This window comes from Zingiber officinale, chromosome 9B (assembly GCF_018446385.1).
Source record: "Zingiber officinale cultivar Zhangliang chromosome 9B, Zo_v1.1, whole genome shotgun sequence".
NCBI lineage: Eukaryota > Viridiplantae > Streptophyta > Magnoliopsida > Zingiberales > Zingiberaceae > Zingiber > Zingiber officinale.
Genome location: NC_056003.1, coordinates 93,121,941 through 93,194,029, shown reverse-complemented (window position 1 = coordinate 93,194,029; position 72,089 = coordinate 93,121,941). Strand labels below are relative to the sequence as shown.

Here is a 72,089-nt window from a genome sequence, read left to right as displayed (position 1 = left end):
TCGTCCGCCGAACAAAGGCAGTGCCTTGACACTTCGGCGATCAAATAAAGGAAACAAGATGTTCACAGCTACGACACATATATAAAGGCTAGTCCGACCGGACCGCTAATCTGGTCGAACGGAGGGCGATCTACTGAACCAGGCGACGATAAAGGCTAGTTCAATCGGATTGCTTGTTCGGTCGGACGGTGATGATCTACTAAGTCATACTCCCAAGAGAACTACTCCGGACGAGAGAGCGAGGAGTCCCCACCGAGCATCTCCCGCTCGGCCAATAATAGGGCCACCTGTACAGCTCATCGCATCTTTTTGGGAGTTTGTACCGCTAACAACAGAGCATGTGTTGGACCGGATAGGCCGGCCGGAGAGGGTTGAGTTGCCTAAAATAGAAAAACTAAACACCTTTTCGATCTTTCAACTTAGGTTAGCAGCAATAGCAAATAAAATTAAATAATAAGAAACTAAAGAAAGAGGCACCAGAGTTTACTTGGTTACAACCTAGATAGTTGTTAATTCAAGTCAAATGAAAGCTCTTAAAAAGTCTCCTTCGGTGAAGGCGGAGAAGCCTCTTACACTCGTTAATAGCTCAGACTATTGCTAGAAAATGAATACACAAGTTGTTGCTTCTTTCCAGGTTCAGGGGTCTTTTTATAGCCCTTGGAAAATCTTATCCGCAGGCTGAAGGCGCCTCCAGCGAGGCGCTTGTGGATAAAACCTTATCCACGACCAACGGCTCATTTCAGCCTGGTCGAAGGCGCCTTCCATAACCTTGAAAGGTGCCTTCACACTGTTCACAGAAGGCGAATAGGCGCCTTCAATAGTCTTTGAAGGCGAATAGGCGCCTTCAATAGTCTTTGAAGGCGCCTCCAGTACCACTTGCAGCTCCATTTCACTCCTTTGTTGTTGCGATCTTCTAGGTGATTTCGACCACCGGAATAGGGATCACTCGAACCCAATTTTCGGCCTTCTTCTCGATCAGGCTTCCGCTCCGACTTCTCGTCCCTTGAACGTCATGCACGTACTTCTCGTCCACCGGTGTACTCTTCCGCAGCATCTCGTCCCTCGGACGCACCAAGCCCGTTAGCTCTATCTTGTGACGTCCTTTTCGTTAGTCGCGTTTTTCGCTCGACTTCCTGCGTTCCTAAGCTCCTGCACACTTAGACACAGGGATCAGAACATAACAGGACCTAACCTAACTTAGTTGATCACACCAAAAATAACCTTGGGGTTCCAAGAATCTCCTCCTTTTTTGATGTGAGCAACTCAAGTTAAGTTAGAGTAAACCAATCATCAAGTAGAGATAATAAAATTGCAATACCAAGTAAAGATAATAAAATTGTAAATATGCAATAAAGTGCAAAAAGATTTTTAAATTTAAATTGAACTACTATCTCCCCTTAGACTTAATCTTCCCTTCTCCCCCTTTGATTACATAAAAAAATTAGAATAAAAAAAAAATCTAAGGGTAAAGAAAAAAATTTAGGAAAAGCTTAATTTTGAAGTAACTTATAAGTAAAAAAGAAATTTCTAAGTAAAATTTGCAAATCAAGAAGTGAAAATATTAAACTATTGACAACTATTGAAAGTATTAATTTAATTAACTATTTCATGCTTATCAGTTTGTCAATTAAATATTCAATTCAGTAATTGACTTCCAGGCTATGGCGAGCCACTAGACTTTCTTGGTTATTAGATCATCAACCACTTCTAGACAAAGCCTCTTAAAGAATTCAAATATTTATTCTTCTATCTGAAAGCCTTAAGTCCAATTTTACTTTTAATTTATATAAGTTTTTGGAACCCAATATATGTTCATTCCTACATGATTAATCAAGAATTTTGGGGGTACATAACTTTGAATACTTCTTTGAATGAATACTTCTTCCTCTCTATATAATGAATACTTCTTTGAATGAATTAAATGTTATGTTCAGTACCCAATAGAAGAATGAGATAAGCATGAAATAAGCATGATAGTAATATCAAACCAAAGCATTTGTACGGAGCATAAGAATACCAAAAACTAAATCTGAAGTTTGATAGTACTAACCGAGAATAATAAGAATCCCAAGAACAACATAAATCCAATCCAGGATAATAAGAAGAATACCATAAAAAATTGGTAGACCAATCCAGCCCAGGGATAATAACGAGAATAACATGAAGACCGGAAGGCTAATGTCTGGATTAGGGAGAGGAGTTTTATCCCTTGGTCGTGAGGGTAAGTAGCATACTGAAAAGGCCAAAAAAAATATAATCTTGCCAGGGGATAATAATAATATTAAGGATACAAGAAGTCCAATAATATTTCAATCAGATTGGTAAAAATACCGAAAAATATTAAATGGTCAGAAGTTCAATTGATCCAAAGATAATCATAAGAATACTAAAGAGACTAGAAACCCTATCCCACATGGAAATATTACTCAACTGAATAATGAAAAAGAAAACCTTTTCCTCCAAGGGATATTGTTGAGCTAAATAATGAGATGATTATATAGTAATATAGCCATGAAGTTGCTATAAAATACTATAGCTTAGAGGTTGTGAGAAAGACTGAGCCCAAAGGCTGTGAGAGAAGATTGTAGCCTAGAAGTTGTCATAGAAAATCGTATCCTAAAAATTGTCATAAGATACTGAAGCCCCAAGGTTGTGAGAGAATAATATAATTCAGAAGCTATCATGATATAGCGGTTGTTATAGTTTGTCCAGAGGAGAAAAGTCCTATACTTAGCACATTGGTTATTATAAGTTAGCCCATAGGCAACAATAGCTTATCTAGCTCATAGGTTGTTATAGTTTCTTGAAGGCAGTGTGAATATATCTAGCTCTCAAATTGTTATAGTTTGTCCGGAGGTTGAGAAGCCAAAGGCCATGAGATAATATAGCTATAGGCTGTTATAAATTGGCTCTTAAATAGTTATATTTTACTCAGAGGTAATGAGAATATACCTAGACCATACGTTGTTATATTTTGCCCAGAGGTAATGAGAATAATTATATATTGCATCGATTGGAAGAAAATTCACATGAAAAATAATGGACATTTAATTACTAGATTAACCAAATGGGGTATAAATATATCTAATAAATAAATAAATAAATCATCAAGTGATATATGAATTCAATAAAAGAATGCGACAATGCGACATAGAGACTTATCTTGTCAGTGAAAATTCTTTAGAATTATCAATGAAAGCTTATTAGGTGCATTAAGTCACATTGAGCTTCTCAAGAGTTCGAGAGTGATGGCGATGAATATAACATTAGATGATAGGTCCTTGACTAATAAAAATCCCACAAGATGACAACAATAAAAAAAACTCATGCAGTGCAACCAACATTTCTCTTATAAACTCCATATCATTAAATTGACAATAGATGATAACAAGAAAAAGAAAATATAACAAAGTTATAAATGTAGATTACAAGTTAGATTAGAATCAAAATGTTGAAAACTAAAATCTAACCGAGCATGGTGTTTCCAGTTGGAGTTCCGACACTCACAATTATTGACTTTTTGAATTGACAGACCGTTGAGGTGAATACTCCAATGGAGCCAATATGAATAATGTTTGGTTGAAACTTTGCATCGAGGAGCATAAAGGTGGTGGACAAGGAGATGAGTGGCGGCTCGAGGAGCAGAAGGATGGTGGTCAGTGACCTTGAAAGAAAAAATGGTTGATGAGGAAAGGGAAGATGGCAAGAGAAGGCCATGGGGAAGCGTGATTTCTTCAAGACAGAAGGAATGGATAAAGGTGGAAGGGAAGTCAGTATTCCTTCCTTCAAGTCTCATATCTCAACTTCCATATGGGTGTTTAGCACCTGCATAAGGAAATGGGTGCTCAGGATAGTCTTTGTATTTGTCTTGGAAGGATTGGATCCCATCATTCGAAAAAGTAATACCAAGTGAGTTGTAACATTATTCCTTTTGATTGTGCGGCCATCCCATCTTTGATGATGGTGTTTAGCATTATTGCAAGAAATGGGTGTTGGACATATAAATTATATGAGGGAGTGAGTCTCTGGGTCCCGCCCTTGGGAATAGTCCTTTGTCATTTGTTAATGGTGCTTGGGGAAGTTTTGGTCATGTAAATTCTACAAAAGGTCATGTAAAGAATGGATGGGCGAAGTGTGCCCCACCCATTGATAAAGGATTTAATAGGCTTGTTAAACATAAGAAAGATTGACAAAAATCTACGTGAAGATGAGATGGGGGTTCTCTCTCCCTTGATCCGTTCGTCGATCTATCAACCGTCTAAGGTGGGAGGATTTGATTATGTTGCATTCACTGTCTAGGCCCTATGTTATCCTTTTCGACTTCAAGACAAAAATGCTTCAAAGGGAAGAAGCATTTTGTGATATTGGATTTAGATGAAAGATGGGGATCGAAACGAAGAAGCAAATGCGATAGTGGCGACAGAGAAAGGGGCGAGGATCTAGATCTCCAATAGGCTACGGATCTCATGGAGGAATTAGTTGAAGTGGTTCGGAAGGTGTCGCTGCAAAGGAGCATTTGTCATCGCTGATCACTCGAATAAATACTCGCAAGGATAAATCAAGTAGGATCGTGAAACATATTGATCAAAAATATAGAAGAGAGAATCAATTATCTTTAAAAGTCAACAGATCTCCATAACACTGGTGAATTAAAGTTTTTGAAATTTGACGCGATGAGAAATTACAGATCTGAGGATGCTTTGGTTGGATGATTCAAGTGGACCATTAGAGAGGAAATAGAGTAGTTCCTTGTCTTTAACCTTTGTATCTCCACCTCAACATGATCCTTCTCTCATTCATGTTCCTCAAAGACAGTCGGAGAAATATCATGAGATGACGCCATTTTGATAGTCTCTTTTTCCACTTACTCGGGCTCCTCCTCTTTCCCACTTGGTGAGATCCAAGCACCCTAGGATGTAATATATATTAGAGCTTGGGTCGGCTTGTCAGCACACCCCCTCCAACACTCAAGTCAGCCATCGATCAAAGAAGGAAGAATAAGAAGAAGACTAAAGATGAAGATGAAGAAGATAGCTAATGGAAAGGAGTCGCCTCCGCTTGCGAGAAGAAGAGAACCCTCCCTTGTACCTTACCTCACCTAGTGCTTATATAGCTATTATAAAAGCATCTCCACGTCATATCATTCGTGTCATTCCAACTTTCTCCCATATGAGTGAAGACTGTTGGAGTGTATACTGAGAGCCTAAGCTTTGTAAACATTCATTATGAATAAAGAATCACATTTGGTCTAATTATATACATTTGTTTGTAGTTGTTCATTTAATTTATATTGTAGATAACATAGTATGTGGTGTCACATACAGAAGATGATGTTATCGGTACCTTATAAATTATAAACAGTAGCTCACGACCAGAATGGAAAGGAACAAACCATTAGAAAGTCGTAGTGTAATTAGGTATTAGTTTATCTTGACTATATAATTACACTAGTACACTCAGAGTGTATTGAGTAGGACCATTTGAGGTCGTTCCTTTTATACTGACTTTATAAAGGAACAAAGACCTTAGTTATTATGGAAGTGTGTGCTCTTAATCCTAATATAATAACAAGCACATATGTTTGATATTTATTTCTTTAATTTATCAATGGGTGAGATTTAGTTCGATGAATCAATAAACCCGATAAATTGGGAAATGGTATCACTCATAGTGTGTGTTGTTGATTATAGAAGGAAACGTGTCCTAGTGATACTAGGTTGATAATGTCCTCAAGAGGAGCTCATAAAGATTGTCATGTTAAACCTGCAGTGGACTTAGTCCGACATGATAATAAGGTTGAGTGGTACTACTCTTGGACTTAGATATTAATTAAATGAGTTGTCAAGAACTCACTTAATTAGTGGACATTCGATATCTTAAACACATGGAGACTAACACACTCATAATAAGAAGGAGCCCAAAATGTAATTTGGGATTGGTGCGGTAGTTCAATGATAGTTCTCTAGTGGAATGAATTATCATTGATAAAATTAAGTTGTGTGTTCGGGCGAACACGGATGCTTAATTTTATCGGAGACCAAAACCAATTCCTCCTCTCTGTCCCTATCGTAGCCTCTTATTTATAGAGTACTATACCCACCTATACCCACCTTCTACACCCACCCAAGGGGGCCGGCCAAGCTAGCTTGGGAATCAAGCTAGGGCCGGCCTTATTGGGTGGTCGGCCCTAGCTTGAACCCAAGCTAGTAGGGCCGGCCAAATAAAATTAAAAAGAAATTTAATTTTAATTTTTATTATTATGTGGAAGATATATTTTAAAGAGAATTAAAATTAAAATATCTCTCTTATAAAAATCTACAAAGATTAAAGAAAGAGATTAGATCTCTTTCCTTATTTGTAGATTGGAGAGATGTTTTATTTTCTCTTTAAAATTATTCACATGTTAATAAAATTAAAATTATAGATATTTCCTTTTATTAACCATGAAGAGATTTTAAAGAGAAATTTTATTTTTTAAAATTTCCGGAAACAAATTAGGAAGTTTTAATTGTTGATTGAAACTTGTCCTATTTGCCTTCCAATGATGTGGCCGGCCATCACAAATTAATTGGGGAAATTTTATTTTATTTCTCTCAATTAAATCATGTCAAGGAAATTAAGGAAAATTTATTTCCTAATTTGCCTAGGCCAAGGAATATAAAAGAAGGGGTGAGGGTGCCTTCACAAGACACAACATCTATTATTCCTCTCCCTCTTTTGTTCCTTGGTGTGGCCGGCCATCATCTCCTTCTCTTCCTCTTGTGGTGGCCGAACCTCTCCCTCTCCCTTGGAGTTCTTGTGGTGGCCGGATACTACTCGGAGAAGAAGAAGAAGAAGGAGAGAAAGCTAGCATCTCTTGGAGCTTGGTTAGTATTTTGTTTTTCCTCCTTGGTGAAGTTTCCCTTTGTGGCCGAACCTTGCTTGGAGGAGAAGAAGGTGGTTGGTGGTTTCTCATCTTGGAAGATCGTTGCCCACACAACGTCCGAGGTTAGAAGAGGAATACGGTAGAAGATCAAGAGGTTTTTCTACAAGGTATAACTAGTAATTTCTATTTCCGCATCATGCTAGTTATTTATGGAAATAATACCAAATACAAGAGGCTTACGTTCTAGTATTTCGAATACGGCTTTCCCAAGTTGTGTTCTTTTGTTTCTTTCTTTTCCTTGTGATTTGATTGTTCTCTTTGGTTAACCTAAAGTTATTTTAGGAAATTAAATATTAGCTTTCTATTAAAGGTTTTGTCTAGTCGGTGGTGGTTGCTCCCATATCCAAGAAGGCCATGTGCCTCGCCACGTCAGTACTGGGAACCTTTTATGGAAATTGATATTTAATGGAATTAATAACTTAAGGAGACTTGGGTCGAACGTGTTAAGTTCCGCAGGAGATCCAAGTCAAAACCTAAAAGAACAAATAGATTAAGTTTTGGATCAAACGTGTTAAGTTCCGCAGGAGATCCAAAATTTAATTTAAAAGAACACATGGTAGCTAGGAAAAGGTTCAGACCTTTGTACAAAATTTTTGTACAGTGGAACCTATAGGCTTTCCGAGTAGCAACCAACAAAGACAACATCTGATAATCCGTTACTCACATATCCATTCATCGATCGTCACGTGTCAAGAGGAAAAATCAAGGGAACTAGATCTGACATCCACTACTTGCCTATTCATTTAATGATTGTCACGTATTCACAGCTAGCAGCTTCGGAGACTTTGCTCCTCAACAAAACTCGACTAATTGCTCAGTCAAATTTATTTGTATTACTTAGGAGAACTTGAGTATATTGCTCGGAGACATTTTGTGATGTTGCTCGGCAAAACATAAATATATTGCTCATTGGAACTTTGGTTATATTGTTCAGGAGAATAGACTAATTTTGAGAACATTATATCTTCGAATGTACTGTAGATTACAGTAGCACTTATTATAGCAACCAAAATTGGAATTGCTCGGGAAGATGAGGTTAATTTTCTCGAGTACTGTAGTATAATAACATTGTAATAGTTATTGCAGCAACATTGTTACTATAGCAGTTATTGTAGCAGAGCACTGTAGCAGTGTTACTATAGCAGTCGAGATGGATTACTCAAGAGAACAATCTATTGGATTATAAAGATGCTAGAGGGGTGAATAGTATTTGTTGCTTTTTTGAAAATCATAAGAATACACAGCTAAAAACAGACAAACTCAACACACTAACATAGTAGTTTTTTACTTGGTTTGGAGCATTCAATGACTCCTACTCCAAGGCCCGCACTCACTGAGTGCTTTCATTGGACAATCATTAAAATCATAAAACAATTACAGAATTTAAGTACAATTATAGGATTAAATTATACCGACAATACAACTTTGAAAAGTTGAGCACAAGTTGTCGGTACAACTTTTAGGTATCTTACAAATATTTTCAAAGCAGCGCATGAGTAAGAAAGTTGTAGCAATTAATAATCTAAAGTTGCTAGTTAAAGCCTCTTTTTTAGTCTCGTCAGGGTACCTGGAGCCCCTCCCGGGTGCCTGGATTGTGCTTACATGGTGGACCTTCATCAAAACTTCATCCTTGAAGTTTATCCACCTCCAAGCACCGAGACCCCTTCTGGGCGCCTGGATCGCTGACGTGGGTAGACCAATCACTGTGCTCCACCACACCACGAAGATCAACTTTCCCTTGTCCGAGCGCTTAGAGTAACTCTGGGCGCCCGGACCGCCGAGGTGCTTGGCCAGGCACCCCCCGGGTGCTCCTAGTCAAAATTGGTCTGGGCGCTCGATTCAACTCCGGTCGCCCGGATCTCCTCCGGATACCCGGATCACTCTTTTTTGCTTTTCTCTTTCCTAAAAAAAAAGTTGGTACAGGTAACCATAATATATTTATTATACAAAATAAAGTTAGCACATTAAGAATATGATTAATTTATTACTTAGATCCTATCTTCCTAGGACTAGGATCTAGTCATGGTTTCAGCTTAAACTTCCCAAATGACTCTAAGATGGACCGTGCCTATTATCCCACCGAGACTCATTCTCACTAGATCTCTCTCCTCTAGTGACTTACCTCACTTACCATTTGTAGACTTCCTTAATGTCAGATCCCTTGATCCACCAGGACTTCCTGCTAGATTTTAACCAATCTGGACTTCAGCCAGTTGTCAACCCAACTAGACTTCCTCCTGCCAGATCTCAGCCAATATGAACTTCCTGCCAGCTATCAACCTAGCTGGACTTCATGCCAGCTATCAATTTAGCTGGACTTCAGCTTGGTATTTTGGTCCTCTAGACCTATCAAGTCTTGCATACTTGGTAAAAGGTTAGACAATTAATACATATAATTTTAACCTATTTATCATACATCAACACTTGATTATCAGTGCAACCTATACAAATAATCTCTCCCTTTTTGATGTAATGACAACCTGAGTTAAAGTTAGAAAAAAATATGCAAATAAGCATTAAACATATAATGCCCCTTAAGTTTACTTTTCTAAATTTGAGTAAAGTAAGTTGATTTTTCTAACCTAACCCACTATGCTCCTTCTTTGGCATACATCAAAAAATAATGTAATTCATTAAGCACAAATTTCTAATTGTTCATAAAAGTTGAAAACAAAAGTTGTAAATGTTACAATCAATTGTTTGACTAATGTTTGGAAATTTTTGAACAACTTAAATAAAGTTTTAGCAAAATGAATAAATATTTCAAACTAAGTTTTTTAAATAAGTTTTCAAATAATGATTTCAAGTTTTTAAATAGTAATCTTGAAAATGAGGTTTTGAAAAACCAACCAATTTATATAGAAAGTGTTATCTTTTGAAAGAATTTTTACAAGTAATATTTTCACCAAGGAATTTTTTTTTCAAAAAAATTTACAAATTTATTGTAGGGAGGAGTAAATTGAGAAAAAAAATTTAAAGTTACAAAAGATTTTCAAAATTTTAAAATTTGAATTTTGCAAAAAGCTAGATTTTGTAAAGTATTTCCAAGTAATTTTCAAAAATTATTTTTCAAAAATGCCTTTTAAAGCAAGTATACAATAGTTTTCAAAACATTTTATATAAAGACTTTGAAAAATATTTTTAAATAAATGTTCAAAGTAAATAAATTGTTAAGTGAGGCTTTGAAATAAACACTACAAGAAAATTACTTTTCCGCAGCGCGCTATTAACAGCGCACATTAAAAGCACGCTGTTAATAATATTATTAACGGTGTGCATATTGATGTATGCTGTTAATAGTATAAACTTGAGGAAAAAAAGAGATATTAACAGTGCACATTAAAAGTATGCCGTTAATATTATTATTAACGGCATGCATGTTAACGTGAGCTGTGAATAGTAAATAATAATAACGGCGTAAAAAAAAATGGCACGCTGTTAATACATCTGCTTATTATCAACGGCGTGTGGTACGCCGCAAATGAAATTACAAAAAATGTAATGTTTATTTTATCCAGCCTTTTTCTTTTATTTCTGCCTCTTTCTTTTATGTCTTTCCCAAAACCCTCGCGCCTCTACTCTCCGCGCTCCTCGCGCCTCTAATCTTTGCCTCCTCCTCACCGCCTTTCCACCATCTTCTTCTTCGTGGCTCAACCTCCGAATCATTCAGGCGATTAATCCGTCAGGCGGTGTAATGATCGAGTACCAGACCCTAATCACCTTCCGCCAGATCGACAACAAGATGGGGGGTGAAGACCTACAACATCACCAAGTATGAACCCATCTCCGAGGGTCCGATCGCATACGAGACGTCGGATTTGGTGACGGAGTTCGCCGATGGTGTGGTGCGGATGCTCAGGTAAGGTGAAGCTTCCCAAGGGGACGACGATGGTGAACCAGGTGTGGCAGATGGGGGCAAAGGTCATGGATGGTGTGCCCCGAAAGGACAATTTCAAGCCTTTGAAGTCGATGGGGAAGGTGGATCTCCTCAGTAGAGGAATCTCCGCCACTGGGTCTTCAACATCCAGAAGCAAAATTGTGAGTGAGATTTTAGCGATTTCCATCTTGTTGTTTACTCAAAAACTCCTCTCTGGTAGCAAAAATAACTTCTTAGGGTTCATCGTCGCTGTCATCTTGTGCACTGATCTTGGGGGAATTTGTGGGCGAGCTCAGCTATTTCATACCGCCACGACGCCATCCAGAGATCTAAATCTGCAGCTTGGAGATTTCATTTCAGGCGATGTTTCTTACTCCCTTTCACTTTCTATTTTGATTTCATCCATTCGTTTTGATCCGTGTGCTTTTGATTGAGGAAAGTGGCGATGGGTGCGAGCGAAATGCTTGTCAAAATCTATCCTCAGGAACTCAGGTTCACTTTGGACGTTAATAATATAGAGTACATGTTCTGTTCAACTTGTTAACAATTCCAAAGATTTTATTGCATTCAAGGTTAAAACTACATCTCCTAAGTGATATTGTGTTCATTCAAATGCAGGAATCATCTACCAAGATCAACATGTGATTTCATAGTTACTACACAAGCATCAAAGGACACCCCATCTAATATGCAGTTAAAAGATAAGTTCCTGATTCAGACCACAGTTGTTCCTATGGTTGTATGGATGAGGACATCATTCCAAGTTTTTTCTGAAAAGAAACTGGAAGGTATATCCAAGAGAACAAGTTGAGAGTTGTTCTTGTCAGTCCACCACATTCTCCAGAGGTAGAAACAAACAAAGTGGTTTTCAAGCAGGATCTGGCCTTTAAAACTCTTGATTCAACTTACCCTATTGTAACTATCAAGAGTGAGCTAATTAAGGAAGTTCTTATGGTGAGAGAAACTTCTGTTCCCAACTATCAAGAGTGAGCTATTCTGGACTGTACACACTTAACAATGATAGTTTTTCATTTTGGCTGAAAAGAGAGTCCGCAGACCCTGCATGGTTTACCTCCATGTTTCTTGCCAAATCCTTGGCTATGACATTGGTGTTAGTGGCTGGACTATTGGTCTTGCCCTTGGGAACAAATCCAAGGGTATTGTGCACACCATTCACAGGAACATTGGCATCACCCTCTTCACTCTTTGCACTTTACAAGTAAGTTGCAACTCCCATTCCTTTTCCTTATCAAATCAATTGAGTTTTGGCACATATTTTAACTTTAGTGAATGAAATATCTATAAGTTAGCTATTAGTTCTTGTGTTTGAAGAAATAGGGAACTCTTTGGAGTTTCATTTAGTAGTTTTAAATTTTGAGCAACTTGAAGTGCCTCTCTAGAGGTGTCATATTTGCTATTATAAACTCTTCTAGATCTTACAAACGATGTTGCACATTTTTTTAAGTTTAACAAGATAAATGAACAAGATTAGACTATATTGAGCTCACATTATTAATGTTCATGAATATGAACAAGCTTGCATATTTTTAAGTCTACCCTCGTTCCTTCTTTAGTAGCTACCAAATAGATGTACATAGTTAAGGTCTATATCATACTTGCATTATTGCTTTGTCTGATTATTTCCCATGTTCCTGTTTTGAAATTGCTTTGTTTGGTAGTTATTCAAATAGTTTGTTACCTATGTTGAAAATTAACAATTAGATGTACATAGCTACCCTTGTTCCTGTTTTGAAATTGCTTTCTTCGGTAGTTATTCAAATAGTTTGTTAACTATGTTGAAATTTAACAATTAAATAAGATAAAAGTTCTTGCGATACTATGATTTCCAGTTATTTATGTTGTCAAATGGAAAAGAAAGCAATTGCAATTTTGGAAGTATCTCTTTGAATATCAACAAAGTGCTTCATTTTGGAGTTGATTCCTCATGCCAAATCTTAAGCTGAATTGCCTTTTTGTATCAAACTTTTTATACAAACTTTAGATGCAAACTGAGTTGGTTGAATTTGATCCAATCACAAATTAGTTTAAAAATCTTGATGTTACTTTCTTATAAATTAGTTCTTGTTATCATTTTATATGACGATTAAATCTTGATGTTGCTTTCTTATGAATTATCATTTTTTTTTTACAGAAAGAAATACAAGAATGTCCACCCGAATCTATACTTGTTCTTCCCTGAAGCTAGTTAGAGAGTCTTAATTAGCTTCTTAGTGTTATATTATGATACTTGTTCTACAGTACTGAAGGTAGAGAATTTTATTGCATTTTTTCCTACAATTTGTTCATTAATTGTTAGAATTTTGCTGAAAAATATATTCAGGTCGACAATCATGAATTCTAGTTCATGGGGTTTCTGAACTACGACATTGCTGTGCACCATATGTACGAAGCTTTGCGCTATATGCAAAAGGAAGCATCGCCACAACGATAGATCTAGATGTTTCAACCGTGTAACTTTGGTACTCGACAATAGACTTAGGGACTTTCTTTAGTTCATGTCAATATTTATAATGTTGTTTAGAGAAATTGATGAACTTTGTAAAATGATTATTAGATGAATAAAAATTATGTATTCACATTTTGATTTTATTTTATAATTTTTATTCTATTTTAAGTGGTGTATGAATTGGGATAATGTCTAAATTTTAAATTTGTATTATATATTTTAAATAAATATTAACGAAAATTATATGTATTTTAACCGCGGTGCGCAATGCATGCTGCAGATATTATTTTCCACGACGTGCATTGCATGCTGCGGATAATAATATTTGCGGCGTGCAACGCATGCTGCGGATATTATTTTCCGCGGCGTGCGTTACGCGCCGCAAATAATAATATTCGCGGCATGCAAGGCACGCTGCCAATAACATAGAACTTTTAACAGCTTTCAATTGTGCAGCATGCAATGCGCGCTGCGGAAAGCGAATTTGCGCGCTGCGAAAAGTCATTTTTGTTGTAGTGAAATAAACATATTTTTCAATATTTTGTTGGAAAAGTAAGTATTTTTTAAAACAATTTTCCAAATAAGTAACATTAAAATAATAATTTTTCAAATAATCTTTTTTTTACAAATATTGTCAAAGTCTTTTTTTTTAAAAATATTTTTGAAAAAGTAATTTTAATTAGTTTTCAAAATAGATATTTGAAAAGTAAGTTTTTAAAAATCATTTCTGAAGTCACTAGGGTTTAGACATGTTAATTAATTAATGTAACATATTTTCAAGACACTTCCTCTCTCTTAACCTTTATCTTTGTTAGATATAAAAAGTCCTACCTAAGTATTTAAATGAATTAGTATTAAAAAAATGTATTATTTCAAAAACTAGTATTTTCTATTCTCACATTAAGTTTGATTAATCATTAATTATTTAAATTAATCATTAAAAAAATTAACCTTAGATTAAGTTAATTAAGTTAAAATTAAGTTTAAGGTTAAATCAAATAATTTGTTACTAACTCCATAATAATTAATCATTATCAATAATTTATTAATTAACTTTTACTTAACTTAATTCGATAATTTAATACTTATTTGATTAAAATAATTTAATTTTCATATTAATTGATTGAGTTAATTGATTAATGAAAGTTTTTATTTAATTTTAATTTACTTCATCTTTAAGTTAAATTATTAAAGTTAAGTTTATGTTGAAAATTAAAATAAGTTGAATTTAGTTAAGTTAGATTAATGTTTTAAGTTTAATTCAATTAAGTTTTAATTGTTTAGATATTAATTATTTAATTAAATTTTAATTTTAAGTTAATTAATTTAAGTAAATTTTAAGTTTAATTTTATTTAATTAATGTAAGTTTAATTAGTGTTTTAGATCTTATTTAGAATTAATTAATATTTTAGTATAAATTTTAGTTAAATTTTTAAGATAAATTTGTAAGTTAAAGTTTAAATTTTAAGTTTAATTTAATTTAATTTAATTTAATTTGTTTTAGTTGAATTGAATTGAATTTATTTTATTTTTATTTTATTTTATTTAATTTTTAATTATTATTCATCTCACCTGATCAATATTTCCAATGAGGGAATCCTATAATTTTATGAAATGAGTTAAGTTTAGATTTCAAGATTTGGTTTAACTTGTGTTAGATATAAGTTGAGCTTTGGGTTTAACAAATAGATATTATTTGGATAAATGTTTAAGCTGTAGTCATAGTTTCAGCTTTGACTTCACAAATGACTCTAAGTTGGACCACGTCTATTGTCCCACCGAGACTCATCCTCATTGGATCTCTCTCTTCCAGTGACTTACCTCACTTACCATTTACAGACTTCCTTGATGTTAGGTCCCTTGACCCACCAGGATTTCCTACAGATTTCAACTAATATGAACTTCAACCAGTTGTCAATCCAACTGGACTTCCTCCTACTATATCTCAATCAATTTGGACTTCCTGTCAGCTATCAACCTAGCTAGACTTTAGCTTGGTGTTTTATTTCTCTAGACGTATCAAGTCATGTACATTTGGTAAAAGGTTAGACAAACAATACATCTAACTTTAACCTATTTATTATATATCAAAACCTGATTATCCATACAACCTGCACCAACACAATCTGACTTGTGGAGTAAGGTATTGTAGCATGGGTATTGTAGTAGAGTTATTGTAGCAATGTTACTGTAACACCTGAGAATGAATTGCTCAAGATGCTTAGGGATAGATGTTTCTTCTTCAAGTCGGATTGAAAAGTGAAGTCAAATAAAATTTGATTAAATATGTGATTAAAGAAAATTATTTTAGGAATAAATTCAGATACCACCAACTTTAATTCATTTTTTCTATTTTTAAAATTACAGTAATATAAACGAATTACTGGAAAGAAGTTATTTGCTTTCTTAGTTTTCTTTTTATATATTGCAAAATAAAATTATTAATTAATTATTAAATAATTAACTAATAACTATATGGATATTAATCTGCTATAGTCTCGACAACACATTCTTTTTCAGAAATTTTCATTAATAAAAAAACAACGGTTCAAACGAACCGATCGAAGTTCCTGGTAATTGGATCTTGAATCATAACCAGTCCATTGACCCAGTAACCTGGTTCTAGATCCGGGTCAAATCTGGTTCTGATCTGGCCCATCGGCAGGTATACTCATTGCTATTGTTATTGAACACGCTACACAACAGCAATAGCACAAAAGAAAGTTACCAATATTACAAACATCATATAAGAAAAATAATTTTTTAAAAAAAATTAGAGATAGAAATATAAAGTGATGATCAAAAGAAAGTTACCAATATTACAAACATCATATAAGAAAAATAATTTTAAAAAAAAAATTAGAGATAGAAATATAAAGTGATGATCAAAAGAAAGTTACCAATATTACAAACATCATATAAGAAAAATAATTTTTCAAAAAAATTTAGAGATAGATATATAAAGTGTTGAATTTATAAAAAGAGAAAATTATGTTTTTAATCTTGTAATTTACATTTTTTCCAATTTTAGTTCTGTTATGGGTCAATTTACATTTTTAGTCCTGTAACTTGTAATATTTTTCAATTTCAATCTTTTTTTCTCTAAAATTGAAATTTTTTAACAGAAAATGATGAGTTATAAATTGAATTTGGGGATTTTGATTTTGTATGACCCATGTGTTTTTTTATATTCCAACCACAAACTCATTTTCCATTGAAAAATTTTAATTTTGAAGGAAAAAAGATTGAAATTGAAAAATATTATAAGTTACAAGACTAAGAACGCAAATTAACTCATAACAAGACTAAAATAAAAAAAAGATGCAAATTCTAGAATTGAAAATATAATTTTCTTTCTATAAAAATTAAAATGGTTAAACATAAATTTATATGTCAATCCATGAAATTCAATATATAAATCTTGATGATCAGCTCATAATCCGATTCCGGCGGCCCCAATTGGCCGATGCCGGTCCTTCCAAAAGCAAGCGTCCGGTGTCAGTTTTGCCGACGACCTCATCTGCTCTGACTCGCACCGTGTCAGTGCTAATGGCCCATACACTGAAGGTGGCACCGGCGTCATCGCTGCACTAGCGTTGCCCCTCGACTTCTCCTGTGCAGTGGATGGCGTTGGTTGACGAGACGGCGGAGGCGGATGCGGATGCCAAGGTATCGCTGGGAGGATCGAAGTGACAACTTCCTCATTCTCTACCTCATCTTTGTCGTTGTTGCTTCCGGCGCTGGTGGCAATCATAGCGACGGCAGCAGAGGGTTTGGAAGGATGCCATGGTTGGTAAATCGGGTGGCGAAGCCGCCGGTGTAAGAAGTCGTTGCTGCAGACCCATGTTTCCTTAAATACCTCCATTGATAACTTTGGCTCATACAACATTAGGAGAAGGCAGTCGGTCAACCTCGCGCTCTTCTTGTCGGGCTCTTTCTTCTCACCAGCTTCTCCAGCTTCCAGTTCTATTAGCCTTTCCTCCCTGTCCTGATCGATTACTTCACCCAAGTCTTCTTTTTCTATGCACGGAGAATTTCGCGCCATGACCTTGTTGGCTGTTCTTCTTTAATCGTTTTGTTTTGCTCAACTTCTACCTCTTTACTAGTCTTAGATCGTCCTTCTTGATGCAGAAGCTCAATTTCCTCATCGCTTCGATGGAGAAACTTCCTCTACTTGCTTCCTTGCAACTGCCGAAGCTTGACCGCCCTACCTCCCTGACAGTGGAGAAGCTATGCCGCCGCTTGTCCCACTCTCTTGAGGCCAAACGACGCCTCCTTCCTGCCTCCTTAGATCTTGAAGAATGTATGTTTGATCTCCTCCCTTCCTTCTCCATTGTGGATGAATAACTACATGATCTTCTTCCTTTATCATCTTCCTTCTCCTTTACTTTCTTATCCTCCTAAGGAGGTTTCTTGTCCATCACTTCCAAATCAGCTCGCTCTTCATTTATAGAAGTTAACGTATCTGAAAGCTAGAGAGATAGAGGTTTGACTGAACGAAGACTTTAGATAGGAATAGGAGTTGTGAATAAGAGCGAAAATCTTTCTCGTGCACACTCGAGAGAGTAGACAAACGTCAATGCGAAAAATCAGGGAAGAAGCCCCTGATAAAGGTCCTCCGACGTTCAAGTCAATGTAATGTCTGAGAGGAAATTTGAACAGTAGATATGTAGCAGAACATGTACGTAGTAAGAATATATTTCCAAGCGTACCTTGACATCAAAGATGTCTCCCTTTATATATCACCTCCAGTAACCTCCATAATAATAAGGTGACAGAGAATGTTGGGTATTAGTTGTCGAGTAAAGGAATATGTATTTTGAGGGGTGTATAGTCACCGTTCGAGTAATCTTCCATTACTTGTGTGTACCTTTTTTGTAACTGACATCATTAATGAGACGGTTGAAGAAATATGATGTTATAATATGTTACCTAATGGAAAATATAGAGTTATCTTCGAGGAAGGTTCTATTGAATGCATATATAATAATAGAAGAATATTTTCTAATAGGCGGCTGTTATTCTAAAACAAACTATTGCGATTCTCTGACAATGTGATCCCCTGAAGATATCCTAGCTGGATATTTGACCGACCGGGTGTATATATTGTTGGGAATACAATCAAAGTTCCACATTGAAAATACATGAAAAAGATCATAGATTTATAAGATGAAGATATCTTCATTGGTATGAGACGTTTTGGGTAGAGCCTAAAAATAAATCCATGAGTGCTTAGGTAAAAAATGGACAATATCATACTATTATGGAGATATATGAAATCTTTTGATCCTAACATATATAAAAGTAGAGTACTGAGTATGGTAGGACTTTCAGCCCTTAAAACCGCTCGGATATATGTTGCGTAATGCTAGGAATCTAATTATGAAGTAATGGAGAGTCAGGTCTCCTAGGTCCAGACAGTTCTTAAAATCGACCAGGCATATGCTGGGATACTTGTGTTAAATATAAGTGAATGGAGAAGAAATGGAAGAGGAGAGAGGTTCCATTGTGAATGGGACTTTAGTCCCATATTAGAAGTTTCAAGGCATTTTTGTTGGTTTATATTGATTCACATACATTGAGGATGTGAACAAATGCATGGGGAGAGACTCTCTCTCACACGTGGGTGTGCAGGGGGGGTGCAAATCTAGGGCCCCGGATTGCACTGAACCAAGTTGACTCGAGCGCGACCTGCGCACACGAATACCGGACCGGCCGGGGAAAATAATTTGCCCAAGTGCAACAACTAACATTTTGTCACGTAAATCTTTTGCTACTGTGAAACAAATGAATTAAATTTGAGATTAATACAGAATAAAATCGGCCGAGTAATAATGAGTGAAACGCTGGTCGTTTCACTGCTCGGCTAATAATGACCATTAAGATCATTAACTCTGGCCATTGATCCGAGCTCCTATACAAGGAGGCTCCGATCATAGGCAGAGGAGACACAACAAGCAAAGCAAAGGCTCTCCATTTTTCTTCCTCCTCCTTTGTCGTGCATCTCCTGCTCGGCGGACTGCCCGTGGTAGCATTCGGGTACCACTCAGCTCGCCATGACCACCAGTGCTTGGTCGGATTCACGATCGATCGTTGTATCCTGGGAAACAGATAACCCTTGTAAGCCTCGAAGCACAGCCGAAGGTGGGCTAATCAATTTCAAGGAAACTGTGACTCGCAGGCCTCGGTTAGCTCGCCCGTTCAGTTTCTTTGTCCGACCGACATACTTCTCTACCCGCTCGAGATCTTTGTCCAGCCTGTCAGCTCGCCCGGTCGGTTAGTCGGAGACTGGACAACCCGACCTGTCTGCTTAACCGATCTTCTTCGCCCAACCTGCTTGTCCCGACCTGTCTGCTCGACCGGTCTGCTTCGCTCGACCTGCCTGTCTGCTCGGTACTTCGCTCGACCTGCCTATCCAGACCTATCTGCTAGGTCGGTCTGTCTTTTACCAGACCTGTCTGTCTACTCGACACCAGATCGCCCGACCTGCCTCTCATCAGGCCTATCTGTCCGCTCTGTCAGCTTGTCTACCCGCTCGGTTCTTGACCAAAAGGAACAATCGAATCACAAGATAAAAAAAACAAAAGAACACAAACTTGAATCACAAATTCGAAACCTAGAATCATATGCCTCTTGTGTTTGGTATTTCAAAATCTATACAAAGAAAACTACTATGATGCGGAATAGAATTACTAGTTATACCTTTCTTTATAAGAAACAACCTCTTGATCTTCTATCGTATTCCTCTTCTTATCTCGGACGTCGTGTGGGCGACGATCTACCGAGACGAGAACCACTTAAGCTTCCTTCTTCTCAAAGCAAGTTTCGGCCACCACAAGAACTCCAAGAGAAGATGAGGTTCGACCACCTACAAGCTCTAAGGGATGCTAAGAAACAAGACCTCCTATCTCTCCTTCCTTTAGCAAGATCCAACCACCAACCATGCTCCTTGAGATGAAGATGCCGCCGGCCAAGGAAGAAGAATAGGAGAGGGAGAGGGAGAGGAAGAGAGGGGCCGACCACCAACCAAGGAAGAGAGGAAATAATAGAAGAGATATTGTTATGAGGTGAGGCACCTCTACCCTCTCTTTTATATTCCTTGGTCTTGGCAAATAAGGAAAGTTTTATTAAAACTTCCTTATTCTCTTTGCCAATGAAAGGAAAGTTTAATAAAATTTCTCTTTCAAACTATATATGGCCGACCACCTTAATCCCTCAAAATAAGGAAAGTTTTAAACACAAAATTAAAATTTTCTAATTTGTTTCCAGAAATTTTTAAATAAAATTTCTCTTTTGAAAATTCCCTTCATGGTTGGTCATAAAAGAACACTTTTATAAATTAAAATCTGCCGCTCACTTGGCTACCAGGATTCATAAACTCTAGTACTTAGCCTGGAGGTCTAGAGTTCAAATCTTGGGGAAGGCAAAAATCCACTTGCCAGGGGTGGGAAGACCTAGTGAGTAACGACACGGCCGAGGTTCGTCGGTCGACGACATAAGGGGTCGCCAGTTGGGCCGCCCAAGGGACCGCCAAGGGGCTGCCAGTTGGGCCGCCCAAGGGGCCGGGTCGTTACAATAAATGGATGATTTAGAAAAAGGAAAGTTTCTCTAAAATTAAAATCTTCCTTTCAATCTACAAATAAGGAAAGATATCAAATCTTTTCTTAATCTTTTGTAGAAAAGGAAAGATTTAATTTTAAAACTCTCTTTTAAACTCATGAGGATGGTTACAAAAAAGGAAAGTTTTATAAAAAATTAAAATATTCCTTTTAACTACAAATAAGGACAGATATCAAACCTTTCACTTAATCTTTTGGAAAACTATAAAAGGAAAGATTTAAATTTTAAACTCTCTTTTAAAACCATGGCTTCCACATAAGAAAAGATTTTTAAAAAATAAAATCTTGTTATTTTATTGTGGCCGGCCACACCAAGCTTGGGTTCAAGCTAGGGTCGACTACTAACTAACCTTGGTTTGTCCGACCCTAGCTTGGGCTCCAAGCTAGGCTTGGCCGACCACCTTAAGGTGGGTAAGAAGGTGGGTATGAGTGGGTATAATACTTTATAAATAAGAGGCTATGATAGGGACCAAGAGGAGGAATTGGTTTTGGTCTCTCGATGAAATTAATCTTCCCGTGTTCGCTCCGAACATCCAACTTAATTTCATCAATAATAATTCATACCACTAAAGAATTATTATTGAACTATCGCACAAATCCCAAATTATATTTTTGGGCTCCTTCTTATCATGAGTGTGTTAGTCTCCCTGTGTTTAAGATATAGAATGTCCACTAATTAAATGAGTTACTGACAACTCACTTAATTACTATCTAGCTCCAAGAGTAGTGTACCACTCAACCTTATCGTCATGTCAGACTAAGTTCACCTGCAGGGTTTACATGACAATCCTTATAAGCTCCTCTTGGGGACATCATCAACCTAAATTACTAGGACACAGTTTCCTTCTATAATCAACAACACACACTATAAATAATATCATTTCTCAACTTATCGGGCCTATTGATTTATCGAACTAAATCACACCCTTTGATAAGTCAAAGAAATAAATATTAGATATATGTGCTTGTTATTATATCAGGATTAAGAGCACACACTTCCATAATAACAAAGGTCTTGTTCTTTTATGCAGTCAGTATAAAAAGAACTTACATTAAATGGTCTAGCTCAATACACTTTGAGTGTACTAGTATAATTTTATAGTTAAGATAAACTAATATCAAATTACACTATGACTATTCCAATGGTTTGTTCCTTTCCATCTTAGTCGTGAGCTACTATTTATAATTTATAAGGAATTGATAACATGATCTTATGTGTGTGACACCACACACTATGTTATCTACAATATAAATTAATTGAACAACTACACTTAGTATATAAATGTAGACATTTCAACTACACTTAGCAAAAATAAATGTTTCCAACTAACAAAATGTCATCTACGTATAGTACAAGAAATATCACCATGTTTCCATCACACTTCTTGTATACACAAGACTCATCCGGACACTGAATAAATCCATATGACTGGATTACTTCATTAAACCAGATGTTCCAAGACCTTAAAGCTTGCTTCAATCCATAAATAGACTGTTTTAGCTTACATACTAGATGCTCTTTGCCTTTTTCAATGAACCCCTCCGGTTGCTTCATATGGATGTTTTCTTCAAGACTTCTGTTAAGGAAAGCTATTTTGACATCCATTTGCCAAACCTCATAATCCATATGAGCAGCAATAGATAAGAGTATCCGAATAGACTTAAGCATAGCTACTGTTGAAAAGGTTTCCTCATAATCGATTCCCTCTTTCTGAGTATACCCCTTCGCAACAAGCCTTGCTTTGAAGGTTTCTACCTTCCCATCTATCCCTCTTTTCCTTTTGTAGATCCACTTACATCCAACGTCTTTTACACCATTAGGTGGTTCTACATGCTCCCAGACCTTATTAGAGTACATAGATTCTATTTCAGAGTTCATCGCTTTTTGCCAAGATACTGCATCTTTATCTTGGAGTGCTTCGTCATATGTCTGGGGATCAGGTTCATGTTCACCAGGGATCAAGTCCGAAGACTCTCCCAAAAACATGAATCTTTCATGTTGCCTCACAACCCTCCCACTACGACGAGACATTGTCTGTGGTTGTATATCATTTGTGATACATGTTGCAGTTTCTTGTGATATTTCATCTTGTACTGTTGGTACTAAGTTAGACATGTCCTCTCTTATTTCTTCTAGAATAATTTTACTCATGGGCGTGTGGTCCATTATATAATCTTCCTCTAAAAAATGAGCATTGGTGCTAACCATGATCTTCTGATTTTTAGGATTATAAAACAAACCACCTTTCATTCCTTTGGGATATCCTACAAACAGACAAACTTCTGTTCGTGATTCCAACTTATCAGTGTCTCTCTTCAGCACATGTGTTGGACTACCACAAATCTGAATGTGTCTTAGACTAGGTTTATGCCCATTCCACAATTCTGTGGGAGTAGAAGGTACTAATTTAGAAGGTGTCACGACCCTGGGGAGTCTCTGTCCGAAGAAATTTCGGAAGCACCTCCCCTATACGGGCGACAATCTGAAACTTTTCTACAATGCCCTCAGGGCCACATATACATCGGCCAACACGGCCGGAACAATAACAATAATATAATACAATCACCACGCAATTAATAATTAACAAACTAGAACAGTGACAAGAGGACTAAAAAATAACCCTACTCAACTACACCCATAAAGCTCAAAACCGATATCCTACTCCACTACACTTGTAAAACACAAATCACAACGAACTTACCTCTTCTGCCATCCAGGCAGGCATGTAGCAAAACACATCCAATCCAAACCCATTGACAAAATAAAAATCCATACAAGATCCAAATGTATCAAAACAGAACAAGTCTAATAAAGAAGAAACCAAAAGATCAACACACGTCCTCATGGACTGCAGGGGACTAGCGACTGGAACTCTCCGGACAACATCAACCTGAAAATAACAACGGAGGAGGGTGTAAGTCCAACACTCAGCGGGTATCAACTGATATGCATAATAAAGAAAATAACAACCATCACTAATCATGCGTACAGTCTCCTGATACAAGAAGGATAAATGCAACTAAAACAAACAGGAGAAAACTGTACTAACCAAGACCAAGATATAAGTACAACAGGGTTGTCAGACCGAGAGTGTCATAAATCCTGTATGCATGTCAATCATATGCATCCATATAAATGTAGCAAGTAAATGCAGCAAACACAAGCAATAAATGCATCATGCATATGATGCCAATGTCATGGTCACCCCTGACGCCAGTCAGCCATCTCACACACAATGGTGAGACCGAGTGGGTAGGGCTGTGACAACCGTGCACTCTGCCATCACTGCTCCTGATGAGTGACCGAGTGGATGGGATGCTATCGGAGTACACCTATCCTCCTACCCCAAATCATAAATGGGGGAGCTCAATGCTCTCATCTCCCGGTACACGATGACGGGGAGAAATCTTTGTCGGCTACCACGCTGCATCACACTACCCATGAGCGGACCAACGGAGCCAAACAGAGTCCAACCGCCTGCCGGCTACCACGCTGCTACATTAAACCAGCGGAGCCAAACAGAGTAGAACCGTCTGCCGGCTACCACGCTGAGTCACCAGACCAATGGAGCCTAACAGGATAACTACCACACACCTGTCTGATATACCACTAACCCGTGAGTGGTGGTGTGTACAGAAACATGTAACTGGCGATGTGCTCGATAATAATGGAGCAAACTATCGCACAACATGCAATCATGCGAGATGATGCATGACAATAAACATGGAAATATCCTGAACAGCATATCAATATCCATACATAAATATAAAGTGTGTACCATAGGGCAATGAATCAAATCAAAGGTACACAGATCAGATAAGGTATCAAAAATCCTAGGTCCTGAACATAATATATAACATGATTGTGTCACTACCCCTATAAGCATGTATAATTAGATAAGTACTAACATGATGTGCATAACAAATAAACAAACAAGCATGTAACAGATCGGGTAGTGATCAATCGAAGCAAATAAGAAAAACACAATCATTGCTATTTGTTAAAAACATTACTATGCATATCAAATGACATAAAGTCAAAGTACCCGCCTCCAATCGAAAAGTCCAAACTGATCCAAATTCGACGTCGAGATACTCATCTCGCGTCAAAGTCCTGTGTCATCATTATATATACTTTTATTTAGCTAACATTCAAAGGAATGGCTAAATAAAATCCTTAAAGCTAAATTAAGGTAAAATCCTAATCAACCTAACCATCGAGTATAATTCATCTACAACAAAAATGATCATACCTAACTAATATCAAATTCGAAACATGACTATAATTTACCATGTATCAAAACGTACCTAAACCACTCCATAACCAATGATGTATGTAACAATTCATACCTAAAACAACATATATCAAGAGCGTGCCAACTCAATCCATACACCAAACCCTTACCTTACTGCTAGAGGAGGTTGCTGCCAGAAGAAGTAGATGCTGGAAACCCTCCTTGCTGCCCAAATCTATTTTGGTTAGCCACTTAACCAAAACGCACAAAAAAAAAAAACTAAATCCAGATTCAAGAGAGGAGCCCACCTCAATACTGGCTGCCGGAACCCTAGGTCAACGATGGCAAAGAAGGCTGTGGAGAAGGCGTCGACTGTAGCAATCAGCTCCGGTGCTATGGTGGCTCTGTGTTGGCACGAAAGAAACCCCTTCGGATTGGAAGAGGGTAGAGAGGAGGCGACCGACGTTAGGGCAGAAGGTGCAGCGGTGCTGCTCGAATCGAGAGTCGGTGGTGGCGGCGGTGCTAGGTCGGAGGCGCACTGTGGGTTGCGGCCGACTGTCGTCGCTAGGGCAGAGGGAGAACTAGGGCTCAACGTTGGTGAGGAGAAAAAGGCTTCGGCGCTGCTAGGCGTCGGGAGAAGGAGAGGAAGGGAAAGCGGCAATGGCGTTGGTTGTACGGCTCGGGAAGGAAGGAGATGCACAGATCCGAAGAGGAAGAGGGGATCGGTTGGGGGAAGAAGAAGGGAAGGTTTTTAAATCGCCAAGGAGAAAAACCGTCGCCGGTTAGGGTTTCGACGTCGGGCGCACGGAGAGGAAGAAGGAACGGTACAGTAACGGGGAGGAAAAGAAAATAAATAAATAAATCTTTTCCTCGCATAAATGGGTAGCCAAACAGGCTTTCCCGGGGCCCACTTTTATCCCCGTAAACTCGTCCATACGAGCTCCGAAAAATTTCCAAAATTTTTAGAAAATTCCCTTATCATTATTTTCCATTTTTCAGTATTTTACAGAAGGTACTAATTTAGAAGGTACCAAGTTCAGAATGTGCGTTGTTGTTTCTAGGGCATATCCCCAAAATGAATTTGGTAATTCAGAATAACTCATCATCGATCTAACCATTTTCATAAGAGTTCTATTCCTTCATTTCTTCACACCATTCTGTTGGGGTGTACCAGGTGCAGACAATTGGGATTGAATCCCAGCCTTTGATAAGTAATTCCTAAACTCTCCAAAGAGGTATTCACAACCACGATCAGACAGTAGTGTCTTGATACTTTTACCATAATGTTTCTCCAAATCAGCCTTGTACTCTTTGAACTTATCAAAACACTCAGACTTGTGGCCCATCAAGTAAATGTATCCGTATCTTGAATAATCATCTATAAAAGAGACAAAATATTCGTAACCACCTCTTGCATAGATAGACATAGGACCACACAAATCAGAATGAACCAGTTCTAACGCATCTTTAGCTCTATACTCCTTGGCCTTAAAAGGTCTCTTGGTCATTTTACCTTCCAAGCAAGATTCACAAGTTGGAAAGTTTTCCAACACTAATGAACCCAAGAGTCCATCGGTTATTAGCCTTTGAATCATACTTAAGTTAATATGACCAAGTCTTAGATGCCAAAGATATGTTTGGTTCATTTCCGAAGGTTCCTTTCTCTTATTAGAATTAGAAGATGTGTTATTAATTTCCATTTGTTGCTTTGTGGGAGAAATTGGATTTAAAGTATACAAATTACCTACTAATGTACCAGAATAGATAATAACCCTATTCTTCTTGATAACTACTTTGGCATCAAAAGAAATAGAATATCCATCCACAAACAATTTAGAAACTGAAATTAAATTCTTTCTAAAAGTTGGTACATAAAGACAATTTCTCAAAACCAAACTTCTATTCCTATCAAATGATAAGTAGACGTCTCCCACTACAACAGCCGCCACTTTCGTAGCATTGCCCATATAGACCATTATCTCTCCCTCATATAGTCGTCGGGTTTCCTGGAACCCCTACAATGTATTGCAGACATGATCAGTGACTCTTGTATTTACACACCAGGTACTGGTAGATAACATCGCTAAATATGTTTCAACTACTAGAGAATAAGATATACCTCTATTGTTCTGATTCCTACGAGGACAGTCCACCTTCCAATGTCCCGACTGCTTGCAGATGAAGCACTTGCCCTTTGGCTTCTTCACTCCAACTTTAGGTCCAGTACCTAGAGATCTTTTCACCTTCTTTGCTGAGCCAGTCTGTTTCTTCTTCTACTTGTCTTTAGACTTAGAAGTAGAAATATTTTCAGCAAAGTGAATCTGAGAACTATGACGAAATATACCTTATGTTGCCTGAAGTTCTGTCAGAAGCTCCGCCAACGTATTAGCCCTTTTGTTCATGTTATAGTTCAGGCGAAACTACTCAAAACTTTTGAGTAGTGTTTGGAGAATAATATCAATATGGGGTTTCCCATCGATTTCAGCTCCAAGGATCTGTATTTTATTCAAATAAGCCATCATCTTAAGGATATGATCCCTTACAGGTGTCCCCTCTGACATGGTAGTTGTCATTAATTTTCTCATTGCCTCTTGCCTAGCAGCCCGATTTTGGTGTTTGAAGAGTTCTTTGAGATTGTTCATCATATCATAAGCAGTTGGTAAGTCCTGATGTTGATGTTGCAGCACATTTGACATTGAAGCCAAAATATAACACTGCGCCATTTCATCAGCTTTTACCCATTTCTTATGATACTCAATCTCCTCTTCACTAGAATCACTATTAGGTGCATCAGGGCAGGTCTCTAACAGTACAAACTTATAGCCTTCAGCAGTTAGGACAATGCCCAGGTTTCTTTTCCAATCTATGTAGTTTGGACCAGTAAGTTTGTTCTCTTTTAGAATAATAGGCAGTGGGCTGAAAGTTATCCTAAGAATCACAAAATAAACTTTTGGTCAAAACTCTAAATTTAGAATAATATTGATTCCTCAAACAATACTATTTAAATTTACCAACACCTCAAACACCGTGTATTTTGCATGCCACGATAGTGTGGACGTATACAAAATCAAACATTTGTAAGAGGAGGTTTTACCCATTAATTTTATTCTTGTCAACCTAACTTTATGACAAATAAAATTAATAGTTGGGTTTTCCTTCGGTCACACAAATAATAGCAGTGACTCCGATGAGGAGGATACTATTAAATGTGCCTAAGTGTATACCATTATTTGATACTTAGTCCATTAAATAGGATTGTGCCCCTTCAGATGGAGAAGATCACACGCTCCTAAATAATTTACTATAACCATCCATAAAGGAAGTTTGATCTAGTGATCTGCAAACAAACTCATCCGATGGGGAGGGAGGCACTCAGAGCCAACACACAAGTTTATCGCATCATTTAAAAACCAGTAATAGAGACCGTGAAATTTATTTACTAATCCCTCTCACACTTAATTATTTAAGGTGAGGAATTTTAACTATGCAAGCACACATCACAGCAAATAAAGCAACAAATATGGAAAAAATAATTTTCCAACTATTATGACCTTTTCCATCACTGTCCTCCATGTGCTGCCAACCCTAGCTGCTGCCATCTTTAGACACCGCAATCGGGTCTAGTCACCGTATCTATCTTGCTTCTTTTTCCGCTGCGCCTCTGGTCCACAAAATGTACCACGCCTTGCAAGGATATGATCCGCAACAAAAATAGAAGTTTACATATATCGATCCTATATTCCACAAAGGAATGTACATGTAATCTATGTGAGATACGGCAAAATAAAATAACCTATAATGATTTAAGGGAATTTTTGGACATTTTTCTGGATTTATTTGAGGACGTATGACCGTATTTAAGGGGATAGATTATTGGGCTTAAGATGGTATTGGAAATCACCATTAGGAGGGCTAATTAAGGGTTGGGAAGAAATTAAACCCTACCTTTATAAGAAGCTACAGTAACCCCCTACCGAAGCCCTAAAAACGTCGACTCCCCTCTCCTTTCCTCCCGATCTCGTCGACGGACTCGACCTCGACGCACGCTCGCACCTGATCGCCGGCGCCTTGTCGCGGATCGAGCCTCCGAGCTTCTCAACCCCTTAACAGAGGTCGCGACGGTGGAGCCTTTTTCCGAGAGCTGTAGCGCGCGAAGAATCTCCGGCCGGAAGGAACAGGTCTGAGCTCCGGAGTTGCTGAGGAAGAATCGCCGATCCCTAGGGCCCGATCTTGGTGAGAAGTACTCCAAACGGTGGGTTCGATTTCCAGAGCTCTAAAGCTGAGTTTCTCCATCGGGGTCTCTGTGCCGGTTGAGGTGTTTCCTGTCGTGGAGGTAAATCGAGGTGAGGATGGTGTAGATTAGGGTTTCTTAGCTATGAAGATCTGTGAATTGATGCTAGGTTGAGAGGATTGTATTGAGTTAGATGTTGTTTTGGCAGTGGCTCACTGAGAGGGGCTCGGCCACGACTTCCAGCAGCTGGTTTACCTCCGGGAAACAGTAGGTAAGGTCTCCACAACTCCAGGAATTCGATCTGTAGACCTAGGTAGTGAATTTTGTTTGAATGGGGTACTGATCAGTGAGATTGCCTCTGTTTGTAGTCTCGTGGAGGCTCTGAATGGTGAATTTGTGGCAGTAGACAACACCAGCGTGCCAGAGCCGGCTATTACATCTCTCGACTGTGAGTCGACAGTGAGGAGTTGTGGTAAGGTATGTGTATTTGTTAGAAATTTGAAATGTGGAAATAATTGAGAGGTTTGTTTGATTGATACTTAGAAGATTTATCTGTAGGGTTTTGTTTAAGGGATGTGTTATTCAGTAGATTGTTCACCTGTGTCAAGAAAACAAGGTGGTGATTTGGAAATGCTAGCAGTGTTAAGATCCTACTGGAAATCTTGTGATGTGAAGGCATAAATTAGGGCTATGGATTAGTTGGGAGTAGATCAATGGCAATGTGTTTAAGTAATGAATAAATCTGGGTTAATCTGTCTCATGTGTTGGATCAACTAAAATTGATATGTTGACGCAGGACTTTGATTGAGACGAGCGTCGTGACGAGATAGACGTCGGATTCAACCTACACCTAGAGGCGGGTACTTCTTAACTTGCTCCTTTAGATATCGGTCTAAGTGCATGAGTTAGTTTCATATATGCAGTATTTATCTTGACTCCACTCATTTTATTTCTTGTGCTTGATACTTTATCCACTCAATCTTCGAGATGATCACTTTCTTATCTATACAGTCTCCCGTTGTTATTCTTGATACCTAGCAGATACTAGATGCGATGCTTACCTGTTTATGCTTACCTGTTTGATTACTGTTTATTGATGCTTAGTATTGAGCATGCGGATTCATGTAGCATACCTGATTTTCTGTTATATATATATGATGACTGTTGCATTATTCGCATCATGTCATTGCATGCATAGCCGACGACTTTGGCTCCCTTGTGGTTGAGACGGTCGTTGGCCTGGGCCGCACGCTCGGCCACTCATGGGTAGTGGTAGCTTGGAGCGTGCCACATGTCCTGTCGTGCCCCCCACTCGCTCACTCATGGGTAGTGTCTGCTGAGTCGCGGGCAGCAGGGACCCCCGTCGCAGACGTAGCTATTCAGCTACTATGCAACTGTCCCCTCGGTCACTCAAGAGTAGTGGTAGTTGGAGTGGTGTACAGTTTGTCATTGTCCCGGCCTCTCGTCCATACTGGGGTCATGGACTTGAGGGGTGGGCGGGAGTGACCATCCGTGCATACGCTACTTTTTGATATACCTGCTTATGCTGTTTATGCTTACTTATGCAGTTCTGTTATCACATATCTGTTATATATGTTTGGACCCTGATTACCATTTCAGTATACTTTACATGTGATTCTGGTTGCTCAGTTTATGTTATCTCAGACCTTACACTGTTAGCCTAGGATATGGTTTCAGGTATGGATATCTATTTTGTTTACCTAGTAGTATCTGCTATTTATCTTTCCGAGACTGTATCCTTTTGTATTCCTGTTCTTTATGATACTCATGCACCGTCTATCCTATTACCCGCTGAGTTTTATACTCACCACCCGCATTGGTAATTTCACCAGGTAGCTGATAGCGATGCTAGTACGCTTGGAGGAGGATCCCGACTGCCGGTCCCATGTCACTTCCGAGGATGGTTTTACGGTTTTGGTTTTCATTTTATTGTGAGTTAAACCTTTGAATTTAGCATTGTAATAATTGAGCTGTGGACTTGTTATTTGTATTTGGTTGTTTTGCCGATGAGTCAAGCCGGGCCGGCCCGCGGTGAGTTTTTGTTGTTTTATCTTTGTTATTCTTGTTTTCCGCTGTGCTTGACTTTACAGCCGTGTGGGCTGTATATTATCTGCGTGGTTGTGATATATATTTGTATATGTATTATCTGTGGTGTTGTATACTGGTTCTATTTGTCACTGCTACAGGGGAGGTGCTATCCGATTTTCGTCGGACAACCTTACTCTCGGGGCGTGACAATTTATTGGTATCAAAGCTGCAGGTTTACGATGTCAGATTTGTACGTTTTGGATTTTTTCGTGATTTTATTCCTCGAAGTGACTTTTGGGATTTGGGACCAGGCAGCGGCGGAACACCTTCAAGTAATTGGCTGTAGGTTTTATATGTACGAACTTATACTGTTTGTAGTACTTATTAGTGGTTTGCACCAGGTATGAGATGTGGTCGAGCGGTAGCCGGTACTCGTCGTGGTCCGGGACGACCACGGAAACAACCCATTGAGGCTGAGGAACCAGAACCAGTGACTCAGGAGGCGGATTCTTCTAGGGATCCAACTGATGTAGAGACGGTTAGTCGGGGACAGACCCATCAGACTCCTAGAGATCAGGGACGTCAGCCTCAGGAGATCCCTTCAGTCATACCTTCTGGTAGAAATCAGGAATTTCAGCCTCAGGGGATTCCCTCTGGGATACCATCAGCATTTCCTACTCCTGCTACTACCGACTGGATGAGGGATAGAGCGCGTATACCATTGTTGGCAAAGTCCGTCAAGGACAGGGTTACTCTATACCAGGGCGCAGCAGATCCCTGGGCTGCACGTAGCTGGTTGAAGAATTTGGAAAGCACTTTCGGATACATGAGTTGTTCAGATGAAGAGAAAGTGGAATTGGCTGTGTATCATCTCCGGGATCAGGCAGTCACATGGTGGGAGATGCAGAAGACAATCTTTGGGGAACAACACATCACATGGGTGATGTTCCGGGATGCTTTTGAGCGCCAGTATTTTCCAGCCACATTCTGTTTAGCTCGACGCCAGGAATTTTTGAATCTCAAGCAGGGCGATCGATCGGTGATGGAGTACAACGCTGAATTCTGTAGATTGGCGGAGTTTTGCCCTCATTTGGTGGCACAGGATTATGATCGGATGCAGCAGTTCACCCAGGGTTTAGCAGCATATATTCGGCTCAGGATGTCAGGATTTCCAGGTAGCTCCTACCAAGAAGTTTTGGATCGTGCACTGTTTATAGAGATGACTCAGCAGCAGGTAAATCAGGAGAAAAGTAAGGACAAGCAGCTGTCGCAGAAGAGAGGGAATAAGGGTCAAGACTTGCAAGTTACTTCCGAAGGATCTACTCGACCACAGAAATCAGGGCGAACCACGGACGAGTCTACTAGTTCCCCTAAGAGAAATCGGAAGAATGATAATAGTGAAACCAGGTGTTACCAGTGCGGCTCGAAAAGTCACCTCAAACCCGATTGTCCGTTGGATCACTCTATATGTTTCTATTGTAAGCTTCCGGGCCATGAGAGTTGGGAATGTACCCTGAAGGCTCGGTTGGAGACTACTAAAGTTACCTGTCAGGGAGATCGACCCACCCAGCCATGGCAGCAGAGAGGATCTCAAACGAATCAGGGTGCTCCACATCAGCAGAGACCTCAGCCTTCTCAGGGACAGATATATTATGTGCAGGGTCAGGAACCAGCGACTACACAGTATTCTGCCACAGTATCTTCTCATCAGACATTTCCTGTACAGCAGGTTTTTCATCCACCTCAGCCCTACTCAGCGTTCCAGGAGCAGCTTCAGTCTCAGTATCAGCAGCCGATTCCTGCACCTCCGAATCCAGCACAGACCACCCCAGGCATGCCTCAGCTGAGCTCAGAGGAGGGTCGCGCTTATGCTATTACACGAGAGGAGGCACAGGGAGCTGAGAGATCGGTCTTCCGAGGTATTATTTTACTTTATACGTTTATTATAGGACTATTAATAGATGCTAGTGGAACCCATTTGTTTATCTCTCAAGTATCTTTTCGGAGGGTGTTACCTATACGCTAGACACGTGACATAGCGGTATCTTTACCGTCTGTAGAGGTACTTGTTGTACATCAAGAAGTCGGTGGTTGCTATGTGGATTTCGATGGTCCGATTTTTGGGTTATAAATTTGGGGACCAAATTTTTATTAGAGGGGGAGAATGTGAGATACGGCAAAATAAAATAACCTATAATGATTTAAGGGAATTTTTGGACATTTTTCTGGATTTATTTGGAGGACGTATGACCGTATTTAAGGGGATAGATTATTGGGCTTAAGATGGTATTGGAAATCATCATTAGGAGGGCTAATTAAGGGTTGGGAAGAAATTAAACCCTACCTTTATAAGAAGCTACAGTAACCCCCTACCGAAGCCCTAAAAACGCCGACTCCCCTCTCCTTTCCTCCCGATCTCGTCGACGGACTCGACCTCGACGCACGCTCGCACCTGATCGCCGGCGCCTTGTCGCGGATCGAGCCTCCGAGCTTCTCAACCCCTTAACAGAGGTCGCGACGGTGGAGCCTTTTTCCGAGAGCTGTAGCGCGCGAAGAATCTCCGGCCGGAAGGAACAGGTCTGAGCTCCGGAGTTGCTGAGGAAGAATCGCCGATCCCTAGGGCCCGATCTTGGTGAGAAGTACTCCAAACGGTGGGTTCAATTTCCAGAGCTCTAAAGCTGAGTTTCTCCATCGGGGTCTCTGTGCCGGTTGAGGTGTTTCCTGTCGTGGAGGTAAATCGAGGTGAGGATGGTGTAGATTAGGGTTTCTTAGCTATGAAGATCTGTGAATTGATGCTAGGTTGAGAGGATTGTATTGAGTTAGATGTTGTTTTGGCAGTGGCTCACTGAGAGGGGCTCGGCCACGACTTCCAGCAGCTGGTTTGCCTCCGGGAAACAGTAGGTAAGGTCTCCACAACTCCAGGAATTCGATCTGTAGACCTAGGTAGTGAATTTTGTTTGAATGGGGTACTGATCAGTGAGATTGCCTCTGTTTGTAGTCTCGTGGAGGCTCTGAATGGTGAATTTGTGGCAGTAGGCAGCACCAGCGTGCCAGAGCCGGCTATTACATCTCTCGACTGTGAGTCGACAGTGAGGAGTTGTGGTAAGGTATGTGTATTTGTTAGAAATTTGAAATGTGGAAATAATTGAGAGGTTTGTTTGATTGATACTTAGAAGATTTATCTGTAGGGTTTTGTTTAAGGGATGCGTTATTCAGTAGATTGTTCACCTGTGTCAAGAAAACAAGGTGGTGATTTGGAAATGCTAGCAGTGTTAAGATCCTACTTGAAATCTTGTGATGTGAAGGCATAAATTAGGGCTATGGATTAGTTGGGAGTAGATCAATGGCAATGTGTTTAAGTAATGAATAAATCTGGGTTAATCTGTCTCATGTGTTGGATCAACCAAAATTGATATGTTGACGCAGGACTTTGATCGAGACGAGCGTCGTGACGAGATAGACGTCGGATTCAACCTACACCTAGAGGCGGGTACTTCTTAACTTGCTCCTTTAGATATCGGTCTAAGTGCATGAGTTAGTTTCATATATGCAGTATTTATCTTGACTCCACTCATTTTATTTCTTGTGCTTGATACTTTATCCACTCAATCTTCGAGATGATCACTTTCTTATCTATACAGTCTCCCGTTGTTATTCTTGATACCTAGCAGATACTAGATGCCATGCTTACCTGTTTATGCTTACCTGTTTGATTACTGTTTATTTATGCTTAGTATTGAGCATGCGGATTCATGTAGCATACCTGATTTTCTGTTATATATATATGATGACTGTTGCATTATTCGCATCATGTCATTGCATGCATAGCCGACGACTTTAGCTCCCTTGTGGTTGAGACGGTCGTTGGCCTGGGCCGCACGCTCGGCCACTCATGGGTAGTGGTAGCTTGGAGCGTGCCGCATGTCCTGTCGTGCCCCCCACTCGCTCACTCATGGGTAGTGTCTGCTGGAGTCGCGGGCAGCAGGGACCCCCGTCGCAGACGTAGCTATTCAACTACTATGCAACTGTCCGCTCGGCCACTCGAGAGTAGTGGTAGCTGGAGTGTGTACAGTTTGTCATTGTCCCGGCCTCTCGTCCATACTGGGGTCATGGACTTGAGGGGTGGGCGGGAGTGACCATCCGTGCATACGCTACTTTTTGATATACCTGCTTATGCTGTTTATGCTTACTTATGCAGTTCTGTTATCACATATCTGTTATATATGTTTGGACCCTGATTACCATTTCAGTATACTTTACATGTGATTCTGGTTGCTCAGTTTATGTTATCTCAGACCTTACACTGTTAGCCTAGGATATGGTTTCAGGTATGGATATCTATTTTGTTTACCTAGTAGTATCTGCTATTTATCTTTCCGAGACTGTATCCTTTTGTATTCCTGTTCTTTATGATACTCATGCACCGTCTATCCTATTACCCGCTGAGTTTTATACTCACCACCCGCATTGGTAATTTCACCAGGTAGCTGATAGCGATGCTAGTACGCTTGGAGGAGGATCCCGACTGCCGGTCCCATGTCACTTCCGAGGATGGTTTTACGGTTTTGGTTTTCATTTTATTGTGAGTTAAACCTTTGAATTTAGCATTGTAATAATTGAGCTGTGGACTTGTTATTTGTATTTGGTTGTTTTGCCGATGAGTCAAGCCGGGCCGGCCCGCGGTGAGTTTTTGTTGTTTTATCTTTGTTATTCTTGTTTTCCGCTGTGTTTGACTTTACAGCCGTGTGGGCTGTATATTATCTGCGTGGTTGTGATATATATTTGTATATGTATTATCTGTGGTGTTGTATACTGGTTCTATTTGTCACTGCTACAGGGGAGGTGCTGTCCGATTTTCGTCGGACAACCTTACTCTCGGGGCGTGACAATCTAGATCAAAACAAAAATGTAAAATCCTAAAACTAATACAGCTCCTGCTGTATTTAATACATACAATCATGCACACATAAAAATGCCCTTGATATGTCCAAGGGTCCAATCACACACAATATCTATAAGCCATAATAGTTAGAGTCTGCAACCAGAAAGTTAGCACATCCTACTATTATCTTGCCTAAATTATGTATGACATGTGCATAATTAAACTGAAAGCCAAACACACAGAGGCAAACCCTAACTCTGATACCAATTGTTGGTTGATACTCGGAATATTGTACCGGTTCCCCAATACAAAATTTAATACATGTCTTGAACCATTCCTAACAACTTATTGTGTTCTTTATAAATTAAATTTGGAATCGCAAGCGGAACTTAACATTATTGATTCCAAATTTAACTTATCTGTTCTTAGAGGTTTAGACTTGGTTCGCAAATGATGTTTAACATTATTGATCCAAATCCACCCATGTTACAAATTCAATTAAATATTAATTTCAGATATTGGCTTCCAAGTTAAACATGACGAGGCACTAGGCCTTCTTGGGTATGAGAGCATCCACCACTTCGTAGACAAAGCCTTTCAATGAAATTTAATATTTAATTTCCTTATAGTAACCCTAGGTTTAACCAAAAGGAACAATGAAATCACAAGATAAAAAAAAAAACAAAAGAACACAAACTTGAATCACAAATTCGAAACCTAGAATCATATGCCTCTTGTATTTGGTATTTCAAAATCCATACAAAGAAAACTAGTATGATGTGGAATAGAATTACTAGTTATACCTTTCTTTATAAGCAACAACCTCTTGATCCTCTATCGTATTCCTCTTCTTATCTCGGACGTCGTGTTGGCAATGATCTACCAAGATGAGAACCACCCAAGCTTCCTTCTTCTCCATGCAAGTTTTGGCCACCACAAGAACTCCAAGAGAAGATGAGGTTCGGCCACCACCAAGCTCCAAGGGATGCTAAGAAACAAGACCTCCTATCTCTCCTTCTTCCTTTAGCAAGATCCGGCCACCAACCAAGCTCCTTGAGATGAAGATGCCGCTGGCCAAGGAAGAAGAATAGGAGAGGGAGAGGAAGAGAGGGGCCGACCACCAACCAAGGAAGAGAGAAATAATAGAAGAGATATTGTTATGAGGTGAGGTACCTCTACACTCTCTTTTATATTCCTTGGTCTTGGCAAACAAGGAAAGTTTTATTAAAACTTCCTTATTCTCTTTGCCAATGAAAGGAAAGTTTAATAAAATTTCCCTTTCAAACTATATATGGTCGGCCACCTTAATCCCTCCAAACAAGGAAAGTTTTAAACACAAAATTAAAACTTCCTAATTTGTTTCCGGAAATTTTTAAATAAAAATTTCTCTTTTGAAAATTCCCTTCAGGTCATAAAAGGAAACTTTTATAAATTAAAATCTCTCTATTAAAACATGTGGATGATTTACAAAAAGGAAAGTTTTCTCTAAAATTAAAATCTTCCTTTCAATCTACAAATAAGAAAAGATATCAAATCTTTTCTTAATCTTTTTTAGAAACTATAAAAGGAAAGATTTAATTTTAAAACTCTCTTTTAAAATCATGAGGATGGTTACAAAAAAGGAAAGTTTTATCAAAAATTAAAATCTTCCTTTTAACTACAAATAAGGACAGATATCAAACCTTTCACTTAATCTTTTGTAGAAAACTATAAAAGGAAAGATTTAAATTTTAAACTCTCTTTTAAAATTATGGCTTCCACATAAGAAAAGATTTTTTAAAAAATAAAATTCTTTTATTTTATTGTGGCCGGCCACACCAAGCTTGGGTTCAAGCTAGGGTCGACCACCAACTCACCTTGGTTTGGCCGACCCTAGCTTGGGCTCCAATCTAGGCTTGGCCGACCACCTTAAGGTGGGTAAGAAGGTGGGTATAATACTTTATAAATAAGAGGCTACGATAGGGACCGAGAGGAGGAATTGATTTTGGTCTCCCGATGAAATTAAGCTTCCCGTGTTTGCCCCGAACACCAAATTTAATTTCATCAATAATAATTCATACCACTAAAAAATTATTATTGAACTACCGCACCAATCCCAAATTACATTTTTGGGCTCCTTCTTATCATGAGTGTGTTAGTCTCCCCGTGTTTAAGATATAGAATGTCCACTAATTAAATGAGTTATTGACAACTCACTTAATTACTATCTATCTCCAAGAGTAGTACCACTCAACTTTATCGTCATGTCGGATTAAGTCCACCTGCAGGGTTTATATGACAATCCTTATGTGCTCCTCTTGGGGACATCATCAACCTAGATTAATAGGACACAATTTCCTTCTATAATCAACAACACACACTATAAATAATATCATTTCCTAACTTATCGGGCCTATTGATTTATCGAACTAAATCACACCATTTGATAAGTCAAAGAAATAAATATTAGATATATGTGCTTGTTATTATATCAGGATTAAGAGCACACACTTCCATAATAACAAAGGTCTTATTCTTTTATGTAGTCAATATAAAAAGAATTTACCTTAAATGGTCCAGCTCAATACACTCTGAGTGTACTAGTATAATTTTATAGTTAAGATAAACTAATACCAAATTACACTACGACTATTCCAATGGTTTGTTCCTTTCCATCTTAGTCGTGATCTATTATTTATAATTTATAAGGAATTGATAACATGATCTTCTGTGTGTGACACCACACACCATGTTATCTAAAATATAAATTAATTGAACAACTATACTTAGCATATAAATGTAGACATTTGACCAATGTGATTCTTTATTTCAAAAATAAATATCTACAAAAAGCTAGGCTTTTAGTATACACTCTAACAAGGCCAACCTGAATGAGGGACCAGAAATGGATGACCTCCTCGCTATGGTCTCTAAGTTGAACCTGATCGGTTCAAACCTATGACAATGGTGGATTGATACTGGAGCCACCAGACATGTGTGCTACAACAAGGAGCTACTCTACAACTTCCAAGAAGTCACTGGAGACAAATTGTTAATGTGGAACTCAGCAACCTTGAACATCATGGGCCAAGGAAAGGTGGTGCTGAAGATGAACTCAGGCAAGGATCTTACTCTGAACAATGTGCTGTATGTTCCGGAGATTTGAAAGAATCTAGTGTCCGGATCACTACTAAGCAAGCATGGCTTTCGCATTGTTTTTGAGTCGGATAGAGTTGTATTCTCCAAGAATGGAATGTTTGTAGGAAGGGGCTATGTATCTGATGGGTATTCAAGCTCAATGTAATGGCCATTAGGCCCAAAATAAATAAAACTGAAAGCTCTTCCACTTATATGCTTAAGTTTTCATGTTTGTGGCATGGTAGACTAGGACATGTTAATTACGATGTGTTGTGTAGATTAATAAACATGCAAAGCATACCTACATTCCACCTTGACCCAAAACACAAGTGTGAGATTTGTGTTGAAGCGAAAATGACAAGGTCATCCTTTCAACATATTGAAAGAAGTAACGAACCACTTAACATAATCCACACTGATGTGTGTGACCTAAAAGGTACGCCAACACGTAGTGGTAATAAATACTTCATCACTTTTGTAGATGATAACACAAAATACTCTTATGTGTATCTTCTCAAAAGTAAGGATGAAGCAATAGAGAAATTTACTCTCTATAATAATGAGGTTGAAAACTAGCTTAATAGAAAGATTAAGGTGGTTCGAAGTGATCGAGGCGGTGAATATGTGTCATCGTTCACTGAGTTGTGTGCTGAACATGGGATCATACACGAAACAACAACTCTTTATACTCCTCAGCAAAATGGAGTTGCTGAGTGAAAGAATCGAACTCTAAAGGAGATGATGAATGCTCTTCTATTGAGCTCTGGATTGCCAGAGTCCATGTGGGGGGAAGTTGTGTTAACAGCTAATTACCTTTTACATAAGGTTCCCCGGAAGAAAATAGATAAGAGCCCTTATGAGTTGTGGAATGGAAGACAACCGTCTTACAAATATTTATGAATGTGGGGGTATCTTGCCAAAGTATTGGTGCATGATCTGAAAAGGGTTAAGAAATGATCAAAGACTGTTGATTGCATATTTATTGGATATGCACATAACAACAGTTCTTATCAATTTTGTGTGTATGAGTCACACATACCGGAGATACATAAGAACTCGATAATCAAATCGAGAAATGCCTTATTCTTTGAGCATGTGTTTCTGTATAAGACCCGAGAGGATTCTAGCTTCTCAAAATGGGAAAATGAAATACAAGGCGAAGAAGATGATGATGATGATGATGAACCAGTTGAGGTGGAGCTTAGATGGAGTAAAAGAGCTCGGGTAGAAAACTCCTACGGATCAGATTTTATCACTTTCATGCTGGAAAGTGAGCCCCGGAGTTACTCAGAAGTAGTAAGCTCGTCTGATGGACCTCACTGGAGTGAGGCAATTGCATCTGAGATAGAATCTATCTTGCAAAATCACACTTGGGAGCTCGTGGATCTTCCTCTGGGAAGTAAACCACTATGTTGCAAGTGGATCTTCAAGAAGAAAATGAAATCAGATGGCACAATTGATAAATACAAGGCCAGATTGGTAATCAAAGGATACCGACAATGAGAAGGCCTTGATTACTTTGATACATACTCTCCGGTGTCGAGAATAACTTCCATTAGAGTATTGTTGGCTATTGCCGCTCTATGGAATCTCGAAATACATCAAATGGATGTAAAGATAGCCTTTATAAATAGAAATTTAGAAGAGGAAATCTACATGGACCAACCTGAGGGGTTTTCTGTGCCAGGACAGAAAAATAAGGTATGTAGATTGGTGAAGTCATTATATGGCTTGAAACAAGCACCAAAGCAGTGACATGAGAAATTTGATAATGCCATGAAGGAATGTGGATTCAAGATCAATGAATGTGATAAATTTGTCTACATGAGTGCCACAGAGAGTGACTATGTCATCTTGTGCCTCTATGTAGATGACATACTTATCATTGGAAGTAATGATAAGATAATAAAATCCACAAAAGGTATGTCGAGCTCAAGATTTGATATGAAAGACATGATCCTAGCTGATGTGATTCTAGAAATCAAAATTCTTAGAACAACAGAAGGACTTGTTCTTAGGCAGTCCCATTATGTGGACAAAATTCTTGAGAAATTCACCAAGGGTGATACTGCATTGGCACGAATGCCGATAGATACGAGTCAACATCTATCGAAAAATTGAAGTGAAAGTATCTCTCAGATAGAGTACTCTCGAGTAATTGGAAGTCTGATGTACTTGATGAGTTGTACACGACCAGACTTGGCCTACGCAGTAAGCAAACTGAGTAGATACACGAGTAATCCTGGTGTTGAGCACTGGAAAGGGATGACAAGAGTACTGAGATACTTGAGGTATACTCGTGAATATGAACTACACTATACAAGATATCCTGCTGTAATAGAAGGATACAACGATGCAAGTTGGATATATGATATAAAAGACTCTAAGTCTACAAGTGGATGTCTTCTCTCTAGCAGGTGCAGCCATTTCTTGGAAATCTTCTAAGCAAATCGTAATAACCAGATCCACGATGGAATCTGAGTTTGTAGCTCTTGACAAATGTGGTGAAGAGGCTGAATGACTACGATAATTCTTAAAAGATATTCCACGATGGCCGAAACCTGTGCCGATGATTTGCATACATTGCGATAGTCAATCAGCAATCGGTCAGACACAGAGCCATCCGTATAATGGTAAGTCTAGACATATACGTCGTAGATATAATACCATTAGATAATTACTGTCAACGGGAGTTATCATTGTTGACTATGTGAAGTCAAAGGATAACCTAGCAGATCCGCTAACCAAGGGGTTAAATCAAGAGTTAGTTGCAAACTCATCACAGGGAATGAGCTTGATGCCATTGTCAGTGATCAGCGCAGAGGACATCCAGCCTATATCGATTGGAGATCCCAAGAACTAGGTTCAAAGGGACAACTAATCTGCACTGACAAGACACACTGTGGGGAGTAGCCCAATGAAACAGTGAGTAGACCAGGGTAACCCGATGGGCTTTCAATGATAAAAAAGAGTATATGGTAACTCTTGAGGGATCACCTATGTAAGAAAGGAGTGGGGCTGCTTCGAAGAGAATTGGAGGCACAATTCTTAGAGCTTCTCATAGAACCAGGCGTGTTCATGGCTAAGAACGAACACACTCATGAGAACGAGTTATATCAGGGAGAGTCTTGGGTGAGATTTGTCACTGCTTACACAGACGATAGTATAGTTCAAGGACATCGTGTCTACTATCAGCCAGTAAGCAACCAAATCTTCACAAGGGAAGGTTCAATGGGTAAAACCTACCTATCCTATACTTGACTCAACTGCTAAATGCTATCACTTATCCTATCTCCATTCATGTGGGGGATTGTTAAATATAAGTGAATGGAGAAGAAATGGAAGAGGAGAGAGGCTCCATTGTGAATGGGACTTTAGTCCCACATTGGAAGTTTCAAGGCATTTTTGTTGGTTTATATTGATTCACATACATTGAGGATGTGAACAAATACATGGGGAGAGACTCTCTCTCACACGTGGGTCCGCAGGGGGGGGGGTTGCAAATCCAGGGTTCGGATTGTACTAAACCAAGTTGACTCGTGTGTGAGCGCGACCTGCGCACATGAATGCCGGACTGGTCAGGGGAAAAAATTTACCCAAGTGGAACAACCAACATTTTGCCACGTAGATCTTTTTCACTGCTCGGCTAATAATGACCATTAAGATCATTAACTCTGGCCATTAATCCGAGCTCCTATATAAGGAGGCTCCGATCATAGGCAAAGGAGACACATCAGGCAAAGCAAAGGTTCTCCATTTTTCTTCCTCCTCCTCTATCGTGCATCTCCTGCTCGGCGGAGTGCCCGTGGTAGCATTCGGGTACCACTCAGCTCGCCGTGACCACCAGTGCTTGGTCGGATTCACGATCGACCATTTTATCCTGGGAAATAGAAGACCCTTGTAAGCCTCGAAGCACAACCGGAGGTGGGCAAATTTGTTTCAAGGAAACTATGACTTGCAAGCCTCGGTCAGCTCGCCCGGTCGATTTCTTTGTCCGACAGACAGACTTGTCTGCCCACTCGAGATCTTCGCCCGGCCTGTCAGCTCACCCGGTCGGCTAGTCAGAGACTAGACAACCTGACCTATTTGCTCGGCCAGTCTGCTTCGCCCGACCTGCCTGTCCCGACCTGTCTGCTCGGCCGGTCTACTTCGCCTGACCTACCTATCTGCTCAGTCGGTCTGCTTCGCCCGACCTGCCTGTCTGCTCGGCTGGTCTGCTTCGCCCGACTTGCTTGTCTAGACCTATCTGCTCGATCGGTCTGTCTTTCGCCAGACTTATCTGTCCACTCGACACCAGATCGCCCGGCCTGCCTCTCATCAGGCCTGTCTGCCACTCGGTCAACCTGTCAGCCCGCTCGATCAGCCTTTCTGGCCGGTCGGCCTTTCTGATCTGTTGCGCCCGCTCGTGCTACTCGACCAATCAACCTGATCTATCAACATTGTGCAGACTGCCTTCAACACTTGGCAGAAACCAGCCCCTGCTGGCAGCCTGAGATTATTAGTTCAGGTCATCTCAGCTGTAAGTTGAATTTAATTCGAGTATTTAAATTCGGTTAATACCCTATATATCTCCAGCAACAGATTGTTTGTGTCCAACAACATGTTTATGAAGAATGGGGAACTGAGCCCCGAGAAGCCCGATTGGTACTTTCCGTCGTGTTGGGATTTTCGAGCCGCAAAAACTGCCTTTTTGCGTTGCGGAAACCCCGAATCCCATGCCACCGGATCCGTGTGAAGTTTAAAATTCGTGTACGAGTTTCTCTACTCCTAGATCTACATTAGATCTACAAGATTAGAAGGTATACCTTTGAAGCGATGCCCTTCGCTTAATCCCGCTCGTCCAAATGATGCCGGATCTCGAGAATGTCAAAGTAGACACTCCTCTATGTGTATCCACACGAACAAGGAGATGGAGAAAAGACACTAGAGTGTGCTAGCACCCTTTGTGGCTCTCGGCAATGGAGGAAGAGAGGGAGAGAAGAGAGCTTGAGGAAGAAGATGAGAGTTACACACACAATGAAAAAAAACTCCTCTCTTGAATGAATTGTGGCCGGCCACATTAAGAGGTTAATAACCTCCATGGAATACCAAGAGTCACAACTCTTGGTAACTCCCATGAGGTGGCATCCCACTTAAGCAACCATGATGATGTGGAGCATCATCATTGGTCCACTCTTTGCCAACTCACCAATGAGGTGGCAAATGGTCAAGTCAAACTTGACTCTTCATCTTCCTCTCAAGTCAAGTCAAACTTGATCTCTTCTCTCCCATGGTTGATCAAATCTAACCATTGGTTCAAGTCAATTTTAATTTAATGAATCTCTATTCATTGAATTAAATTGACTCAATGAGTCTAAGTTCAAATTAGACTCATCTAACACATGAACCAAATTGAGTCCAACTCAATTAGCCTAATTTGGATTACTCTTAATCCAATTTGGTTCATCACATGGACTTAATTCTTTAGGTTTATCAAATGAACCTAATCTCCATCTAATTGCCCTTTGTGTGTGACCCTATAGGTTCTTATAACATTGGCAATGCTCCTAAACCCATTTAGAAGCATAAGTAATGAGCGGTATCTAACAACACATCATTACTACCCAAGTTATAAGAATGGTGAGATCCAACATCACCTTGTGACTACTAATTGTGACTCTTCACAATATATGACAAGTGTCCTTCTATCCTTGACATCTAGATTGATCAATGTGAGGCATAAACCATGTCATACTCTAATCAATCTAAATCTTGAATCCCAAGTAGACTCACTCAATCAAATGAGCTCAACATCTCATATTGACTCATTTGGGCATGGTCATGCACTTAGTGGTCTCACTCTATCAAGAATAATAATGTCACTCCCGTCATATAAGAGGGATAGATCCCATCTACATCACTCATATCCCTCCGCATAATTCATTACATACCCAGTAATCGCCTTTATAGTCCACCCAGTTACGGGTGACGTTTGACGAAGCCAAAGTATGTAACTCGTTATGTAGAGAACCATGGTGACTTCAGGTCCAAGGACTAATAGTCATACTAATAGCCACATGAGAAAGTATATGACACTCATATAACGATCCATGATACTTTCTCATGGCGGGTCATTCAGTATACATTCTCCAATGCATACCCATGTGCCAACTTGATATCTCTATATCCATGACTTGTGAGATCAAGTCATCGAGCTGACCTACATGCTAGTTTCATGGCATTAACATTGTCCCTGAATGTTAATACTTGACTAGGAATGATTAAGAGTAGTAGTGTTCCCTATATCATCTCACTATCGATTCAACTAACCGATTGATATAGGTAAGAACCTTCTACTCAAGGACGCTATTATACTTAGTTATTTGGCACCAATACAAGTAAGCATAATAACCATAAACAAATGCCTTTATATATATATATATATATATATATAAGAATATGATACAATGAGTCCATACAACAATCATCAAATGATTGGCTCTAGGGCTCTAACTAACACGTCGATCATCCTTGTACTAAAAGGTTTGTTCCTGAAGTGATATCTGAGCTTTGGAAATCCTATCAGGTTTCTTTTGAGATTTACCTTGTATGTTTACTTGGCGAAGATAAGGATACTAAGCCTTGTAACTCTAATCAGTTGTATATCCACTCGTCTATATACAGGAGGATGGGAGAAAGAATAGTGAAGGCCCATATGTTTATGCTAGGCACCTAGAGCGGGACACTAGGTCCTTGAGTCCTGTTTGAATATTATTCCCGACTAGCCTTGTGGTCGGTCGAGACTCTCTTAAACCCGGACGGATGATGGCTGGTCAGGTATATACTAGGTGTCTTTCTATAGGCGGGAAACAATTGGCTCCTTTGATTTGAGCAACCTCTTAGCCGGTCATCCTTGTACTGAAGGCCTTAGCATTGGGTGAGGAACCAAACCTAATTGCGAGTGACCCCTGACTACCACCCCCTTGACTTGGACCACCACCTCACCTTGACTTTGACTATCACGTCCTCTTAACTTTGACTACCACATCATACCTCAGGCCATTCGTAACAGCCCATATCAAGAAGCTTCTTAGCCATTTTGGGATCTTAATAGTGTTGGCGCAGCAGGGGCCGGCAGGAGGGGATGAACTGCTTGTATAAGATAAAATAGAAAAACCATTCTCGTTCTTTCAACGTAGATTAGGAACACAATAGCACAAGTATAATAACAATAAATGAATAATTAATAAAACAAACAATCAGTAAAATGCCAGAGGTTTACTTGGTTACAACCTAGGTGGTTGTTAATCCAAGACGTTGAAAAGCACTAGCAGATCTCCTTCGTTGAAGGTGGGGAAGCCTTTTACACACTTTGAATGCTTAGAAAGTTGCTAGGAAATGAATACAGAAGTTGTTGTCTATTTCCTAATTCCAGGGGTTTTTTTATAACCCCTGGAAAATCTTATCTGAAGCTAGAAGGCGCCTTCGGCGAGGCAAGCAAGGATAATGTTTTATCTTGCCAACACATGTTTTAATAGCCCCAGTCTAAGGCGCCTTCCATAAAGGCTTGAAGGCACCTTTAAGAGATTGAAAGCGCCTTCCACTAGAAAGGTGTGAGGGCGCCTCCAGCAGTGTTGGAGGTGCCTTCAGCAGCTTCAGTAGCTCCATTTGCTCTTTCGCTGCTTCGATCGTCTGGGTGATTTCATCATCAGAAATTGGGCTCTCTAGGACCCATCTTCCGGTCTTCTGCTCGAGCAGGCTTCCTCCCTGACTTCTCGTCCCTCAAACGTAGCGCACATTTTTCTCATTCACCGGTGTACTCTTTAACAACATTTATATTAGTGTAGCAAGCATCAGACTATCGTGATAGATCATATGCGAGCGATAGAGGGGGGGGGTGAATATCACTTGTTTTAAAACTCTTCTTTTACTTTTAAATCAGAATCGTGTAGCGGAAATAAGAAAAGAGACAAAGTCGTTTACTTCATTCAGAGCCTAGCTCGACTCCTACTCGAAGGCCCGCGATCCTTGATCGCACTGATGGGCAATCCACTATAACCCTTCTTTCCGAGATCCTCAGAAAGAAGCAGATCATACAAACGAGTAAGATAGTAACACCCTACTATCTTTCTTAAATTAATTACAATGCAAGCTATAAAAATTATACCGACAAGATGTAGAAATGGACGCTCGGTCGGTACTTCCGAAGTAGCTTGAAGAATTGTAGTGAATCTTGTAGTACGAGCAGCTTGTGCGGAGAAGAGCCTTTTGATAATCAGTAGTGTTCTGTTAAGCCTCAAATCTCGAGCTCCTTTTTATAAGTGCCACTGTCATTCGGTCAACCGATCCCTCTGTTCGGTCGACCGAACCCGCTCCCTTCCTTCCTGGCTGGAGTTTGACGCTAGCTCGATCTTCTGCATTTACTATTCTTTAAGGGTTCGGTCGACCGAACCTCTTTTTCATTCGACCGAACAGCTTCCTTCCCTATTCGTCAAAATCTGCTGAGATCTTCATTTAATGCTCCATTAATACTGATTGGATCAGTCGACCGATCCCTGGTTCAGTCGACCGATCCCTGGTTCGGTCGACCGATCAAGCTTCGATCGGACTGTGCTTCGCTTTGGTCTGAACTGATCTCTGATTTGAGTCAAGCTGGTTCGGTCGACCGATCAGGCCGAATATGCAAAACAGAGTTAAATAATATTCCTGCAAAATAAAGGTTAGCACAGTAATATAATGCATGAGTAATATAGACAATAGAACTGTCTTGATCTCAACTTGGAAACCTTCCCAATTTCTTCAGTTAGATCAGCGACCTAAGGTTGTTCCCTTTAGGAACTCGACCTCACTGTCGCTCCTCCAGTTGCATACCTCAACTTACCTGCCAAACATTAGTCCTCCAGACCTGTTTGGACTTTTGCCAGCTCAGTGTCTGATCGTCCGATCCACTAAGACTTTTCCTGCAATACTACATTAGCCAACAGCAATAATAGTAATATATAATACAATGGTAAACCTAAACCTAGATTTACCAAAATCCGCTGGTCCGATCGACTGCGCGCGGTCGACCGAAAACCATCCAAACAACCTTGCTTGGAGTTCACTCCTCCAAGACTTCTCGTTACCTAAGGTTAGCACCCCCTAGGATTTTCTCAACATGGCTTCACTCACCATGACCTAAGGTTACCACCCTCTAGGATTTTCTCAACCTGGCTTCACTCACCAGGACCTAAGGTTGCCACCCCCTAGGGTTTTCTCAACCTGGCTTTACTCACCATGACCTAAGGTTACCACCCTCTAGGATTTTCTCCACTTGGCTTCACTCACCAAGACGTAGTATTCGGCTACCCAGGGATCAAGTCTTCCAGACCTATCCACCTGGCTTCCACGATATACCGAGATTTCTCCCCTTGCCTAGCCTTCAACTAGGACTTCCCTTGATCAAGCTCCATACTTAAACATACTTAAGCATACTTAAACATATTTGTCTGACATTAAAACCTTGGAGGTCGATTGCACCAACATATCGAACCTAAGTTTTGACTATGGAAAAGGGTCCAAAGTTAAGATTACTTGTTGTCTAACAAGTGTGATTGAGCTTGCAGGAAAGTCCTAAGTATTCTTAGGCAGAAGTCTTAGCGGATACTAGGCAGATAGAAACCCCTAGGTCCTTGGGGGTGGTAACCCTAGGCAAGTGAAGTCCTAGTCTGGGGGATTGGGTGAAGTCTTGGTGGGTTGAGCACTTTGGGAAAAATCCTTGAGTCTGGGACTCTAGGTTGAAATCCTGATGGTTACGGACCAGGTGAAAGTTTGGACGGGTCATGGAGTGGACGTTTAGCATGAAGACCTAAAGTCTCGGATGCTGAACAAAAGTCTACTTAGTCTGGAGGACCGGTCTGACAAAGGTAACTCTCATGAGTGGAGTAGATGAGGACGTGTTCCCCAAAGAGGGATCAATAGGTGTCCGTTCGACATAGGATTTTCGGAGGAAATCCGAAAGTCAGAACGGGATAATCCTAAGGCTATTAAAAGTTATATATTGCTTACTATTATTTTCTATTTGTCTAACTCTATTTTATAGGGAAAATAACATTTTACATGTTGAAGTTTCAGCCTTGATCGGTCGATCGAACCGGGGATCGGTCCATCGAACCTCCAATTTGCAAGATCGGATCTTCAGTGAGTGGACCGAGTTCAACCAGGGGATCAGTCGACTGAACATCAGCTTCAATCGACCGAACCAAGATAAGAAGCGACTAGATTGAGTCGGATCAATCGGGTCAAAGATCATTGGCGGATCAGTCGACTGAATGACGAGATTGGTCGACCGAACGACGGCTTCTATCCGAGCAGCAGAACCTGGATGGGAAGCTTGGTCAATTTAGGCAGGATCGATCGACCGATCCGGGGGATCAGTCGACCGATCAGAGTTGGGTCAAACCTGATCTTGAGATCAGTGGATCTAGATCAGGTCTGAGGTGGCTATGAAAAGGGATCTCGGCCAGCACTTCGAAACAATGAACTGAGAACAACTTCTGCACTACTCCGAGACAATTTGCTAACATCTAAATGCTGCTCCGACAATCGACGAACAACTGCTATTCATTTGTTGTCGGTGTATACTTTATTTTCTTTAAAACTTGTACTTGCACATTTGTAAAGAATTTTCGGATTTATAGTGATTGCCCAACGAATGCGATCAACGATCGTAGGCCTTGGAGTAAGAGTCGTCACAGGCTCCGAACCAAGTAAAAGAAACTGTGTTAGCATTACTCGTGTTTTCTTTCTTTATTCAACTGCATTTATTGTATGTTTTCTAAAACGAGTGAAAAAACCATGAGTACTATTCACCCCCTTCTAGTACGCATCGATCCTACAATTGGTATCAAAGTAAGGCCGCTTCGAATCGGTGAAACTACCATTCAAGCATAATTTTTCTTCATGGTATTAGTTTTTAATTTTTCAGAGTCGATCGGGATCGGTATAGTTGCCTCTTTTCGATCAAGTTTTTTTTCGTAATCAAACTTTCTTCTTGAAGTAGGTGCAACACCACCTGAGTACGTTTATTTATTTTTCTCTCACACTACTAATCTAAGACCCAGTCTTGGAACATTCATTATTTTTATTGTGTACTAGATTTCTCTCTAACAATGGCCCACCAAGAAGGCTACAACATAGTATGCCCACCTCTTTTCTCCGGCGAGGATTTTAGCTACTGAAATGGCAGAATGGAGTACCACCTCAAGATACAAGTTAAGATGTGAATGATCATCCAAACAGGCCTTGTGCTCCCACTCGACGGACTGGAAAACTAGTATCATGCGAGAACTGGGACATAAATCTAATGAAAAAGATCGATGCCGATGCAACATGCAGTCTACAATGTGGCCTAACAAAAGAGGAGTTGAACCAAGTCGGTCCATTTTTAAGTGCCAAAGACCTATGGGAGAAGCTAATCGAACTGCATGAAGGAACTTCCGACACTAAGGTAAGTAAGCATGACTTGATTTTAAATAAACTCTATAATATAAAAATACAGGAAGGTGAATCGGTGAGTCAATTACACACACGCATCCAAGACTTTCTCAACTGTCTCCACACAATTGGTTAAAAGGAGGAGAATCGCGACATCATCAGGTATGCACTAAATGCATTTCCAAGGAACACTTTTTGGGTATCCATGGTAGATACTTACAAAGTTTCTAAGGATTTGTCTAAGATTAGATTAGATGAATTATTTTCAGAATTCAAATTGCATGAATTGACTAATGCACTACCAATCAAGAAAGGAATTGCTTTGGTCGTAGGTACAAACAAAATGAGGGAACCAAAGTCCAAGCGTCGGACAGAACCCGAGTACGAAGATGAATCAGACTTAGAAGAAGACAAAATCACCACTGAACTAGTCAAACTAGTTCGGAAAGCACTTAGGAGGAAGAAGGTAACTCAATCGAACACAAAGGCTAAGCTTGGACTTACCTGCTATAGTTGCAACCAGAAGGGACACTATAAGCCGGAGTGTCCAAACCAGAAACAAAGAAGAATGAAGGCCTTAAAAGCAACGTGCTCCGAATCCTCGAAAGATTTCGATGAAGAAGACGAGCAAACAAGCTTCCTTGCCCTACCGGTGCAAGCTTACGTTGTCGAAACTGAGTCTGAGTCCAAAACTAGAGCTGAATCAGAAACCGAGTTCAAAAGAAGCCACAGATCCATATCTATTTCTGAATGGCCAAACAACATTTTAAGTTCTTTGTTCGCTTGTACTCAAGTAGATGAATTAAAAAACTTAATTGAATACTTTTTAAGAAAATTGGCCAAATCCAAGCTCCAGGTCAAGTCACTCCAAAAGGAGGTAATAATAATGCTTAAGAAAGTGGCTAACTCGAGTTCTTTGACTAAGCAAGTTCAAGAAGGAACCTCAACTTAAGTCCAACAACTTGAGGAAGAGAATTCTAATTTTAAAACTAAACTCAAAGAAATCAAGGACTTATTGGAACGGTTCACTTTGGATTCCAAGAACCTTAATCTGATTCTTGGAAAATAAAGAGTCTTATATAATCGATCCGGACTTGGATATAAGGCCAAACAAAGATTCAGATCATACCCATCTTTAGTAAATCGATCAAATAGAAGAATAGTCTAAGCATGAGTCCCCAAGTCTAACTTGATTAATCGAGTTGGACTTAGTCAATATTGGATTCCCAAGGATCAAATATGTTACCATGATAGACTATCGAGGCTATGATCCACGGGGAGCCAATAGAAAGATTATCCACCTTAGATAGACTTGTTTGATGTTTGATTTACTGCTTTTCCTATACATGCTTAGATTAGGATAGATAAGGACTTAAGCTTGATTCACACTTGACTAGTTAAACCTAGGATTTTTAGAAAAAAAATTAAATATTTAATTTTTTTAAAAGACTTTGTCTAGAAGTGTTTGACAATTCAATACCCAAGAAGACCTAATGCCTCGCCACAGCTTGAAAGCCAATTATTGAAATGAATATTTAATCAATTAACTATTAAACCTTAGTCTAACTCAAATGTGAATCAATTCTTAGATTTTAATCTAAAGTGAAGATTAAATTAACCATCTCATAAAACTATTAAGGTTCCCTGATTGAAAATCTAAAAAATGGTGAGATAGACCTAGGTTTAAAATAAAAAGTAGCTAACCAAATCTAAATTAATTAAACTCAATTCAATTAAGATAACTTAATTAAAATTCAACTAAAATTAATTCAATATAATTAATCTAAGTCACTATAATTAATTTTAAAATCTTAAAAAATTTCAAAATATTAAAAGTATAACTAATTTCAAAAGTATAATTAATTTTAAATCTTAATGAATTTCAAAATTATAATTAATTTTAAATCTTAATTAATTTCAAAGCTATAATTAATTTTAAAATTTTAATTAATTTCAAAATTATAATTAATTTTTAAAATATTAAATATTTTCAAATATTAATTTTTAAAATCTTAATTATTTTCAAATCATAATTAATTTTCAAACTCTTAAGTATTTTTAAAGTTAATTAATCTTCAAAATTTTAATTTTATTTAAATGTTCAAATCTAATTAATCTTTCAAAATCTAAAACTTAAATATTTTTTAAAATTCTCAAACTTAAAATCAACATCAAAATTAACCAAACATCATCTCACACAAACTTATAAGCTTAACATGTTTGATAACTTAGAAAGTGTGAGATGAAAAATTAAGAAAATAAATAATTATTTTTACTTTAAACTTGTGTTTTAACTTTGAACTCTTATGTTTGGACTCTAGGACCCTAAAACTTAAAGTATTCATTTTTGTTTTTGCATTAATTAAGGGGGAGTGAAAAGAAGTTTAAGGCGATAAAGTTAAAGCATTGTTTTCAAGATTTCAAAGTTAATTTTGTAGATCTTTAAAAAGTTTAGTGTTATTTTTTTAAAACTATTTTTGAAAAGAAAATTTAACTCTTTTTGAAAATATAATTTTTCAAAAAGGAAGTTCAAATAAAAAAAATAATAAATTTTTGAAAAAATATTTTTAACTAAGTTTTTATGTACTTCACTAAGTTTTTTAAAAAGCTAAGTTATTTTCAAAACTTAAATTTAGCTAAGTTTTTTTTGGAAAAAAGCTAAGTCATTTTCAAAACTTAAATTCAGCTAAGTTCTTTTTTTGGAAAAACTACATCATTTTCAAAGCTTAAATTTAGCTAAGTTTTTTTGGAAAAGCTAAGATATTTTCAAAGCTTAGGATTAGTTATTTTTTTTCTAAAGGCCAAGTGATTTTCAAAGCTAAGTACTTAACTAAGTTTTTAATTTTTTTTAAAACTAAGTACTTAACTATGTTTTTTTATCAAAATCTTTTTAAAGCTAAGTACTTAACTAAGTTTTTGTTAAAAGCTAAGTATTGAACTAAGGTTTTTTTCAAAGAAAATCTTTTTCAAAGCTAGGTATTTAGCTATTTTATTTAAAAGGTAAATGATTTTTAAGCCAAGTAAGTGCTACCCTTCAGGAGAGTTTAAAAGATTAAAAACTCGCCTTTCAGATTTAAAGATTCTTTTTCTCTCTCTTAGTACTCTCAGAGGGAGAGAGAAAGGTTAAAGTTAAGAGTTAAACATAAAGCATAAGCATAAGGGGGAGTTTTTTTTAATATGTCAAAATTATTGTATTTTAATTATGTTTATGCTTAAATTCCTTTTCATTATGTTACAATAAATATTGTTATATTTTACTTAACTTTGAAATAGGTTGTCATAATTGAAAAAGGGAAGATTGTTGGTGCAAGGAGCACCAGATGATCGAACCTAAGTTTTGATTATGGAAAAGAGTCCAAAGTTATGGTTTCTTATTGTCTTACAAGTGTGATTGAGCTTGTAGGAAAGTCCTAAGTGACATTAGGCAAAAGTTCTAGTGGATACTAGGCAGGTAGAAAATCCTAAGGGGAGGTAACCCTAGGTTCTAAGGGTCATAACTCTAGGTTATGGAAAACCCTACAGGGGGGGGAGGGGTAACCCTAGGTCCTAGGGGGTGGTAACCCTAGGCAAGCGAAGTCCTGGTCTGGGGGACTGGGTGATGTCTTGGTGGGTCGAGCACTTTGGCCGAAATCCTAGAGTCAAGGACTCTAGATGAAAATCCTGGTGGTCGCGAACCAAGTGGAAGTCTGGGTGGGTCATGGAGTGGGCGTTTAGCATGAAGACCTGAAGTCTCAGACGCTAAGTAAAAGTTCAGTCGGTCTGGAGGACCAGTCTGGCAAATGGTAACTCTCCTGAGAGGAGTAGGTGAGAACGTGTTCCCCAAAGAGGGAATAGTAGCCGTCGGTTCGACCTAGGATTTCCGGAGGAAATCTGAAAATCATAACTAGATAGTCTGAAGGCAGTCATAAGTTATATATTACTTTTCTATTATTTTCTATTTTTCTAACTCTGTTTTGCATGGAAACTAACATTTTGCAGGTTGAAGTTTCATCCTTGATCGATCGACCAAATCGGGAATTGGCCGATCGAACCTCCAATCAGCAAGATCAGATCTCCAGCGAGTGGACCGGGTTCTACTAGGGGATCGGTCGACTGAACATCAGGTTTAGTCAATCAAACCAAGATAAGAAGTGACTTGATCAAACTGGGTCAATCGGGTTAGAGATCATCGACAGATTGGTCGATCAAACAGCGGGATCGATCAACCGAACGAAGACTTCTATTTGAACAGCAGAACTTGAACAGGAAGCCAGACCGATTCAAGTAGGATCGGTTGACCGGTCCGGGGGATCAGTCGACCGATCATAGTTGGGTCAAACCTGATCCCGAGATCAGTGGATCTAGATCAAGTCTGAGGTGGCTATAAAAGGGATCTCGTCCAGCACTTCGAAACAACGAACTGAGAATAACTTCTACACTGCTCCAAGATGATTTGCAACATCCAAACACTGCTCCGACAATCAACGAACAATTATTATTCATTTGTTGTCGGTATACTTTATTTTCTTTAAAACTTGTACTTGTACATTTGTAAAGAATTTTTAGATCTATAGTAATTTCCCAACAAAAGTGATCAACGATTGTTGGCCTTGGAGTAGGAGTCATCATAGGTTCCGAACCAAGTAAAAGAACTATGTTAGCATTGCTTATGTTTTCTTTCTTTATTCCACTGCATTTATTCTGTGTTTTCCAAAATGAGTGAAAAAGTCACGAGTGCTATTCATCCCCCCTCTAGCACACATCGATCCTACAATTTTGTTCCTCGGACGCACTGAGTCTGTCGGCTCTTTTCCCGTGTCACCCTTCTCGCTAGCTGCGTCTTCCGCTCAACTTCCAGTATTCCTAAGCTCCTGCATACTTAGACACAAGGATCAAATATAATAGGATCTAACTAAACTTAGTTGACCACATCAAAACTACCTCGGAGTTCTAACAATCTCTCCTTTTTTGATGTGCATCAACCCAATTTCAAGTTAGGGTTAAAAAGATATAATAACATAAGTAAATTACAAATAACAATTGCAATACAATGAATTAAAGAATTTTAAAAAAAGCTTATTTATGCAAATATCCAAACTCCCCCAAACTTGTACTAATTTCTCTCCCTTTGATCACATTAAAAATAAAGTGAGAAAGGTAAAGTTAGATAAAGAATTTAAATTTTCTAAGGGTTAAGGAAAATTTTTCTTAAGGGTCAATAGAATTTAAATGTTTCAAAAATAAGTTTCAAGATTTAGAAATGAAGTTTTAAGCAAATAATCCATAGAAAATTCATTATTTATCAAAAATTAAATTTTTGAGTATTAAAAAGTCTAAAATTTTTAATAAGAGTTGAATATATATAAGGCAGATATAAAATTTTACACAAAGGAGTTAACTTAAGCGAAAAGAAAATTAAGAAAAACTTTAATTTAAAAATTATATTTTTAACAAATAGTTTTTTTTATTTAGAAAAAAAATTATAATAGTTAACTATTTAACAGTTAGTCTATTAAACATTCGTTTCAATAATTGGCTTTCAAGCTGTGACGAGACACTAGGCCTTCTTGGATATTAGAACAACAACCACTTCTAAACAAAGCTTTTTAAAGAAATTAAATATTTAATTTTCTTTCTGCAAATTATAACTTAAAAAAAATTTACTTTATTCTAAGTAGGATTTGGGAACTCAATATAGGTTTCTTCCTACTGGATTGATTAAGTATCTTTTAAGAACATATTTTAGTGATAACTTTCTAATTTAACCCTTATGATATATAAAATATCAATTTAGACTTCTATTATTTTTCTAGACATTTTGATTAAGACATGCAGAATTTCTAGATTTTTCAATTTGGTCCTTCAATTTTTTAGTTTCTTCCTTTAACTTATGATACATTTCTAAAGGGCAGGTTTTTGCGAAGATTATTTTTAATTCAGCATTTTCTCTTTCTAGTTTTACTAAATCCTTGGAAAGTTCTTTAATAAATTGAAATGACTTTTTAAAAGTTAAGGCATGTACCTTACTTAACTCAAATTTTGATATTTCCTCTTCATCGCAACTTTCTTATGATGATCCTCCCCCTTCATTAATACTCATCTCTGAGTTTCTTTCATCTTCTCCTTGGTGGTCGGCCAGTAGGGTTAGTCTAGCGTAGGCCTCGATCTTAAATTTGGAGGATGAAGATTCATCCCATGTTGCCTTTAAATTCTTAAGTTTCGCTATTGTTGGTCTTTTACCCTTGTCTTTCTTCAGTTTAGGGCAGTCGTCCTTGATGTGCCCTTCTTCTTGTCAATTTTAGTATCGAATATCCCTTTTGCTTCTTAATTCCTTTTTTGTCTACAACTTGAATTTGTTAGATCTAATAAATCTATTAAATTTTCTTACTAATAATGTTGCTTCGTCTATGTCGATGGATGCTTCGGAGTTTGAGTATGCCCGCTTTTTGGGGCTTGTAGTGATAGGTTCTGACTTGGTCTCTTTCTTTGTCCTACACATCGAGACTCGTGTAATTCGAAAGTGGAAAAGAGGCTTTCTAATGTACTTATCTCAAGGTCTTTAGAGATATAGTAGGAGTCTACTATAGATGTCCATTCTAGTGTCCTCGGGAACACATTTAAAGCATACCTTTGAACATCCCGATTAGTTACATTTCTCTGAGGTTTGTTAATCCAGTGATTAGGTCTTTGATTCTTCCATGTAGATGAGCAACCGATTCACCTTCTTCCATCCAGAGGTTCCTAATTTGGTTCTGGAGCATATACTGTCTTGTGAGCTTAGCTTCGAATGTACCTTCATGTAGCTCTAGAAACTTCTCCCAAAGTTCCTTTATTGATTCATAGGCGCCAATTCTGTTGACTTCTTATGGAGGTAGCATGCTCAGTAGATGGAATTCGGCTCGTCCATTTGTCATAAAATCTGCTTACTCCTTCTTGGTCCATTAATACTCCTCTTTATCTTTTGGTGCTACAAATTTATATTTTAATATTAACAATAAGTAAAAATCGATTTCAAAAAATACCTCCATTTTTCTTTTCCATATCGCTAACTCCCCCTCGAACTTAGGCAGGAAGATGTTGGGTTCAGCCATCGTCTCAGTGCTTCAGTCGGTGGTTAGTCCTTCTGAGGCGTTCTCTGATACCAATTGTTGGCACAGCGGGGGTCGGCAAAAAGGGGATGAATTTCCTGTATAAGATAAAATAGAAAAACTCTTATCGTTCTTTCAAAGTAGATTAGTAGCACGATAGTAAAATTATAGTAACAATAAATTAATGAACAACTAATAAAATAAAAATAGGTAAAAGGTCAGAGGTTTACTTGGTTATAACCTATGTGGTTGTTAATCCAAGACATTGAAAAACACTAGCAGATCTCCTTCGTTAAAGATAGAGAAGCCTTTTACACACTTTGAATGCTCGAAAGTTGCTAGGAAATGAATACAAAAGTTGTTGACGATTTTCTAACTTCAGGGGTCTTTTTATAGCCCCTGGAAAATCCTATCCGAAGCTGGAAGGCGCCTCCAACAAGGTGGAATGTGCCTCCAGCGAGGCAAGAGAGGATAATATTTTATCTTCACCAACGGTCACTTTTACCTAGTCTAAGACAACTTCAAGTAGTTGAAGGCGCCTTCTATAAAGGCTCGAAGGCACCTTTAAGAGATTGAAGGTGCCTTCCACTATAAAGGTGTGAGGGCACCTCCAGTAGCGTTGGAGGTGCCTTCAGCAGCTTCGTTTGCTCTTTCGCTACTCTGATCATCTGGGTGATTTCGTTCATCTAAAATTGGGCTCACCCGAACCCATCTTCCGGCTTTCTCCTCGAGCAAGCTTCCTCCACGGCTTCTCATCCACTAGTGTACTCTTCCGTAGCATTTCATCCCTTGGATGCACCGTGCCCGTCAACTCCTTTCCTGTGCCACCCTCTCGCTAGCTACATCTTCCGCTTAACTTCTTATATTCCTAAGGTCCTGCACATTTAGACACAAGGATCAAATACAACAGGACCTAATTGAACTTGGTTGACCACATCAAAACTACCCGAGGTTCTAACAAATAGATCATCATCCTTACTCGACTTGAATTCATCGGGATGCATCGTCTCTTCTTTTGCCTCTTTTGCTATCAAAATCACCCTTGGTCGCTGACTTGTATTCCTTCATCTTCATTAAATTTTTTCCCTCTTTAGCATCTTCAAAATACCTCTTTTCTCCCTCTAATTTCCCATACACATCGTCTTCCTCCTCTCCCCGTCTCCCTCTTCCACGCACACCTGCATGGCCGATGACTCCCAGAACCGGCTCTCCAGTGCAGCCATCCACACTAGATCTTATCGACATCTCATCAAAAGTAGAGCATTCTTGGGAGGAATGCAAATGCTAACTTTAGCTTCCTCCTCTTCTTTTTTATTAAACTTGTCTGCAATCAATGAAGATGGATAGCTGATGAGATGACTCATCTGTTGACTGCAAAAAGAACTCAAGAGGGAGTTCGAAGCCACGAGTGAGCCTACCACATCAAAGAGGACAAAGGAAGAGGAAAACATTAGCAGATAGGCTAAGGAGGGGTCCCAGCACAGTCACTCCGATGCTTAAGTCAAATGGAGAGACTCGGCAATGGTGGTACAAGAACAGTGATGAAAAATAGTGGGGAGTGATGGGAGAACTTACTGTTGGGGTTTAATCAAAGTTCCATATTGGAAAGATTTAGTAAAGATCATGGGTTTAAAAGTATGTAGGATATCTACATTGACATGAGACCTTTTTGGGAGAGCCCAAGAGTAAAGTCACGAGGGCCTAAACCTAAAGTGGACAATATCATGTCATTGTGAAGATATGTGGACATCCTTTAGACACAACAAGTGGTATCAGAGTTAGGCCGCTCTTCTACGGACTAATCATCGAGGGAGCAAAGTGCTAGAGGAAGATGGAGTCAGAAGATCCACTAGGATGGGATATTCGGATCCCACCTCTATATGACAGAGAATACTTCAGGTATTGGAGGCCTCGATTGGATACTTGGTTCCAAATGGATTGGGACCATTAGATGGAATTGGAGGATCCATTCGAAGCTTCGACGGACAAGAAGGGAAAACACCTCCGTCCTCGGTATTAGACCAAGGAGCAAAGGGAGAAATCAGAGATGGATAAGGAGGTAACAAAAATTCTATTAAATTTATTGCCCCTAACATTTTAGTGAGTGTAGGTAAATTCAAGAATGCAAGTGACCTATGGAAAAAGGTAATTGCATTTCATGAAGATCCTACAAAACTCCAAGTAGTGGAGGAGCCCAAGGAGAAGAGCTCATTGGTTCAAGAGGAGAAGGACCAATTGGTTGTTGACACATGCTCAACATCCGAGGAGGAGAAGGAAGATGAGGAGGTATCATCTACATCTTCAAGGGAGAAAGAAGTGAAATCGTCCACATCATCAAGTGAAAAGGATGAAGAGCAATCTAAGGAAGAGGAGATCTTGGAAGCTCAACCCTCTACCTCAACTACCAAGAAGAGCACAAAGGACCACATCAAATGCTTTGAGTGTGGTAAGATGGGGCACTACAAGAGTAGGTGTCCTTCACTCAAGAAGGTAAAGGAGGTAAACTCTAAACTCACTAAAGTTAATTTAGAAACTAATGTGAGTTGTAGGAAGAAGAAGAAGAAGAAGCACATTAGATGTTTTACATGTGGTGAGTGGGGTGACTACCACACAAAGTGCCCAAGGAGATGAGAGGTCAAGAAATTGGCGCACTTGAAGAAATGAAAAAAGAAGAGGAGCTCAAGTCAAGGAGGAACTTCAAAGGTAAAAGGGAAGGTAATCCCTATTTTAAAGTTTAATCCAAGTTCTAATTCTTATATGCTTGTTAGAAATAATGTAAATTATTTATCCAAGCATAATCATGGATTTAGGTACAATGATAGGAATAGGGTTAATGTAGGTGATAACCCTAGGAGACCTATTCATGCTAAATCTAGTAAGGGTAGACCTAATAAGACTCAAACCGCTTTGCTTAAGGGAAGGAAAATGGGTGAAACCCTAATCATAAATCCTAAGAAGGGGAGACATATGTCTAGGAAAGTGGGTAGGTCTAGGGATGTCCAAGGTGGACATGTTGATTCAAGGGTTAGAGCCCTAGAATTAGAAAATCAAGCCTTGAAGGTAAGGCTTGAAGAAATGGAGAAAGTCCTAGATAGGTTCATTATTGGACATAGAGGACTTGACATGTGTTTGGGTGGTCAAAGATCCAAAAGTGTCAAATTTGGTCCCTCCCATGCCAAGTGGAGGTCAAGTGCTAGGGTGACACATGGCATTGGTAAGGGAGGTGTGATAAAGGACAAGAGAGAGGCATCCAAGGCCAATAAGAAAGAATATGCTAGGCTGGCATATAATTATGGCAAGGATGAGGTGTCCAAGGTGAAGGGCAAGAAGAAATTAATCAAAGACAAGATGTCTAAGGTTAAGAAAATCAAGTTTGTAGGCCAAGTGTCACCTATGGTACACCATGTGGGTGTAGCCATAGTGGATGCACTACAAGAAAAATCCTCATAGACATCGGTGGAACAACAACGATTTTAAGCAAAAACCGATGTCTTTGAGTATTTTACACCGGTTTTTCCAAAAACCGGTGTCTATAAGCGCAGATTTTCGCTCATAGACATCGGTTTTTAAGTCGATATCTATGAGTGCCTTTTTTTCGTTAATAGACACTGATTTTAACAGCGATTTTTAAAACCTGGTGTCTATGATAAAATAAAATAATATAATTTTCCCACTAATACTTAGCCGAAATTTGCAACACTTCACTCTTCTCTCTAAACCTAAACCTATATCGCGCCGTCCACCGTATACCGTCGCCTCATCTCCCTCATCCCCTTCCTAGATCGACGCCCCTTCCTCTCCCGATCAGGATCAACACAGGACGTCCTTGCTTCTCCGTCCAACCACACCGCATCTCCTCCAACTCCTCCCTTTGGGTGAAAAGAGGCTGCCTGTGTGGCTTGGAGTCGTCGTCGGGTCGCTAGAAGTCGCCCTCCTCCACTCTTTCTCGATCCCATATCTGGTAACCTCGATTCCTCATCTCCTTCTTCTGATTTGATCCCTCCTTGTCGATCCTCGCGTGGTCAGGACTGATCGGAGCTCCTTGCTCGCTGATTTTGCTGCTCGCGGTAGGATTCGGCGCTGCCTCCAGGTGTGTTATCAATTAATCGGTCGACATGGTGAGGGGGAAGACACAGATGAGGAGGATAGAGAACCTTGCCAGCCGGCAGGTGACCTTTTCCAAGCACCGGAGAGGCCTTCTGAAGAAGGCCTTTGAGCTCTCTGTGCTAGATTAAAAAGGGGCATTTTGTCCTGGGAACCCTAAGATACTCCCGCTATGGGTTTAGGGCTGCTGGACTTCGATGGTCGCACCGTCGACGACGATGGACGACCCCTGCTGGAATCCAACGATGGCGAGGAGCTGATGCATGTTGAGCCTGGCGTCGCCGTCACCCTCGGTTCCCGACCCATGGAGTCGCCTGGAACTCTCTACATCACCTCAAGGTATCAGTGCCACGCTCACTCAGTTTCTTGCTTCTTGTCTTCTCTCAGATGTGAGTGGATCCTGCATGAGGGTGATTTGGCTGAGCGACGCTGACAAAGGGAAAGGGTATGCGGTGGATTTCTTGTCGTTGTCCCTCCACGCTGTGTCAAGGGACCTGGAGACCTACCCCTTTCCTTGCATCTATACTCAGGTATTTGATCTATGAATGAGTTTGGGGCGGTTCTACCTGAACTTCTATTGAATCCAAAGGATCAAAATTACAAAACGTAACTTTTTTTTCTTTTCTGTTTATCTTGAACATTAGAAAGCTTTTTGTGTTTTTTTGGAGAATTCATTATGGTGCTCGATAATGCGCTATTTTCCCTCACTGATTGGTAAACTTGAACTTTTGTTGCCTCTAACTTGAATTTTCTAAGCATGAATTAAGGGGCTACCGGTAAGCTGTTTCTTGGATAGCTACATGTTGGTGCTTGAGGTTGCCTATTTGAGTTGGTGATTACTAGCTGAGAATGGTCCTTTATAGTAATAATGTCCTGAAGGATTTGAATTATTTGAGGGGCAAATTTGAGTTACACCATTGAGGATAGTCAGATTGGCTGATGGCTCCTGTGCTATTTTTTGCTTTATTGCTTATGTACTGTTTGTTGGATTCTTCATCAGATCGAGATAGGCGACGAAGATGAAGAGTCTGAAAGCTCAGATTCAGAAAGTAATGATGATTTGGAATTGTCAAAAATCACTGAAATGAGACTTCTTCCTTCAGATGCTGGAAAGTGTATCCTTGCTATCATGCATGCCTCATATTGTTTTCATTTGTGGCAAGTTCATTGATTGATGCATTTTTCATGTATAAAGTAGGCGTTGCTGAATCTTTTGTGGTCAACTTTCTATTTAATGCTATTATGAGTGTGTTTGTTAAAGTAGGAAAGAATCTGATGTAGTTGGCATTGCTTCATCATGGATTTTAGTTATGGCATAATAATACAATTATGAATGTCATCTTATCTTATTGTTCTGATTATCCTGCAAGTTCATTGCATCGATCTTTAACTCATTGATTGCATATTCTGGGGTTGTGATTGTCTTCTTATCAAGTCCCATCTTTCACTAAGAGAAAAATCTCTATGCTTTTTATATGGTTGTTAAGTTCAGATCATCCTTGCATGTTGCTTCTTTTTTTCTTTTCTTGATACTAAAAAAACCTTAGAATTTGGGTTTGGTCAATTGTTTCTTTCATATTCTGTATCTTGGTAATATAAAAATATTACATATTGGGTAATCATATGTTGTGCAATGTTGATCTACAATGCTAGTAGCAGTTATGTTTGTGAATCATGTTGTTAGTGTGTAGAGTGTACCAAGCAGTGATTTAGCTCTCTTCCGGTTGATTTGCAACATCATGGTAATTAGTTTATTCGATCCTTAAAACATTTTACTGTGCTCAAGACCAAAGGAGGCAGTAAATTTTTGTACTTGTTAATGTTAATTTGAAGAAAATATTAATAGTAAGCCATTTGGAAATTATGAATGGAAAAACGTTAGAATCGTTTATAATGCATTTTTAGAAAATGAGAATATCATATACAATAAAACATTGGTATCATATACAATTAAACATTGGTCCTTGCGTATTCCCAGGATATGTTAATGCAGTAGACAACATTCCATAGCTTTCTACTTATATTTCCTTCTAACAACTCAAAAAAACCTTTTAACATATTCTATTGATTCAATTGTTCATGTTCCTTGAACAATGCTTGATGTATATTTATTTATCAAGTGATGAAGAAGCTTATGACTAGTCTGTTTCACTTTTTTTTTTGTTTCCCAAGCAAAAGGTATGTTATTATTATTATTAAAGTCATAAACTGTGTTCTTTCTGTCTGTTGTTCTTCATCAAGCAGGATGGACTGCAATCACATTTATGAGAAGGAACCAGTAATCCACTACATAAGCATAAAGAAACCACATCCTCGATGCCCAGTTGCAGGTAAGTGCCCTATCTATTGTAGTTGATCTTTCGTTGTAGATCTTTTTGCTCATTGCAAGTACATCCTATCAGGTTGCCTAAAAATTCTCCAAGTTGGACGGGTTGTATGCGACGACGCCTTGCTTACAATAGAAATTGATGAAATGCGTTTGGCATCAGCTACAAACATAAAGTCAACAATGGTAGAAGATTTTTACAGAAGTTGACTGAAAATGGCAACATTGCTCCCTGCAACTATAAGCTTGATATAATTTTTCAAGGTGATTTAGCCCCTGTCGGTGATTTGTCATCAGCCAATGCGATTTAGGCATCATAGTTAATTATCTTTTGATGTTGTAAGAAGAATATTTGTGTAATTTATGGATACGGACTTGATGTGTACAATATCTATTATCTTTTTATATTGTAAGAATAATATTTATGTGTTGGTTACATGGATATTGACTTGGTGTGTTTAGATACACCGATGTATAATAATATTAACTAAATTTTGTACTATTAAAATGTTGTATAATATCAGTTTTTCACTATTTCAGAAATCTAATCGGCGTCGTTAAACAATATTGATATTACATCGGTTTTCCACCACTGCCAAAATTGGTGTTATTAACATATAATATTACATTGGTTTTACACCGTTGATGAAACGGTGTCGTTAAGTCATACTACACCGGTTAATAACCGATTCGAACACCGGTGTTGTTAAGTGATACTACACCGGTTTTAACCCGATGTCTAAAATGGCAGACCTTTTACATCGCCTTCATAGACATCGGTCGAAAATGTAATAGACACCGGTGGAAAACCGATGTCTATGAGGGTTTTTGTTGTAGTGATGAATCACCAAGGGAGATGACTAAGGTTAAGGTTCCTAAGGTTAGGAAGAGCCTCTGGGACCCATGGTAGATGGGTTATCAAATGTGCCAAGTGGTTAGGAGACGAACTAAGTCTCTAACCTAGTGGGTTGACACAATTGGGAAGTGTTTCATGCATTGAAATGTGAATTGGATTTATATTACATGAAAATTAGTTTTTGATGTATAGATGTCATATAAACTAATTCTAGGGATGCATTATGGTATAATATGGGCAGATACATCAAGAGGAAGTCAAAACTAGGACTTTAGGTCAAGGTTCAATTGAACCATTTAGCTAGTTTTGAATTTTATATTAATCTTGAAATCTGTGATAAATATATTTATATATATTTTTTCAAGTAGAAATGGATAAAATAGATCTTTCCACAAAATTTAAAATTTTTTGGAGGTCTATGAAATTTTTGGTGCATTTCTGAAAGTGGGTCAGAAAGGTTAATTTTTGCCAAAATAGAGTACCAGTCGACTGGTACAGTTACCAGTCGACTGGTAATAGTAATTTTGAGCACAGAATGCCTCTATAAGCTCATTTTAACAATATCAATTGACTGGGACTTATGGCAGTTGACTGATACGGTCTGAAAATATTTTTTAGCATTAGAAAATGACCAAAAGAGTAATGAACATATATGTAATCTTATGGGGGATTAATACATGATGTTTATGGTCATTAGAGGTCAAAGAGTCCAATAATTGGGATATTGTTGGAGCTCTTTTTGATGTATGGCAAAGGAGGAGAAGTTTAGGTTTAAGTGGGAAATCTACACACCTTTGCATGAAATCCTAACTCAAGGGGGAGCTTAGGTGAAGAGGGAGTGATTGCTCATTTATTAATAGAGGGGGAGAAGTTTACCTTTACAAGAAATCCTAGCTCAAAGGGGGAGCTTAGGTGAAGGGAGATCCTAGGGTTAGGTTCCATGACATATCAATAAGTAGATATGCATGTTGATTTGCATTGTTATTGCATTTATGTTTCCCTAACTTAAACGGGTTGCCAAACATCAAAAAGGGAGAGATTGTTGGAGTAATCTGGGTATCCTAGGTTTTGATGTTTGGGCAAAGATTTAAGTTAGGTTTATTATTGTATTTGATATGCATTGTGAGTGTATAGGATACAGGTACAACAAGGAGAGTCCAAGTGTGATCTTGGCAAAAGAGGAAAGTCTAAGGGTGAGTCTTGGCGGTATAAGTCCAAGCACGTAGTCTTAGCAACGTAAGTCCAAGTGTGACTTGAAAATGGATGAAGTTCCGGAGGCACGACCTCTTAGCAAAGAAAGACCTGACAATAAGGACAAGGCCGAAGGAAGCTCCAGAAGATAAGGCGTGAAAGATAGGGAGGCATTCGAGGGACGCGAGGCTGATAGAGGAGGCTAGAAGGCTAGGTCTAGGTTGTGCGGGCAAAGATGAGTGCATGAGAGATTGTACTCAGGATAAAATTCTAGGTTTAGGGTTTTATTGTAGCAATTATTATAGCAATACTATAGCAGTTACTATAGCAGTCGATTGGTATTTTTATCAGTCGACTGCTAGTGAACAAAATGCCTCTGTTCAGTCAACTCATGTGGAACGGTCGACTGATACTTTTATCAGTCGATTGGTATCAAGCTATTGGTCTGTAACGGTCGAATTCCACTTTGTACCAGTCGACTGGTGGCGGAAACATAGCTAGGTGCTTCCTCCCGAGCTCTATTTAATAGAGCTCAGGGTGCTTCGCCAAGGTTGACGAAAATATAGGTGGTTAATCCCTATTAGAATCTCCAAGGTCTTTTTGAGTGATCAAGAGCTTGTGCGAGTTTGTGGAAAGGTTTCTCCACCCACAAGGAGCTACTCGAGCTAGCAGAAGGTTTTCCGGGGAGTCATCCATCTACAGATCGGGATCGTCCACCTTACGGACAGTCGTAGAGTAGGAGATTTATCTCCGAACCACGTTAAACAACATGTTAGGTTTAGCTTCTTTTGTTAGTGTTTATCTTGTATTTCCACTGTGCACACTAACCATTATAGGAAGCGACATTTTGGATGAGACACTATTCACCCCCCTCCTAGCGGCATCAAGGTCCTAACAAATGATATTAGAATCATGGTTCAGATCAGATGCAATGTGGGGTGGCCTTGAACAAACTTGAGGGTGGGTCCGGAGTAGGTCAGGATGGCTGGATTCTTGCGAGGAGGCCTAGAGTAGGTCAAGGTGACTAAAGGCTCACAGGTCAGCTCAAAGTAGGTCAGGGTGACCGGATGTTCGCAGGGAGCCCAGAGTAGGTCAAGGTGACCAGATGCTTACGGGGAGGCCTAAAGCAAGTTAGGGTGATTAGATACTTGTGGGGAGGCAAGTAGATCAGGGTGACTGGATACTCGAGGGAGGCTCGAAACAGGTCAGGGTGACCGGATGGTCGCGGATAGGCCCGAAGCAGGTCAAGATTGACCGGATTAAGATACTTGTGGGGAGGTCCAGAATAGGTTAGAGTAACTGAATGCTCACGAGGGGCCCAAACCATGAAAGTAATGGTGGTCCTTCGTTTGAGGGGAGGATTGTTGGGGTTCAATCAAAGTCCCGTATTAGAAAGATTTAGTAAAGATCATGGGTTTAAAAGGATGTAGGATATCTCCATTGGCATGAGGCCTTTTAGGGAGAGCCCAAGAGCAAAGCCATGAGGGCCTAGGCCCAAAGTGGATAATAATATGCCATTGTGAAGATATGTGGGCATCCTTTGAGCACAACACTTACCTATGTGAGAAGAAGGGACCCCAAATATATATAATGTTGTCTCTTTGAACACGAATAATGAGGCATGTTACTAAAATAAGGCCAACCACACTAACAATCTACCATCTTTCCCTAATTATACCAACTAATTCTGCGTATGGAGGATAGAAGCCTCTATTGTACAAGTTGCATAGAGCATGTTCCAGTGATTCCTGGATAACGGTTACACATGGCCTTAAATGAGTTATTGGGTCGATGGGTTGTTAATTATTATTTCATAATGATGGGTCTTTTGGGACTTATAGACCTTGATGGGACCTAGTGATGTTTCTGCAACAATCTAATTATTTAATGATATCTGAGTGGACCTCAGTCCTAAGCAAGTCCGATCAGATATATATGGGAGGCGCTGAGTGTAGATCTAGGTGAGACGGCTAGAGGGGGGGTGAATAATCCTAAAAATTAAGTTAGAAAAATCTTTTTCTATTTAAACTGTTGGATCGTAGAGTTCGCTAGAAGGGGGGTGAATAGCGATCGAAAAATTCGTAACAAAGTCAAGTCGAGTACGCAGCGGGAATACAAAAGACACAATGCAATGCTAACAGTGCCAATTTTACTTGGTTCGGAGCCTTCGTCGACTCCTACTCCAAGGCCCACACTTGTTGAGTGCTTTCGTTGGGCAATTCACTAGCAGTTCGACAATAATTAAAAAAAAACTTGAGCCGCAGGTTGTCGGAGAACCTTCGCAGCGTCACAGGAGTAGAGCGCAACAGAGTAGTTGTGGAAAGAAGTTGTTATGTTGTAGCTCTGGAGGAAGGCTCCTTTTATAGGAGTGCTCCAGGCGCCCGGACCGTGATGTCGGCCCGGCCAATCAACGTGCTCCACGTTTGCGATGAGGTAGACTTTTGCCTTCCGGGCGCCCAGACCACCATTTTCCAAAAAATTATTTTCCTGCAAGAAAATATTAGTTTGAGGCAAAAATACAATTTATACTACGTTGCAAAGCAAAGTATTAACAAATATAATAAAAAAGGATAGTAATTAGATTCTGTCTCACTGAGACTAGAATCTAGTCACGATCTCAACTTAGATTCCCAAAATGGTTCTAAGTTGGATCTATGCCTACTATTCCCTTGAACGGGAAGTGCACCCTCACCAAGTCACTTCCCTCCAGTGACTTACCTTAACTTACCTTCCAGACATTCGGTCAGCCCATCGACCTGTCTGGATTTCGTGCCAACTATTTGGTCGACCTGTTGACCTAGCTAGACTTCCTTGCAATACTGAGTTAGCACAAAATGGTAAGGTAAAACAAAATTCAAGTATAACCTAGGGTTATCTCCCCCTAGGGTTGCCTAGCTTCACTCACTAGGACTTCCATTGCCTAACTTCACTCATCGAGACTTCCTCCACCTAACTTCACTCGCTAGGACCCGACTTCATTCACCAGGACTTCCATAACCTAGCTTCACTCACTAGGATCTGACTTCACTCACCAGGACTTCCACTACCTAGCTTCACTCACTAGGGCCTGGTATCACTCATCAGGACTTCCACCACCTAGCTTCACTCACTAGGGTCTGACTTCTCTCACCAGGACTTCTATTACCTAACTTCACTCGCTAGGGTATGGCTTCACTCACTAGGACTTCCATCCACTACCTAGCTTCACTCACTAGGGTCTGGCTTTACTCACCAGGACTTCCACTTTGCCTAACCTCCAGTTAGGACTTCTCCTTGCTAGTCATCTAGTCCTGATTAGACTACTCTTTTCCAAACATCAAGTCCTATTTGGATTAACCCTTGGTCAAATTGATCAGACTTAGGTATATTGTCGAATATCGAAACCCTAGAGGTCGACTGCACCAACATAAACTAAGCAAGGACACAATATTAGCAAAAATAAATAATTAACATAAAAGAAATGACTCAAAAGTCTACAACTTAGATGATTGTTAATCCAAGGTAGTTGAAAAGCTCACTAAAAAGGCTCCTTCGTTGAAGGTGGAATAGCCTCTTACACATTTAGAAAGTCAAGAATTAGAATTGAAATCAATGCAATTGTTGTTATTAAATTCCTAGATCTAGGGGAATTTTTATAGCCTCTTGGGATAAGGTTACCATTGGCTGATATAGCTCGGAGGTAGGTCTGAGGCGCCTCTAAAGGAATTCAAGGCGCCTCTAGTGTGGATAAAGCTTTATCCAAAGTGCAACGGTCGCCAACGTCTCTGCCACTTTGGAAGGCACCTTTGTGTGAACTGAAGGTACATTCGTGCCTCTGCTTAAGGCATCTTCACGACTTTTCATTTGAGGTACCGCATGCATATTGGAGGCGTGTTGGGTCTCGAATACGACAGCTGTAATTCTAGCACCCGAGCAGCCTTCAATCACAAGTGAGGTACCTCGAATCTTCAAGATCAACCTCTAAGTTGATCTTCTTTGATCCCGCTCACTTAGGTGATATTCCGGTCATTTGAAGTTGAGCTCACCCGAGCCCTACTCTGACCTTCTCCTCGAGCAGGCTTCCTCCCAACTTCTCATCCCTTGAATGTCGTGCACCTCCTTCTCATCCATCATTGTACTCTTCCGCAACTTTTGTCCCTTGGATGCACCAAACCTATTGGCTCCCTTCCCGTGCAATTCTTCTCGCTCTATGTATTTTTCTCTCGACTTCTCACTCTATGTCACTACTTGATACTCGTAGTATGCCCTTATTGTTGTCTATTCTACATTATTGCTTATGTTCTCTTCATTCTTGCATTGTGTACTTATGTAGTGACATACAATGTATTACCGGATACAAGTCTAGCTACTAGATATACTTGGCATGTGTACCTAGTGTTATTACTTGGCATGTGTACCTAGGTTTATTACTTGGCATGTGTACCTAGGTTTACTATCTGGCATGTGTACCTAGATCATTGTTATGGACTCAGTTTTCCTTTTGGTACATATTTGAGGAGGCAAGTATTTTCAGGAGTTACATGCTTTAGTGTCATGCACCATTTTTGCATGATTACATGCTGAGTGATTGTCGGCTCCATTATTGTTGAGCGCATCGCCAGTTACATGATTTGTACACACAACCACTCATGGGTTAGTGGTATATCAGGCAGGGTGTGTGCATTTTTTGCTCTGTCAAGGCTCCGCTGGTCCGCTCATGGGTAGTGGTGACTACAGCGTAGTAGTGGATAGGGATCCCTCCTCTTGACTATGACATAGGGAGATGAGAGCTTAGTCTCCCCCACTATGTTTGGGGTAGGAGGATAGGTATATTTCGACAGCTTCCTGTCCACTCAGTCACTCAGGAGTAGTGATGGTAGAGTGCACAGTTGTCATAGCCCTACCCACTCAGTCTCACACACGATTGTGAGATGGCTAACTAGCGTCAAGGGTGACCATGTCATTTGCATCATATGCATGGATTGCATTTATTGGTTGTGATTGCTACATTTTGGATGTTGTATTTTGGTGGTTGCATATGATTGACATGCATACAGAAGACATGAGATATTTGGTCTGACGACCCTCTGGGGCGTGACATTATCCCTTTTTAATTTTACATATTTAGATCTTAACTTGGAAAAAGATCTAGATATTAATTTAATACCTAAATATAGTTAATCAGGAGGTATAAACCATATCTCACTTATCATGTCTGATTTGAAGCTGGATTCTCCCCCCTTCATTACTGTTGTCTTCTGAAATAGGTCCCCCTTCATCGATGCTTTCTTCCATAGTTGTTTTTTTCATTTTATTCTTGGTGATTGGCTATCAGTGTTAGTTCGATGTATTCTTCTTTTTCGGACTCATATTGTCACACCCCGAGGGTCTAGTTCTCGGTACCCCACTCGGTAATGATATAATAAAAAAAACCTTAAGAACTATCTAACAGAATAATTATATATATATATATATATATATATATATATCATCCTTTTCGTAAACAACAAAACTGTACAAGACAACGCATGAAATAAAATATAAATACAACGAAACAAAATTAAAAACAAATCAGGAATTAGCACGTTGAGATCTCTAAGCAACCCTATGTAAAGCTGGGACCCTATAATATCAAAAAGATCCCTGTGCTTGTAAAACTAGAGGCTAAGGAATATAGAAAGTTAGCCAAATGGCTAAGTGGGTAATCAA

General features: G+C 39.2%; 1 protein-coding gene and 1 long non-coding RNA gene across 2 annotated transcripts; both read left to right on the top strand.

Annotated features, from left to right (window-relative positions):
* Positions 1-34,068: 34,068 nt before the first annotated feature.
* LOC122022739 lies at positions 34,069-34,463 on the top strand. Its single transcript, XR_006123075.1, has 3 exons — positions 34,069-34,146; positions 34,243-34,305; positions 34,403-34,463. It is a non-coding gene; the product is annotated as an uncharacterized LOC122022739 (long non-coding RNA).
* Positions 34,464-62,200: 27,737 nt separating this feature from the next.
* Positions 62,201-63,221, top strand: LOC122025589 (chloride conductance regulatory protein ICln-like). Its single transcript, XM_042584424.1, has 3 exons — positions 62,201-62,373; positions 62,438-62,558; positions 63,029-63,221. The coding sequence occupies exons 1-3, from the start codon at positions 62,201-62,203 to the stop codon at positions 63,197-63,199; spliced, it is 465 nt and encodes a 154-aa protein (XP_042440358.1). The 3' UTR covers positions 63,200-63,221.
* The last annotated feature ends 8,868 nt before the right edge of the window (positions 63,222-72,089 follow it).

Excerpts from the sequence above, each read along its gene's own strand:
- LOC122025589 (XM_042584424.1), top strand. The coding sequence starts at position 62,201 with ATGGGTTTAGGGCTGCTGGACTTCGATGGTCGCACCGTCGACGACGAT. Across the intron at positions 62,374-62,437 it reads TACATCACCTCAAGGTATCA|GGTGATTTGGCTGAGCGACG; the intron begins GTGCCACGCTCA and ends ATCCTGCATGAG. Across the intron at positions 62,559-63,028 it reads TTCCTTGCATCTATACTCAG|ATCGAGATAGGCGACGAAGA; the intron begins GTATTTGATCTA and ends ATTCTTCATCAG.